Source organism: Lissotriton vulgaris, chromosome 8, assembly GCF_964263255.1.
Source record: "Lissotriton vulgaris chromosome 8, aLisVul1.2, whole genome shotgun sequence".
NCBI lineage: Eukaryota > Metazoa > Chordata > Amphibia > Caudata > Salamandridae > Lissotriton > Lissotriton vulgaris.
Window position 1 is genome coordinate 855,042,196 of NC_141696.1, and position 72,089 is coordinate 855,114,284.

Genomic DNA, 72,089 nt, shown 5'->3' on the forward strand with positions numbered 1-72,089 from the left:
CTGTCCGTTTGGGTGTAATAAGCACACCAGTGTGCGACCAGGTCACTCCTCCTCCCCATAACGTCGTGCCCTAGCATGTTTGTCCATGTATTAAATCTTCCTATCCGCCAAGTCCTGGAACTCCGTAACGAGGATATTTCGTTGGTGCGTCCGGTCCTTAACCCCCTCCCCCACTGTCTGGTCTGTGTCATGAAATGCTTTCTCAGTTTTCTGCACTTGAGTGTGAACATCACATAGTATGCCTGTGTGTTTGGAAATTCACACTTAGCGGATATAGGCCTTGAAGGCTTCCCACAGGGTTACTTGTGTGGATACGGATCAGGTGTTTAAATCAAAATATTCTGTAATAGAGGACTATAGTTCATTGTGGAATACAGGCTCTAGCAGGGCTTCTCTTCGGATCTCCAGCTGAAGGCCATGGGGCAACTTCATGGGATTCTCATTTATAATAGGACTGGGCTATAGCCAGAATGTTTTCAGGGAAGGACGGAGATCCTGCTGAGCCTTTGATGGACAAGCGATGAAAGAAACCAGTAGTCTAGTCCAGTCCAGACAGCGTGGGGGACGAGTAGAATGTGAAACCAGGAGTACATCGGTAGTGGGTACGCCAGGTGTCTAATAGTAAATATAAATCAGTAAGTTGGCTGAATGCTTCCCAGGTGCGAAGCTTGCGAACTGGCTGTGTATCTATCTGTGGGCAGTGTAACATGTTCAGGTCACCTCCCAATATCCAGTGGTCATTTGTAGGCGAGTATATAGTTCCTAGAAAAATTCAGGGTCATCAACATTGGGGAGGCTATATATTGACTATTTGGATCCTTCGGTCTGCCAATGTACCCTGGATATATTGATATCTGCCGTTGGGGTCAGAGTATTGAGCCGTGAGGGTAAATGGCACACTCTTGTGGATCAGTATGCAGGGGCCCCAGGAAGTACGAACTATAGTAGGAGAAGTACCTATGATTTCCCACTGCTTGTCAAAAGGTGGATCAGTGCATGGAGACAGATGGGTCGCCTTCAGCAGAGTGATTTTAATATTGTGCTTAGCTAGGTAGGAGAGCACTTCCGTGGGTTGTTAATGCCATGGATATTCCAGTATATAAGCGTAAGTTCTACTGTCTTCGACTTGTCATGTGGAGTGCTACCTAAGGGTATATTTTGATTCGATATCAGTTGCATCATAGCGACGTGTGGTTGGAGACATGTGTAATGGCGCAAGACAATTTATAGCATAACTGCACAGGATTAACATAAATGCGTCCGCATCTCATAAGTTCGTTCTCCTTTACAGGCAGGCCTAAGATGGTTGTGTTCCTGTAAGGGCTCCAGATGCAGCCTCAGTGAATGTCCCTGGGAGGGTGGTGGCCAGCTGCGAGAGGATGGGGAATGGGACCAGGGGGAGCTGGTGTGCACATTGGCGGGACCCAGCGGTCCTGGCCTCAGGCTCGGCCATGGTCACTGTCACCATGGGGCCTCTGAGGCTCCCTCTCCTTCTCTGTGTTTTCAACCCTGGGAGTCGTCTCACTGTATCCCGCTGACTCTCAGAGGTCCATGTAGGGTTTTCCTGGATTCTGTGACTAGTTGTGCATAGTTAGCAATTGCATTTGCTGCTGAAGACGGACTGCCTGTGCCAGAGCCTCACAAGAACGCGGCCATCTTAGTGGTGGTCGTGGCCACGCCCATCTGAGGATATAAATTAAATATTATGTTTCATAATTTTCAAAATGCACCTCACCAATCTGAATGATATAGAAGATCAAACAGTAAGGCCTCATTAAGAGCTCCTCAGTAGGACTGCTAGGTTGTCTACTTAGTGAGTCAAACATCTCATCCTACAGCATGGTTGAAGCGGTCTCTATTGAAAACTCTGAATTCAATACCACCTTGCCTCTCCTGCAAGGTGCAATTGTCATCACTTATGTGGTCACCAAAATTATACCCTGCAACAGGAGGTACATTCTCTCTACCCACATTAAAAATATCCTGGCTATGGAGATATGTACATTTTGAGGATTTTCTGTATCAGGCAATGATAGTTCACATTTTTTTTTTTTTGCAGAGTTTTATATAGCGCGAACTAGACCCGAACCGAATCATATATCAGAGCGCTTTACATATTTTCCAGTTACGTTACATGAGGACACACTTTCATTTTAGGCACGGGGAGATTAAGTGATTTGCCCAGAATCACAGGAGGTTTTGGCGTCGTTACCGAGACTCGAACCCAGATGCCCAGGTCCGAGGTCGAGCACCCTAGCCGTTAGGCCAACTCCTCTCACATGGGAGATTTGAATCATAAACTGTGGTGCGCTCAATAGATGAATTCCATCTATAAACACTTGTTGTTTAAAATAAATTCTGCAATCACTTTATGCTTTATTCCATCATGTTTTATGCCAAAACATATCTTTCCTTTATCTCTGTAAAAACTTCTTCTGGGCTAATATAAAGACCCAAATAGTAACAATATATAGTATCTCCAAAATGGAATTATAAAATATGATGTATGGTATCACTGCTCCAATTAAGATCAAAGGTTATTCAGTTTAATGTTATATAGTGACATATTATAATAATTATAATAATGAGTGATTGGTACACCCTCAGTTTCTGTATATTTGCACATAGAGAATGGTGTTTCTAGTGCTTTTTTGTCAGACAAAGCTTTTTCAAAATGTATGTATAAGTGGCACCACTGGGCATGGTGACATCCCACCGTCTAAGATTGGGGGTCAGCTCAATGCAATTTCCAGCAATTGTATTGCTGCTCATTTGTCTTCCCCATCTTAGAGTTAGTGATGACTCCTCTGCCTGGAACAATGCCTTTGACAGCACAATAATTTACCTGAATGAAGGAAGGGCATCTGTTTCTTGTTGGCTGGTGTATTACTGTCCACTGCTAAACCTGGCCCTAAGTTTCAACTTTACAGAACGGTTTCCATGGCTAAGTCACTGTACCTGGATATCTGGTAGCTGTATGACAACAGGGATGACCTCAAACCTCTTTTTAGGTATCTTGTTGCAAATTGTGGCAGTCCATAGTTCGAAATCCTATAGGATGAACAGAGGTAAAATATGGATTTCTTTATCAACTTAAAATCTACACTACTACTATTCTTTTACACAAAACATAGCTATAAATATGCTGAAACAGGCTCAATTACTTATATGTAAATGTAGATTTTAGAAAGTGCTCAGCATTTCTTGACATGAGATTTTGAAACAGTGCTTCATTAGTAGAGCAAGCAGCATTTCATTTGTCAAAATCAATTAATGAAAGCTATTAAAACACCAAACATGTGCCTAAAAACTGGTTGTGTCTGTAGCTTGGCTTTTGGCAACTGTGTACATTTGAAAATAGAGACATTTCCACTGAATGAACAGAAAAGGGTTAACATTTAAATTAGCAGCACTGCAAAATCATGTCCTAAAATCTATACTACTAGAGGCTTGATGTGGGATTGTAATATTGGCAATATGGGTACATTTGCTACTCAAACTCTATGTGGCAGATCTGGGAAATACACTTTTCAACTACTTCTCTTTCCACTCAAATTTAGGAGGACATTTAACACTGATTCTTCAATATGTAGACATTGTCCTGCTAGGCAAGACCAGTTTAGAATTGTAATTAATGTATCTGAGCTTCATTCTTCTTGGGATCTCAATAAGATAAGAATACATTCAGATAAAACTAATATATTAATCTTTGGCATAAAAGTTAAAAAAACAGGGATCTGACATCTGAATGGTCAATCAGTGGTGAGAGCAGTCGTGTACAAGTGTTTGGGAGCCTGGTCTCACGACAGCGGTGGCCATCCTCAGCAGTTAGCAAAAATCTAACTGAAGTGACCTTTCCTAAAGCTGCCATTTTAAAAAGATTTTTAGTTATAACATGTTATGAAATATACAGGCAGAGAGTAGTAAGTATATAAAGGGAATAGGTGTATTCATCACTCCAAGAAATGAAAAAGAAACACATTTTGTAACCACAAAATGACACAGCAAGGACATCATAAAACCCAACCCCAAATCACCCCTCCTGTCCATAAGCTGGGAAATATCACACACTGTGGTTGGAGCAATGCAGGGTGGCTAACCGACTCATAAATACCTATAACAGCAGCATCTTCCACTATACTAATCACTCAATTCCCAACAATTAAATGGAAGCATATTACACAGTGTTGAGGATTGGCAGATAAATGCGTATGGGTTCCAAGACATTTTTTGGTTTTGCCACCATAGGAAGGGTGTCAGCATGGGTCACAACCCATTCCACAAGGTATGATATCCTTTAGCTAGTCTTAAAAATGGCGTGCTTTGCAACTACCCAGTGCCATTGCCACTCGCTGCTTAGCAAGGAATATCATCGTAGAAAATTAGCTGTTCATTTTATATTGGCTATAGAAATGGTTTTTAATAACTACACATTTTAGGTGGGTCTGTTAGAAGATCTGTGTTGACTGACAGCCCATAGGCTGAAATCCTACGAAACTGACATAGGTTTAAAAACCTGTGTTCACATTTCTTGCTCCACATTCTATAATCCACAGGGATATTATTTTGTTGAACTGTAACAAAGGTTTAAATGACAAGCAATATCTAGTCTATTGACCATAGTGGACCTTATCAAACCTATATTAAAATGAGTCTTCAAAATGACCTAACTTTACTAGAGTTTACATTGTACAGGTAAAACAAGTTTGCTGTTCCACTAATTCCATACCAACTTGTCAATTTTGTTTTATGAAAATTTGTAAATGAAAGTAAGATACCTCATAATACATGGTTTAAACAGCTTGGTAAGGAAACTCACATTACTTTAAAAGAAAATCTTCATGACTCCGTGATGGATGGTTGAGTTGATGTGCTACTTTGTAAAACCTTTGTTATGCATTGATTAAACAACATATATACTTTATAAATAACAGAAAGAAATATCTAAACTATACACCTCATCTGATTGATTAAGTAAACACCGTTTACAACGAAGTTTTCACAACGCAGTACCTTTAGCACGCATCCTTTACAATGCAAGTTGTTACCACGACTTGCGCTGGAGGGCGCTAAAGGATTAAAAATAGTACATTTACTATCCCAACACCTTCCCTAGGGTCCACGGGGACTGGTGTTAGAATAGTAAATTATACTATTCGAAATCCGCACCCCCAACGCAAGTCGTGGTAACGACTTGCGTTGTAAGGGATGCGTGGTAAAGGGATGCGTTGTGACGGTACGCGTTGTACCGTCATACATCCAATTGATTGATTGATCTATATTATGGTTATATTTTTGTAAAAGACTGTGAGACTGATGCACAGACACTAAGGTAGTTTTAGAATAGAAATGCAGAAGCACAAGTATGGCTTGCAGGTATGAATTTAAAGATCTCATATACAAGTAGTAAAATGCCAAAATTGTACATTTGGATACAACATTTTCTGAAAGAAAGTGTGATCCTATCAAAACACTTTACCCACATGTGGACTAATGGGTCAGTGAAAGTACAAAATGGAAAATTGTTGATTTTACAAGATAAATCCTGCTCATTAACCATCTTTCACACTGATCTCAACAGATACTGTAATTAGCCATTAGTTATAAACAAAGTCAGGGATTTTCAGAAATCATATAATATCATGTGAATCATGTTATTCATAGAACAAATGGCAGAGCTTTTCAGTACTGACCTGTATCATTGAGGTTGAGAGTCTATGTCCACGGCTAGGTCTGGGTAAACAGTCAAAATGTGATGACAAGTCAAAGGCATTTTTCAGAAATACCCATAACTGCAAATTGAAACAAAGTAAATTGATCATCGTCTCAAGTATATGATTGTCTAAAGAGCTTATGTCTATTTTTTTGGTTGTAGGGAAGGGTGCATCAACTAAATATTTACAATATTTTTCAAACTGAAGACTTAATTATTTTGAAGTTCAAAATGATTCTAGAAAGTTGTCAGAATATCTATAGAATTGGGATGAGATGATATTAGGCAGTGCATCATCAGGAAATCAAGACATATTTTTGCTTGCAAACCCATTGAATCAAAGCCATTGTAAATCAACAATACACTTAAATAAGGTTTTCTTCTGTACCTGGGTGTATGACCACTGCTTGAGTTGGAAAATTATGACCCTTCCACCTTTCATGTTAGGCGTGAATAATGAATGAGCTGTACTGGCTGTCTCAGCCCCCAGTTTGAAATCCTATATAATAGAAATAGATGAAAAACCTGAGTTTACATATTGATGCTACACATTCCAAAATCCACACTACGGGGCAGATTTACAAACCCTTTGCGCCACTTTTGCGTCACTTGCAACATGGGATAAGTGATGCAAAAGTGGCGCAAGGGGCTTGTAAATCTGCCCCTACCTTTTTATCTGTAGACCATATAAAGTGGTTAAAATAAAGGACTGACTACTCCAATGTATTTGATCTCATTTGACCTTATTTTAAATCTGTCTTCAAATGGGTTTTCAAAATTGCATCACCGGCCAGGAAATTTGCTTTTGTTGGATTTCCGAAAGTGATTGATTTAGGATGAACATTTTGTAGGTTACAAAAAATATAAAAACATATCTACTGTGGCACATGTTCCATGAATTGGTACTGTGTTGTCCTCAAAAAAGTCAAAATGTAGAATAAATCTTTTATACAACTTGGTATTGGAACAAACAATAATTCAGAGAATTTGAACATGTAAAAGTTCATGTCATACTTTGAAAAAAGTCTGAAAAATCATTGAGGGAAAACTACTTTTTCAATTTATAGAAAGAAATGTACATCTCATGTATTCTTAATTCTGCAAACAATACTGTTTTTTGTACCGTAGGTTAGGTTTAGAAAAGCATTGCATGGGCAAAAACATGTTGTGTTTGCATGAATTTGAAGGTGCTCAACTAGTTAAAAGACCCAGGTGTTAGTATTTGGTCTCTGAATGATCTGGACATATGTGTGACTTTGACACCTATGGTCTACGGTACTAAAAGATGCACATTGTCAGCTCGGTTCACAAAGGTAAAGTTAGACCAAACGTCTAATTTAGACCAAAAGTCTAATTTACTACATTTCAGTATTCTCAAAGGTAAGTTCCCACTAGTAATTTTACTATTAGTAAACTTGCTCATAGTAAAGTTACTAGTAGTAAGCTTAGTGCTAGTAAAATTACTAGTAGTAACTTATTTTTGTGAATAGTAAAGTTCGATTTTTGGTCTAACATTACCTTTTGTGAATCAGGCCCTTAGACTTTAAGATAAACTCAGACTTAAGGTCTAAACTTAGACTTAAGGTGTAAAGTTATACTTCAAGCATAAAGTTAGACGTCAGTTGTAAAGTTAGACTTTGGTCTAAAATTATACTTCAGGTCTAAGTTTACCTTTGTGAATCAGGCCCTCATTGTGTAGATCCTCCTCATGCACTCGCTTGAAGGTTATCACAAATGAATTGTGCATGGGCCCGCAGATGCATGTAGGTCCAAGTGAGTTGTCTAGTCTTAGTGAAACACTACTCATGTTCAGAGAAGATACATAATATTGGATGAATTACTTACCTTAATGTTTGGCCAGTGTGTTGGTCGGACAGCAAGAGCACTTCCCGTGCTCATGCTAGGGTTCTCAGTCAACATTTTTGGGTAACTTGTGCCAAGCAACTGTTTGAAATCCTAAATAATAAAATAAAAATGAACAAACCTTCACTTGGTTTGGAGCAAATGTAAAACCATACCAAATTTCTTTCCTTCACATTGAATGGTATGGCAAAACAATTTTCAGACTGGAGTACTTTAAATCTCTTTAAATTGATTACACTTAATTTTAAGCCTACTTCACACTTATTTTAAGCTTAATTTGTAGTCTTCCAATACATATTTAATTGCTGTCAGGTACATAGAAATGTATATTTCCCAAATGTATTTGTGAAGAAGCTGTTATTCCAGTTAATTCAATTGTAGTGGTGTGTCACTGAACTAATTGTCAGATGTTCTAGTCATGTTCCACATGCAAGTCTTTAAAAATCTATTAATATGCATGTTTTAAAAAAAATACATGTAATATACTATGTGCAAACAGAATCTACATTTCTTCAGTAATGGAGAGATTTTGACATGAGACACCATTGCATGAGAAAGAATGTATGCCTTGTTTTGCAAACAGTTGTGTAAAAATATATTTATAAGAGAGCAACAAATTGGAAAAATGTAGAATTATATGTTAAAGGGAAATCCTTAGATTTGTGGAGTAAGCTATAAATCCTGCATTTCCATGTCTTGAATTGCTGAAGTATCTGCCATCATAATTATCTCTGCCATAGTTACCTTAAGTTAATTCTGGGGGCAGACTCTCAACAACAGAATTCTTTAATGGAGAATTTTGCACTTCCTTTTCGACGGGTTATAATCTATTGCTACTGAAATCTTTTTGATGCGTGGCTCTATTAGAGAAATGCTAAGATGAATAATAGGAAGCCCGGAAGGACGGTCCAGGAAAACGCCTGTACGACACTGAGAAGACAAGCTAGAAACATAACAGGAATCCCTCCTTTTTAAAGAAAATTACCGCCATACAACTAAGAGCGGGCACCTACAAGATACGGTTTCAGAAGTAAAAACTCGAAATTAAAAGCGGGCGAAGAAAGGAAAGACCGTCCTTCACAGGATTCATTCAAAATGAAATCCAGGAATATTGATACTTGACCCAGAGGGTGTGGTAATGGAAGAAAATTACACAAACCCACTCCTATTAAGAGGAATATCTGCAAAATAAAGAAATCAAGATACTTTTCGTACCGGTCGAGAATCGCCAATTGACTAAAGCGACCGACTTACAGCTCATCTGAGAGTGATTTTAATTCAAACACTGTCCTGAAGAAGGTGACGACTCAAATCACCGAAACGCTGCGTCGACATATTTTGTGTGATAATTTGTTGTATCAGGAATTTTTTAATGCAGAACTACTTTGTGTGATAAATTGTTGTATCAAATGTTTCTAATGTATTTTATGAATAAATGTGAAAACTCTTAATATTCAAAGTTGGCAAGAACAGATAACAATATCTAAAAATAAAAATATTTTTGTAAGTAAAATCACAATTAGTGTATACATCCTCATCATTTACTAATGTACTGGTATTTAAGATTATAGCAATTAAGGCTAGTCACAACTGACTGTGAATTTGTCAATCTTTATGCAACTTTAGATACGACAGTTGGCTCACCCTGTGTCCTTGATTCGAACCCCCCAGAGACTTAAGTCTTTTCTTTTAATACATGAACAGGGAATCCTTACTCTTGCTTTTACAATACCCTTCCCTTTTCAGAAAAATGGTTTCTCCTTCTAATTTGAAGCTGTAGTTCAGAGAGAACCTGGCTTGGCAATTTGGGCTAAACTGTTCCTTTTGTAATAGGGTGAAAACTGATTTAATATGGCTGGGTCTAATCTGAGGTGGCATTTTGGGCAAAAGAATAAAGGCTTGGAATACTACCTGATCATTTGCCATTGGTCAGACTTATTGCAAACATCCCCTTTGATCCCCTTTTATGTGTGTGATGTATTGCCCTAAGTGGCCATGGTCATGCACAGATATGGGTTCCTTGCTCTCTGGCCCACTGGAACCCAGCTACACTGGTTTGAAGAGCCCCAATTAGGGTGAAACCGGTTTTGGGCTGCTTGAATTATGGTCCACAGAAGACCTGGCTGGACACTTTGGACTTGACGGTTCCTACTGGAGCTTGGTCGAGCCTGATTTGCATATGGCTGGGTCTAAACTGAGGTGGCATGGTGGACAAGAAAATGTTAGGGTTTAATGCTAACCAGAGCTATTACAAGTGGTTACACTTACATTAAGCATATTCCTATCAGCTTTTGTGTGTGTAATGTACCGGTATGCCTAGATGTCGCACCATGTTTACTATGCCACTGGACCCAAGCTACACCTGACTGAAGTGCCTCAATCAAGGCAAAACCGGTCTTGGGTTGGGTTTATTCTGGTTCAGAGTATACCCAGATTGGCAGTTCAAGCTGGATTGTTCCTATTGATCTTGACTGATTTGCATATGGCTGGGTCAAATTTGAGGTGGCATGGTGGCCAAAGGAACGATGGGTTGAAATGCCACCCAATCAATTGCCAGTGGTTAGACTTATAGCAAGCAGCCTTCCATCATAATGTATCGCCCTATGTGGCCAAAGGTATACCTAGTCGTGGGTCCCTCACTCGCTGTCCCACTGAAATCAATGACTGAAGAGCCCTAATCGGGGAGAAACCAGTCTTGGGTTGCTTGTTTTGTGGTTCAGCGATGACCTGGATTTACAGTTTGGGCTGGACAGTTCCTTTTTGAGATGGGTGAAGACTGAGTTGCAGATGTATTGGTTTTAACTGAGGTGGCAATGTGGACCAAGGAACGATGGACTGAAATTATAAAAAAGAGCATTTGCAAGTGATAAGACTTATTGAAAGCATATTCCTATCACCTATGGTGTGTTTCATGTTCCGCTCTTAGAGGCTGAGGGTATGCCCGAACATTGGTGCTTTCTCGCTGTGCCACTGGAACCAACGTGCACACCACTGAGGAACCCCAATCAGGGTGAAACAGGGTCTTGGGTTGCTTGTGTTCTGGTTCAGAGAGAACCTGCATTGGCAGTTCTGGCTGGACTATTCCAAGTTAAGCAGAGTCAAAACTGACTTGCATATGACAGTGTCTAATCTGAGGTGGCATGATGGGCAAAAGAATGATGGGTTGAAGTACTTCCCTGAGGTATTGGCAGTGGTTAGACATATTGCAAGCCACCTCACATTGTCTTACATGTGTGTCCGCCTGATTCACCAGCCTTTTTTCTAGCTGAAAGTAGATTTACATTTCATCAGCTTGCATTTGCAGGTTCACCTGGTGTTACCTCAGGAATTGTGTCAATGAATACAAGGAAATGTTAAAGAGCAGGCATGGAAGTGATGACCCTTATCATTCTCTGAAAATACATTGTCTGTAGTATTGATTTAATGGACTAAATTCAGTGCTTTTGGCTGAATCTGGCGAGAAATTACCTAAATAATTTCAAGGTTGAAACCAGTGCTTAATTTGAGCCAGTGGTTCCGGGTGCTCGGTACCTGCACTTAATACCAGCGCCGGCACTTATGACGGTCTGCCACTTGGTGGGGATGTCTGTCAAATTGTGAATTAAGCACAGCAACAGTTGTTTTGCTATTCAATAAACAATAAAAATGAATGATACCTGCCACACAACGCATTGGTATAGGTTTGGGCCACCTAGAATATCTCAATTGTCACACATGAATGAGTGTGGTGGTAAGTACGTGAAGGAGGGAGCTTGATTGTTGATGTTGTTATGATTCATCATTAAGTTTTATTTCGACTGTTCAAGTCATAAAAGCTACACAAAACTTACATAGTAAAACATTGTTGAAAATATAAAAGAAGAAGAATTCAAACAAGACAACCGACAATAGACATGCAAAAACGTATATCTCATAATTTTGATTTGACTGCAAATTACCTGCATGGCTAAAGCATGTTAGACCAATGTGATCAAAATTGCATAGGTTGCTCAGTTCAACTACTCACAACAGTTAGAATAAAAAGCACACCCCATTAGCAACCAGCAAATGCATACCTTATCTGTTCGACAGTAGCCAGTTGAGAGTTGTACATCATAAAATCTTTTGTACATTTAAAAATAAGATTCAATCATTAAAAACAAGTGTGGAATATAAAAACTAGTGAAGGATGGTAAAAGCATCCAGCAGAGAATGTCACGTGGTTGGCCTTAAGGTCCAACCCTAGCAATCAGGTTATGAAATCAATCTACAATAAAGTGCTTGTGCAACGTCTAAAACACGTGGGGGTAACCTAAGTTTAGTCACTGGAACCCAAAAGGCAACTCCAACTACGAGTCAACCTAGCCATTACTAAGATGATCTGATAAGTGCCTTCCTTCTAATGCCCTACATGTGGTTTAGGAACTTAGCCATAGCACAGGCAAAAAGGGGCCTGGCATTCGACTTCAGTATGTGAAGTGCATCGCAGTCGGGCTGCATATAAGCAGAACATGCAAACAGCACATGGGCTACGGACTTCACTGGGGCGTTGCAACCGGGGCAATTGCTTAAACTTGAAGAGTTGGGGAACACTTAGCTGAAACCTCGCCCACAGGAAGGGTAACAAACCCGAAGTGAATGTATAGCGTTCTGTCCTGGGAACCTGGATTATGTGCGGATCGGGTTCCAATGATCTAACCTGTTTATGGAGCAAACATTCCTCTGTAAGTTTCCCCAGAGTAGGCTTGGGAAGCTCATGTTGCTCCACCCATTTCCAGTAGTATTGTTTCTGGACCTCTTTTTGTAGCAGGGTGGGATTTGGCTTGTCCCAAAGACCCTTGAGCCCGACATCTGACACCAAATTCCTGAAATTTTTAATCCCCCCTACCTTATTGCACGTGTCAAGATGGGCAACCTCTGCAAGGGCTTCCGCAAAGGGCAGTAGCTCTGGTGTCCTCATAATGTGTGCCCAGTAAAGCAGCGGGCTGAGCTTCGCTCTGTCACTAATAGTGCATCTGCCCATATCAAGCATTAGTGGTGTGAGCAGGGTAGTTTGGGGAAGCAACACGAGGTTCCTGAGAAATTTATTCTCTGGGCTACTAAGCTCAAGTGTGTTATTAAAGCCCCACAACTCTGCGCCATACAGCGCTGCACTAACCACCTTCAGATAATAGACCTGCGAGGCGGCAGTGACCGGTCTACTATGTGAGCAGCGATGTTCCCTCCCTAGTACTCCTGTGACACGCTTGTGGCCCAGTAACATCTTGGTTACCTGAGGATTCCAGGACATTCTGTCTGAAAGGCGGACACCTAGGTAGTCGAAGTTACCAACTCTTTCCATGGGGAACCCATCTAGCACTACGCTGCCTTTGAAGGACTTATGCAGATTAAAGGCCATGCATATGGTTTCGGTAGAGTTAATGACCAAACCCCTGGTATCACAGAACAATTGAAATCTATTGAGCAGAGGCTGAAGTCCGCCGGAGTCTTGGACACCAGCGGGGTATCGTCTGCAAACAAGGTTGATGCGTCTGCAGGTTCTTGTTACAGAAAACTGACCACCCCGTTCATGTACAGTGAAAAAAGGGTGGGAGCCAAAACTCAACCTTGGTGCACGCTCCTACTAACTGGGATATGCTCTGTAAGTTGTTCCTCTGGCCCCCACCTGACCAGTGCATGGTTCCCCACATGCAATCGAACTAGCAAGCTGAGAATAGGTGGCGGAATCCCCATGTCATTAAGCACAAGCCATAACCTATCCCTGGGAACTAAGTAGAAGGCAGTCTTTAAACCAATAAAAGCTAGATAAAGACTGCTCGACTGATCACAACCACTTTCCAATAGAGGAGCAGGAGACGAAATACGTGGTCGATACTCCCGTTATTTCCCTAAAACCTGCTTGGTATTGGGATACAATTGCATTTTCTTCCTCCCAAGCCTGTATTTTGTGCAGAAGGGCTCTACAGAAGACCATTTGGAGGGCTTCTAGCTAGCTGATAGGCCTGTAATTTGAAGGTTTGCTTCTGTCCCCTTTTTTTTTATAAATAGGGACCACCTCGGCCCCCTTCCATGGCCCTGCAACTGGAGCACCATTGGCCAGATCATTGGACAGGTCTAAGATGTAATTAGCCCAGCTAGGAATATCTGATAAGAAAAAGTCCCCCGGTATGCCATCAGGCCCTGCTGCCTTAGATCGTATTATTCTCCTTAGAGAGGACTTGATCTCGTTCAGGGTAAAGAACTCGTTTGTCGAGTGCTGGATAAGGGGCCCAGCTTCCTCCATAGTGGGCTTCTCCCCAGAAGCCGAAAAAAGATTCAAGAAATGATCGAGCCAGGCCTGGCCCGTAATATAAGATGATTGGGCCCCTTCTTGGTTACCCCAGGCAACTATCGACCAGAAAGATTTGGAATGTTTACCCGTGCATGCTTCCTTTAATTGCTGCCACTGGGATTCATCCCAGGCCCATCTCACCTCATGCAAGGTTGACTTATAGCTCTTCCTAGAGGCTTTGATTAAATCACCATCTTTTACTTTGGATGGCTTAAGCTAGATTTGAGCTTGCAGGTTTACAATCCTTTGTGTACCACAATACTGTTCCCCCTTTTGAAGTGCTTGGCCTACTGTCTGTTCTTGAATCAATGAAGTGGGAGCTGAGGTGAGCAAAGATACTTGCATGGATCGTAACTATCTCATCCTTGCTACCTGGACATGTGGCCAGAGATTGAAGCTCAATAGTGCCAGCTTCCAAGTCGGTATGTATGTTCCTGATCTGATCTTCCTGTAAGACTATCTTCCGCCATCTTAGTGCACACCTGTAGTAGGACTGATGAACCTCCTTGGTGTTACTCAATTGGGCGCCTCTCATAGAGGTAGGGAGATCATCCGGCAGGGGCTTCATAATGAGACAGAGAGAATTATGATCACTGTCTGTTGTAACACCCACATTCAAATCGATCATATTCCTCCAAAGCCCCATGTCGAGGAGGATGTAGTTGATCGGGGATGGACCGCTGGCCCTATTGAACATGTTTACATCCAACCCATCTGAGGGGGTCTTCCATTCACTGCTCTTAGCCGAAATTCTGCGATTAGGGTATTCTTTTGGAGTGCCAGCTTTGTCCATTTCCTAACTGGAGGAAGGTCTAATTGGGGGACAGCCCATCTACAGCCATCTTCATTCAACAACATGAAGTCCTCTATGTCTAGGGGCTCAAAGGAGGTGTTGAAATTGCATGCTAATATTAGTCTTGAATGGGATGGGCACCTATGTAACTCCTCTTCCAGAAGTGTGAGCGTGGGTGAAGGTCTGCCCCCTTTGGTTCCCCTCACATAGATGTTAAATAGGTCGATGGAAATGCCCTCATTAGGACCTTTAATGCGGACCCCCAAGATATCAGGACTGGGGCTTGGGAGGAGGGTGATCTGATATCCCAACGCGTTCCCCACCCATATTATCAACCCCCCTGATGGGCGCCCTCTTCCTCTAATAGTCACTGGAGAGCAATAGCATGCATACCCAGATTTGACCAAGGGTACCAGGCTCCAGGTCTCTTGGAAAATACAAATGTCAAATCCCTCAATTAAGGTGTTCCAGTGAGGGAGTGACATTTTGCATCTTAACCCTGCCACATTTCAGGAGACTATTCTAAGCTGCTGGTCAAGTTCTGATCTGAGAAGCGAATCAGATCCTGGGCTAGCGGGACAGGTGCTGGTGGGAGACTGCATGATTACATGGCGGTCGATGTTTCTACCAGGGTCGGGCTCTCTGGAAGTGAAACAAGATCCTCCCACCCCTCCCTCCTGTGTAGTTTCTTCCTCCAGCCCTATGGTACTTCTCTGAATGGTTGGTGGACTAGCCCTCATGAGCATGTTTGTTTTGTGCGAGGGAAAAGGCACAGCATTATAACACTCCTCCCCCTGGAGTCAATCATTCATATCTAAATGCGAACTCAGATAGACTCACCATGGTCAGCAAAGGAGCCAACAGCTCTTTGCATTTGTGGTCTCTAGCTCTTACATTGGATTTGAGAATCATCAGGGAAGCAAGTGCGATATTCCAAAGCAAGTAGACCCTCAGACAGACCTGCACCCTTAAGAATTAGTTCAATACAGTCATAGCGTTGATCAGGGAATGTAAGTCTTCTTGCCCTGATAACATCGTCACAGATCACAGAACGACATCACCTGACGTGACAAATCCAATTAATCGCTTTGTTGGTTAGTGCATCTTCTCCCTCATACCCCACACTCCCGTTAAGTTTGGGGACATTGACTATATGAATTTTCTGAACTAATGCTGAGTTAATAGGGGGTGGTAAGTACGGCTTTGACCTGTAGTGGTTTGAATGTACTGAGTCTTGGTGAGAGATTATACTTCTTACCCCTAAGTGTTTGGAAGGGCTGTTTCTGGACATTACAGTGGGAAAATAGTTAGTAGGAGTGGCATTTTGGTAGGCTGGTCCTTGGGTTTGAGAAATAACAGCACAGTGTGGAAAGGGTTGCCTGTGGGGAACGCAAACCCCTTCCGATTTGCCAGACAAAAGTAAAGAGGGTCCTGTACTAGTTGGATGGTTGAGTGTTCCTTGGAAGGGCTCAATGGGCAGTTGAGGTTGCGTGTCATTCTGTAGCAGTTGTTTGACCAAAGTAGTAAGCCCATCAATCATAGATATTAAAGGGATGTACCACGTTACAACGCATACCATTACAACTACCTACCATTACAACGCAACCATTACAACGCATACCATTACAACGCATAGCGCTTAGAGGTGCTGGATAGTGGTAAGTATAATTTACTATTCCAACTCCAGTCCCCGTGGACACTAGGGAAGGTGTTGGATAGTAAATTAAACTTATTCCCTATCCTAGAGCGCCCCCCAGCGCAATGCGTTGTAATGGTATGCGTTGTAAAAGTTGCGTTGTAATAGTAGGTAGTTGCAAAAGTTGCGTTGTAACAGGTGTATACCATATTAAAGTCCCTACCATGGTTCTAAGGTCGCTGATGAGCTGATAAGAGCATTGGTTCTTACACCCATGGTAAGAGACAGGTGCAGATACTGGTTCGCCTAGGCCTTCTGCGGACTGATGGTCCAACGAGTCATTAATCAGATCAGAAAGGGGGGCGAACCTGTTGGTGCACTCAGGTGCAGGCTCGGGCTGGCTTATATGGCGTATAATGGAACTTAAGGGTATGGAAGTGGACCCTCACAGTATGAGACAGTTCCCCCTGTTTGCTCAACAAAGTCGCTTTGGTTGGTAATCTTCTGAACATATCCGGGATGCAAGGTGAGCCACTGGGGCTGGTGAAACTGGTGGAAGGTTGTCTAATGGCAGGACAGGGATCGGGCCTGGTGAGGCAACTAAGGCACCTTCGCATTCACTTATCAGGCAATCAATGCGATCCATGATGCAATTGTTGCCTCTGTGCTTCAGTGGTTTGGGGATTTTTTTGCTTTCTTGCCCGTTCGGGCTGCCACGTGCCCTAAGTAGCTTCCCTTTTCCCCATCTCTCACTGGTGCGGGCAAGTAACAATCACTACTCCGAATCTGGTCACTATTTTACTGGATAAATATCATGAGGGAGTAATTAGGAATGCTTAGGCAGCTGGAGTTTAGGTGTCACCAAGAAGCTAGGGCCCGTCCAATATAACAAATACAAAACCAGTAGTCCTTCAGAAAACTCACAATAGGGAGACAGCAGGATTAACAAAATGGACACAACTTGTAATTTGTTCAATTCAGTTAATCAATTGTCCAGGGAGGGACGAAAATCCAATTCAGTGTCCTACCCAAAAAAGTCTGTGCCAAATCACAGAGTGAGGGGCTGATAAAAGCTAGCCATAGACCAGCGGGGAAACAAATGTGAGAGTTACAGTATATTGCAAAATAGGACATGACTCTTCACGCTGCTGTCCTGAACCGAATGCAAGGGGGTGGCCCTGCCCTGTCTCTTCCTGGCAATGATGGGAAAGGATGGGCCCGCCCTTGGCCCGCACGCGTCTCGCGTTGGGGGAATGAAGATGTTCTTAAAAGCGCTAGAGTGCTGTCCTTGGCTCCTCTGTCTGGGGCAGTGCACACTGGGACAGGGAGTCCACCTCTGACAAGCCCCGGCAGCTAGGTGGTGTAAGGCAAGAGTCCCGTGGTGTAAACAGAAGAAAAACTGTACTGTGTGTATGGAAGTTTGTAATAAAAATGTATCTGAAATATATATTTCAGACGTTCTTACTTGAGCACCCATCAATGTTTAATACACTTTAGGTTAGTTTGGAAAAACATTGCAGAAGCAAAAACATGTCTTGCTTGCATGAATTTTAGGGTGCACAACTAAGTGAATGGTACAGTTGTTTGCATTTAATCTCCAAAGAAGCTTGACATATATGTGACTTCGACGCCTTTGGTTTATGGGACTAAAATATGCACATTTATTGTGTAGAACATCATTGCGTGTTCACTTGCTTATTGTCACTAATGAAATGTGCAAAGGCCCACAGTGGCACTTAGAACAAGGTAAGTTGTGCAGTCTAAGTGAGCCACTACCCTGTGTTCAGAGAATGTGGGTAATATTGGATAGATTCCATACCTTAAGGTTTGACCATTCTTTCGGTCGGACAGCAAGAGTACTTGGGCTTGTGCTAGAGGTCTCGGTCAACAATATTCTATAACCTGGTCCATCCCATTGTTTGAAATCCTAAAGAATAAAAACAGTCAAAACCTTTACTCAAATGTGTTCTTCAGCAAATGTGAAACCATACCAAACGTCCTCTGTTACACACTGGCCGATCTAGCAAAATATTTCTCCGAATGGAGTACTTCAAATCTGATTGAGTGGATAACAATTAATTTTAAGCATAATTTGAACTTATTTTTAAGCTTAATTTTAAGTCTTCAGAAGCATATTGAATTGTTGCCAGGGACATTTCTTTTATATATTTGTGAATTATTCATTATTCCAGTAAATTTGATCACAGTGGTGTGTCACAGAACTAATTGTCAGATGTTCCAGTCATGTTCTACAAACAAGTCTTAAACAATGTATTGATATTCATGAATTGTTTTTTATAAATGTAAGATACAATGTGCAAACTGAATCCACATTTCACATTTTGACATGAGACACCATTGTACTAGAGAGAGTTTACGTTCTATTATACAAACAGTTGGTAAAACATATTTTAGGAGGACAACACAGTGGGAAAAGTAGAAGTGCGTGGTAAAGGGCAATAATTAGATTTGCAGTGCTGCATATACTGCATTTCTAAGTATTCACTTGTTGAAGGAAATAAAATGATAATTATCTCTGCCATATTTACCTAATTCACCTTAGGTTAATTCTGGTGGTAGTCTCTCAACAAGAGGAAAATCCTCCAGTGGAGGATTCACTACGTTCCTCTCATCATAAGGTATTTGCAGCGATCTTTTTAAAAGCGGTAGTAACTAAATTACCTCTACATGTGGCGTACCTTGAGAAGATCCTAAAGCATGTTACAATTACCACTGTTGGTCACAGGTGCAAGAAGGAGCAGGACTCATGATAAAAATATTCAAAGAATAAAAACCATGCCCCCTTCCAGTAATCCCAAAAACACTCAGCATCAACAAGGATGCCATGGAAGCATGACAGGCATCCCGAGTTATGACTTTACTTACACAATGCTACACCCAATTGAAGACCTCAATCAGGGTGAAACAGGTCTTGGGTTGCTTGTATTCTGGTTCAGAGAGGACCTGGCTTTGCAGTTCAGGCTGCACTATTTCTATTTGAGCAGGGTCAAAACTGATGTGCATATGGCTGTGTCTAATCAGAGTTGGCAGGGAAGGGCAAAAGAAGTGGGTTGGAGTGCTACCTTGAGGTATTGCCAGTGGTTAGACTTATTTCACACATTCTCCTATCATCTTATGTGTAGGTCAACTTGATTCACCAGCATTTTTTCGAGCTGAAAGTAGATTTGACTATCATCAGCTTAGATCCGTAGGTTCACCTGGTGCTATTTCTAGAGCAGTATCAATGAATACAAGTAAACACTGAAGAGCAAGCACGGACGGTATGACCGTATTATTCTAAAAAAAATCCATTTGTGGTGTTAATTTCATGGACCCAATTCAGACCTTTTGGCTGCATCTGGAGAGGAATGACCAAAATAATTTCAAGGTTGAAACCAGTGCTTAATCTGAGCTGGTGGTTTCTGGTGCTCGACGCCTGCACTTACGATCAACACCGGCACTTACGACAGTCCACCTCATGTCGATGGTATCTGTCTACTTTTGAAATGAGCTCAACAACAGTTGTTTCACAATTCAATATACAATCAAAATGAACATTATTTGCTACTGCTTTGAATTGCCTGGGATATTCTGAATTGTCAGAAAAGAAGTATGATGGTTTGTACTTGAAATGGTACTGTCACTGGCAGCACAGGTATGATTGATGTAATCTACATTGGCCTCCTAAGAAGGTCCCGTGCAATTTCTTTCTTTACAAATTTAGCACTGGAAACACTAACTCCTCAAGGCAACTCAATAATATCTCATTGTCCACAGTGCCCTAGGCTATTGCAATGTTCTGGAGTATGAGGCCTGTATTTTCTTGTTTTCAAACAAGCAAAGGAACATATCTTCAGTGTTATTAACCAGTAGCTGGCTTACACCCAGATTAGTGATTGGAAGAACTAACTTTACCTCAGCAAACTGAAACTATCTTCATCTCCCTTGGAGGGGAGGGTGAAAGGAAGAATGACGAGGCCAAAATAAAGAAGTACAGAGATGCCATGGAAATTTTCCTTTTGACCCCCAAAGCTGCTCCTTTATCTATGAACTTTATTGACACTGTTCTCATGATTTGTGAGCAGATGAAAAACTATACTGTTTGTATGGACATTTTTAATAAAAGTTAGTATCAAATACAAAACTGTGTAAGGGGGAGTTCACTTCTTATTTTTAAAAAAAGTTTGAAAAACCATTAAGCGAAAAACACATTTTTAAATTGATAGAAAGAAAAGTACCTCTCATCTATTCTTACGTAAGCACCCATCAATATGTTATACACTTTAGGTAAGTTTCAGAAACACACTAGAAGAAAAACATGTTGCTTGTGTGAATTGTTTACAATGCCTAACTAGGTGAAAGGCGCAGTTGTTTGCATTTGGTCTCCAAATAGGCTTGACATATGTGTGACTTTAACACCAGTGGTCTATGGGACTAAAATATGCACATTAACTGTTTAGGACATCATTGTGCATTCACTTACAGGTTGGTACAAATGAATTGAGCAATGGCCCAAAGGGGCACCTAGGACCAAGTGAATTGTGAAGTCTCAGTGATCCACTACCCTTGTGTTTGGAGAATGTGGATAATATTGACTAGATTGCATACCTTAATGTTTGGCCACTGTTTCCGACGGACAGCAAGTGCACTTGTGCTCATGCTAGGGGTGTTGGTCACCAATTTTTTGTAACTTGCTCCATCCCACTGTTTGAAATCCTAAAGAATGAAAAAAGTCAAAACCTTTACTCAAATTCGTTCAGCAGCAAACATCCATATCAAACAACCTTTCCTTCACAATGAACCACTGAGCAAAATAATTTTCACAATGAACAATTGAGCAAAATAATTTTCCGAGCAGAGTACTTCAAATTTGTGTGAGCTGATTACACTTGCAGTGTACCATAACAAATGCGTCTACCACCCCCCCTTCCCCTGCCCGTCCACCCCCTGAACCTGGTGACCATAAGAGTGAGATAGAGAAGTAATGGTGAAGGGCTGGGATGTGTCCAAATTAGTGTCAATTTCAATGAGCACCGGTGTACAGTAGGACCTAACCTTTGGGCATTCCCATAAAATGTGTAGGAGTGTACCTCAGGATCCACAGTGGTACCATCAATCACGAGATTTAGACTGGTTGTATTTATGAATCTGGTGGAGTGTGTAGTACCAGTATGTGACGATCTTTGTGGCAGTCACCATACTGGCCATGCTATGTGTGGTGTGTCGCGCCGTGTAGTAAATGTAGCCCCATTGTAATGTTGTAAACTCCTTGCCTATTTCTGATTCCCATCCTGTTTGGCTCTTGGATTTGGAGACCTCTGTAGGTGAATTGATCAGGTAGTATAGGTCTGAGACCAGGCGCTTGTTGGATGACCTCGACACAAGCCAGCTCTCGAAGGGGGTAAGTTGCTGCTCTGCACCAGGGCAAATAGTGGGGTGCAATGCCCAGTGTCAGATCTGAGTGTAGTGCCCATGCTCCATTTCAGCGGGGACAAATTCTGAACAGAGGGTCGCGAAGGGGAGTGGACCTTTCAAGTCGAACAGGTGGCCCACCAACCTGCATCCTGCATGTACCCATACTTGGAATGAGGGATTGTGGGTGCCTGGTTGAAAATCTGGGATCTTGACTATGGGGGTAAGTGGCGAGGGAAAGGTCATGAGACCCATCTGTGTTGCTAAGCTGTCCCAGACTGCCAGCAAAGCTGTGCTTCTTTATGGAGGTATGGGATGCGCCACGGTGCCTGGCCAGCCAGAGCTCGGTCCATAAACAAACATTTCTTTTCAGATTCTGCATGTGACCATTCCACTAAAACCCTTGATTAGGTGACCTGGTAATAGTGAACAAGGTTGTTGTCTCCCAGGCCACCCTCATCTGGGGAGCGGTAGCTGAGGGCTCTACAGATACGAGGATGCTTATCTGCCCACACATCCATTAATTTCTTTTTAGCGAGAGAGCCTGGGGAGGATTGTCATTTTAATTGCTAGTATTAGTCCTAGCCAAGAGAGGGAGTATGACCACAACTGACATAGTTCGGATTTGATCTGGTGAGTTAGCTTTTGCTAGTTAAGCCTAATAGTGTCAGTGATGGCAGCGGTTATCTGGAGGCCTAGATATGGGATTGATACCGGGGCCCACTGTTTGGGCAGGGCCTTTTGCAAATTGTCTAACGGCTGTGGCCAGAGGGTAGGTTGAGGGCTTGCGATTTTTGGATATTTACCGTAAAGCCTGATGTCTGACCAAATGACTCCAGTGCTGCTAAGAAAGCTGGCAGTGAAGCGGAGGGCTCCTCCAAAGAGGCTTTGACGTCATCTGGGCAAAGGCCGATGGAGTGCAATTCTCCTCCGCATTGGACACCTTTTTATCTGTGAGTTGGAATATACTTTTTGGGCCATGGGTTCTATGTACAGGCTGAACAGCAGGGGCGACAAGGGGCACTCCTGCCTGGTCCCTCTAGTGATATGGTTAGGGGCGGAGGAACAGCAGCTGTTGATGCAAACTACGGCTGTTGGTTGAGTGTAGCTACTAAGACTCCACTTTTGAAAGTGATCCCCTATGACAAAAAGGGTCAAGGCTGCCTCCAAATAGGGCCATTGTACCCTGTCGAAAGCTTTCTCTGTTTCAACTGCCAAGAGCATTCTTTCTTGGGCATATCTTTGGGCTTTATCAATTATGTACAGGATCATTCTTGTATTGTCACTACACTGCGTTGGGGATCAAATCCAGCCAGATCGGACCTATGATGCCTGGGAGAAGGGGGATTAAGCCTAGCAGCAAGAATGCCTTTAAGGAGCTCAAGAGGGAGATGGGATGATAATAAGAACAGTGAGTCCTGTCCTTCCCGAATTTGGAATTTACTACTATTGCTGCACGGAGCATTGAAGGGGGAAGTGACCCTTTGTCTCCAATTGCGTTAAAAAGCCTCGTAAGAATAGGGGCTAAACTGTGGCAGAATGTCTTATAAAAGGAGGATGGTAATCCATCTGGCCCCAGGAACTTGGATAGCTTCAGGTGGGACATGCTAGAGATGACTTAGTCTATTCGGATTGGGTGTTTTAGTTCCGCCGCTTGCATGGAAGTCAGGGTGGCAGTAGTAGACGCCTTGAGATATTCAGGGATTGCGTACGGTGGAAGGTCTGGTGCTGTGTAAAGAGTCTGGTAATATTCCAGAAATGGTTCAACTATGTGTGCATCATCAGTCCATTTGGGTCCCACCCTGTCCAGGACCTTTGGGACCCCTGTCACTTGGTGTTGGCATCAAAGACAGCTTGCCAGGAGGCGACAAGGCCGGTTGTCCCCTATGTAATACCTATGCCGGAGCCTAAGGGCTGCGTGTTCTGCACTGTCCACATGCAGTCCAGCTAGTTGAGCTCGGGCAGTCTCGAGCTGTCTAGAGGTCCTAGGGGCCCCTGTTCTCTTATGTATATGTTCTAGTTCTGCCACCTGGCAGGACATGCTCCCCCTCTTCCCATGTCGGATTCTATGGTCCGCCAAATCTATAGCTATAAATTCTTCTTCAACCATAGCTTTTAAGGCATCCCACAGAGTGGCAATTGAGATTTCAAGGGTATCGTTGATTACCAGATCGTCCTGGATTGTTGTGGTGATCTGGGTTATGACCTCAGGGTGGTAGAGCAAGAAATCTTTAAGTTTACAGGTTCTGAGGGGTGGGTTAGACCTCGGCACAGCAAGGGTCACTGTTACAGCGGTGTGGTCAGAAAGCAAACAGGGTTCAATCTCTGTTGATTGGACCATGGAGGCCACTTCCAGAGTGTCCAAAAAGTAGTCAAGTCAAGCATACAAGCATAAGTTTTGTGAGCATGAGAGTAGAAGGTGGAATTTTGAGAGTCAGGGTGTTAAGTTAATTTAAATCATTTCTATAGCGCGCAGCTACCTCAGCCAAGAGGTGTCACGGCACTAGTAGCAGTGTCACTGATGAGATACAGGATTAAGGCACTGGAAAGAGAAAGGTCTTAGCGGTCTTACGGAAAGACATCAAGCTGTCCAGACAACAAATCTGCGTAGGAAAGGAATTCCACAATTTACCCGCCAAACAGCGAAAAGATCGTCCACCAGATCGGAGACGCTTCACTCAGAGGACCATAGCTAGGTGTTGCCCAGCTGATCGTAGTTGACGCATAGGAACGTAGGGTACCAGTAATTTGGAAAGGATCTCAGGGGAGGAGTAGTTTAAGATTTTAAAAGTCAGGCACAGAGTTTTAAATTTGATTCTTTTCGTCAAAGGCAGCCAATGAAGGCGGCAAATCGCCCCAGTTCAAGTTCTAGGGAGCCTCAGCAGGACACGAGCTGCTGCGTTCTAAACACGCTGCAGACGATTCGTTCCTACCTTATTTGCCCCTAACAGGAGCGAATTAGCATAGTCCAATCTGGACAGGATGGCCGCCTGTACTATCGTCTGGCGGATAGAAGGATCAAGGAACCCCAACAAGGGTCTAAACCCTCGGAGTAGGCCAAAGCAAGTACCTGCTAATTTCTTGGCATGCTCCTGATAGCTAAGAGTGGCATCTAGCCAAACCCCAAGATTGTGTGTGGCTCAAGAGGTCTATCAAGCCCATGCTGCCCAGCCAGGACTCTCCCGCTACCGAGAGTGTCCCTGCCTGTCTGTGGCATTGTGCTGATCTGTCCAGGTTGGCATTGAATATCAGATTCAAGTCCTCCCCCCGCAGCACCATCCTTCAATGTGTACCCATGATTTTAGACACTGCTTTGCGAAGAAAGGGTTCCTGTCCTTTACTGGGGGAGTATATGGTGCCCACTGTGAGATTGCTAGATCCTACGTGTAGAGAGGATGCTAGATGTCTGCCCTTAATCTCTGCCTGTTAAAGCCCCACCTTACGAGGGAATGTCTTAGAGACCAGGATCGCAACACCAGCCGTTTTAGTCGGGGGAGACAAGAAAAACTAATAGGGGAATGCCGTTGAGCGGAGTCTATGCTGATCTTTGGGTAGAAGGTGCATTTATGTGTGCCCCAGAGTTTTCTAGATAGGAGAGGATAGAGCTCTGCCTCAGCATATTGGTTTAGGTCCTTAACATTGAGTGTGAGAATCACTAAGTGGTCAGTCATGTAATCTTTAAATAGCTCCGTCTGTGCCAAGGGCATGGGCCATTTAGTCAATGTGGTACAATAGATGTGGGATGTGCAAGCTTGTCTAGTAACCAGGTCCAACAAGTCCCCATAACAAAAGGACCTAATGGCCAAATTAAACAAATAACTCATATTGTTCAAGAGAATAGCATTGTCCAGGATGGGTGTCTCCATGGAATTCCAAAGGTAGGGAGGAATCTTTGTGCACTCCCCCACCTCTGAACCCCCAAGGAGGAAAATAATGGAAGTTCATAGAGAACGAGTGTAAGTGGTAGGAGCGTTGCAGATCATGTAGCCGTCGCCCCCTCTGAATCTCTTGCTAGGGTAACCAGGACTGTCCCCCTCTCTCTAGAGATGGTGTCAGGGTCTGGTCAGAGTCCAGGTGGGGGAGATCATGGGCCCCCAGGACCGTGAGGCCCCCTTCTCTCACTGTCTTCCCTCCTGGTGCCGGGACCCTCCGGGGAAGAGTCCTTCAGGTTGAGTATACAGCAAACCTCGTACAGAGAGGGAAGGTGGTGGAACTTGCCCTCTAAGCAAAAAAACATTCGAAAGGGATGTCCCGAGGAGTAGGACACCCCCAGCTCTCTAAGGTGGGAGGTTACCGGCCGGAAGGCATTACGCTTCTGAAGGGTAGACGCTGCCAAATCCTGATACAGGAGGGTAGACTGGCCTAGATACTGGATTGGATGTTTGTCCCTGGCAGTCCTTAGGAGTTCCTTCTTGAGTGTAAAATCATGGACGCAAGTCAGGATGTCTGGGGCAGGTCCATCCGGGCCTCTCTGCGGTCCGACCCTGTGTGCGTGGTCTATCTTGATTTCTACCTCGGGCCAGCATCCAGGATTGCTCTAAATAGTTCAGATACGAAGGCGACAATGTCCTTTCCCTCTGCCCTGGAAGCGATGCCCCGGAGACAAATGCTTCTGGTTGAGTGGCATCTGCTGGTTCCTCGCAGCTCTAAGAGGGGGCCAGGTCTCCTGTGTGTGCCCCCGATGGGCAGAGAAGCATGCCCTTCACCTTCCTGCCTCTCTTAGTTTTCCCCGAAGCCATGGCGGGGAGGCAGTCGGTCCAACACCACTCGCTGGTGATAGGCAAAGGACAAGCCAGGGGCTGGAGCAGACGGAGGTGTGCCTGTGGCTTTGAATTGTAGGCTGGGGGGGGTCTGTAGGCTGGGGGGGTCCGGAGGTGCCCAGTAAGGATGCGGACCCCCGGATCGGTCACCCCATGGAGGGAGGTCAACAGGGAAGGGTGATCTGCCCCCTGCCATGGTCAGTGTCTGGATGCTCAGGCCTTTCCTATTCCCCTATATTCAGGCGCGAGAGGGCAGGCCTGGTTTAGGCAACAAGGGCCAGGGGACTCAAGGGGCTGAAGCGAGGCATCTGTCTCGATGTAAGGCTTGATCCGGTTATGAATTACTGAAGCTTTTGGGGCATATTCCAGTGCACTCATGGGCACAGGAGAGGGGCCCCTGCCGTCCACCCTGGGGCCCACTTATCAGGTCAGTATATCACTGGGGGGCCCCATCCACTAGTTCTGCAGCTGCTCCCCCCTCTCCTTACTTCTTGTCTGGGTTGGTCCCTCTGGGCTTGCTCTCAGGAATGACAAGCTCTGCACTCCCTGCTGCAGGCCCGATGCTCTGCCGGCCCAGTGGGCCTTCAGGTGTGCTCCTCTGGGCGTGAATGGACGAGGTCCCGCTCTCTGCTCTGCAGGTGATGCAGCACAAGCACAAATCCCACCTCAGGATTCTCCTCAGGGGTTGTTGCAGCCCGCAGGGGCCTTGGACAGTTCTATGGTGCAGAGCGGGAGACCAAGTCCCCAGGGAAATCTTCCATGGGGCGGGCCCGCACCGGTGTATCGGCGGTAGAGTTTACGGTCCCAGCGCTCCCAGTCGGTCCTTCAACTCTCCAGCCTAGTTGCAGCCGTCCGGAGACCCACACGTGGTCTTGCGTGTCTCTGCGTCCTTTTACCTGTCCAGGAGTCGGGGCAGCTGCTGAATTGGGCCGCCAGGTACCAGAGGTCAACTCGCTCACCACTGGGGAGCGGCGTCCACCTGCTCCAGGCTATTGTCAGTGAGGCTTTCCAGTGAGGATCGGAGAGGGACGAAAACGCATTTCAGCCATCCGCCATCTTGGCCATGCCCCATTTAACCTTAATTTAAACTCATTTTAACTCTTAATTTGTAAGTCTTGAAATGCATATTGAATTACTGTAAGGGACACAAAAATGTATATTTCTTGAATATATTTGCGGGAAATGGATTATTCCAGTTGAATTTGATTGCAGTGGTGTGTCACTGAACTAATTGTCAGATGTTGCAGTCATGTTCCACATACAAGTCTTTAAAAATCTACTAATATTCATTACTTTTTATTAATAAATGTAATACACAATATGGAAATAGAATCCACATTTTTCAATAATGGAGAGATCTTGACATGAGTTACCATTGTGCAACAGAGTTTATGTTCTATTTTTCAAAAAGTTTGTAAATAGATTTTCATAGGAGACAAATTAGGAAGAAGGAGAGTAAAGTAAAGGGAAATTCCTAGATTTGTTGAGCTGTATATCCTGCTTTTCCAAGTTTTGAGTTGTAGAAGGATTTTTAATTATAATGAAGGATCCTGGTTTGATATTATTATTTTTTTTAACATTATCGTCTGTATTTATCCATATTTATTTTTTGCCCATTTTATCCGCATTTATCCAAATTTATTTTGTGTTTTGCGTATAAATGAAGTTGAAAAACTACATTTCCATATTTGTATAACTGACAGACGCACACTTATACTGTGATGTTGGTCGTGTTTTAGCTATTTTAAGCTGTCAAATATTACATAACAATGCATCCAATACTAGCATATACTATAAATGAATGTTGACATATGGTGTTATTTAAAGACATTTCATCCTGTTTTTTATTTATCATGCTGTGCACCTGGTCAGCTGCTGTCCCTTAATTCAGGAAAGACAGCACAGAGAGTCACTTGAAAAGAGCACAATTTACTGCATTTATCCACTTTAAAAAATAAATGCAGACAGAACCCACATTGTTTTCTTCTGTATTTATCTGTAAAAATATGTAAAAACGGAAAACAGGGAGCCCTAATTATAATTATCCCTGCAATATTTACCTAATTTACCCTAAGTTAATTCTGGTGGTAGACTCTCAACAATTTTCCAGCTAAGGATTCATGTGAGAAGTTGGCTTGGTATATGATGTCTACTAATTAAAGTGGGCACCTTGCACCAGTCCAGACGACCCTTATGGTGATTTAAGAGTTCTCAAACAACCTTAGAAAGTTATCCATGTGGTAGCTGTGGAGAGCAGCCTTCAGACTTGAAAGAGTGAAAAGCAGCTTGTTTTACCAGAATACAATTATATAGTGTAGATTAAACGAAAGAGAACCACACAAAGTATTTATAAAAACATGTATTTATTATATAATACTCTCTAGTACGTTCCAGTATCTCCTACACGGAGATATACACAAAGCACACAATACTATTGCAAAGAAATCAATGTAAATAGCACTAATAAAAAGTGGGCCCCAGAGGGGGACCAAACCATATACTAAGAAAGTGGAATAAGAACCACGACTCGAGTCAGGACAATGTTGAGAAGACATAGAATTGCTGGGAGCCCAAGGAACTACCCAAGGAGTACATGTGCTGTGTGGGAACACAACCGCGTGCTCAGTACAAGTCTATGTGCAAGTCGCGGTTGGAGTTTTAATGATAAGGGACCCTTCCCAGTGGGCTTGTAAGAAATCCCATGGAAGACAGAAGGTGGGAGATCCACCCACCCATGCATACTGAAGAACCCAAGTTACCTATCCCAGGGAAGCCGGGTGCATAGTGACGAAGTTACCTTTGGAAACCACCATCGAACTCAGTGGAGGACTTCGAGAAAGTGCCACTGCTGAAAGGGAGAAGAATGTCCGGTGGAATCCAAATGTGGATTCTAGATGAAGAGTACCTGTAAGCAGAGTGGACATAGTCTGGGTCACTTAGAAGTGACCAGGGGCTCAGGATACGTATGCCCACTGATGTCGGGTGCTTCAGGATAGGTAGAGGGTGCTCTTGACACCGCGGCTGCGGGGACCAGGCGACATTGAGGACAACCAGGAGCTGGATGCAAGCGGTCCCACGAAGCATGGCGGGTGCTGAGGGATAGGTGTCCAGCAGGAGCACCAACAAGCCTTGGCAACAACAACCTACACAGGAAGTCAAGAAAGCGTACGGTTCGGACCAGCATGGAGACATAGAATTCGCAGTTTCACAAAACAGCAAGCCACAGAACACTTGGTGCAAGATGGATGAAGATCTTTGTAGAGAAAGTCGCCAGAGGTGGGGCTACTCAGAGCCCAATTCACTTGTCAAGGAATTGCCAACAAGCTCATGCACTTGCAAATACATGCGATGCACAGGGGTTCAGGTATTGCAGCCCCAACAAGGGCTACTAGCCTCAACCTTGGTGAGAGGGCAGATCGAGCCTCGAGGGACATAGAAACCCACCTCCTGTGGTGCTGGAACCTTCAGAGTCCATAGGAGCTCAGAATTGGCAGACTGGCCAGTAGTGTTGAGGTGCCTGCGAATGCAGAGGAATGACTCCTTTAATCCAAGGGTATTATCTTCAGTTGTCTTTGATTCTCCACAGGTTCGGCACGGATCCTGTATGTTGCACAGGCACAGATGATGCAGCAGTCTGAGAGGGAGACAGATTCAGGCCCAAACGAAGTCTAGAAAAGTCCAGAGTGCCCAGACGGTTGAAACGCTGTGGTTTCAGGTCTGAATCTTGTCCACAATGAATCAATGGTCATACAGCCAGGAAAGCCCTTAAGTACCCTAAGACAAGGGTTGGGAAGATTCAGGGGAGGGTCTGGACAGGGGGGAGGTTACACCCATGTCCTTTGTCCATTTTCGTGCCAGAGCGGGAGCCAACAGCTTGAACTAGACTATACACAGGTACAGCAAATGTGCACCTTGTGCAGACTTTCAGTAACTGGGAAGCTCACCCACCCAGCCCTAATACACTAAATCCTGTCTAGGAGTTTGTCACACCTCCCTGTGATAGGATGCCTATTGTTCTGCCTTCCCCTTCTAGAGCTTGGCACAGCAGCAGGAGGGCAGGAATGTGTCTCAGGTCGGCAGCATCCATTTTGTGCTGTGCGGGACTAGAAGGTAGTAGCAGGAACACTGAGAGCTTCACAGATTGCTCTACCGGTGGGTGGAATCATGCCTCCCACACCGATTACCAGTGTGAGAGTATGATTCCAACATGTTTGACACCAAACACAATACGGTTTGTGGCAGCCATTTTAGAGATGGCTATCATGCAGTCGCATAATTCCCCTCTAAATTCGTCAATGACTGCTTCACTGACAACCCGGAGAATAGACTCCGTAGGCTGCAGTGGTGTCCTGCTTATGCAGGGGCACCCTCTTACTTAGAACCAAGCACCCTGCCTTCAGGATTGTAAAGTCCTGCTATAGGGGTGACTTATATGTTTTAAGTGCAGTGACCCTTAGATATAGTAAACCTGTATCTTTAATAAGTGGAGCACACTTACTGGCAGCCACCCCTCTCATGAAGGTATCTACAGTGAGAAGGATGTCAGATTGTGAGACTATCGCATTCCCTGGTAAATGGTGGTATGGCAGGTTTCTTGCAAATGGAAAAGTGGAATCCCACAAGTGGAACTTACCTAAAGTTAGGTGCCTCAGTCTTCCCGGTGTATCGGCGAGGGTTAGCCCTGTGAGCACTGATTGTCAATATGAAGCTGGGAGACGGGCCCATACTCAGTAAGTAGTTTGCGTGCCAAGCTTCGACACGGAGCTTACTGCGTCCAAGGATGCTTGGGATTTGCACTCCGGGGGGGGGGGGAGGGGGAATGGAATTAAACCACTCACTGCCTGTGGTGTGAAGGAGAGGTGGCGGGCTCACAGTGGACAAAGCACAGAGTAAAATCAATGGCTGTGTCCCAAAAGGTATAAACTGAAAAAATAACAACTTCCAACAGTAAAATGTTGTAAAGAACAGGAGAAAGGCATTGTATCCTTACACCTGACTAATCAGGCAGTGTGACTCAATGCTATCAGGTATATCCTAGGACAAAGTCAGGTGATCATAGGTAGCCTTATAGCCCGAGCGAGCATCCCTCGTTGGCAGTTCCATGGTCTACAATTAAAATATATAGGATGAAGCTGGGTAAAGACAGAGGCACTCGCTCATGTCGTAGTGTTGTGGTCTTCACGAGTCAGATACTAGGAAAGGGCACGCATATTGGCATCCAGGGGAGCATAGCCCAGATCTACTGTGTCTAAGGTCCATATGGAAAATACCTTCAACTCACTTTTTGGCATCATGCTGGGAGGCAAACTGGTATGTCAACTTCCCAGGCTTGACCAGGGTATATATTGTCACTTAACCTTTGCTTGTCGCTTTCAAGCCTATAGACCCAGCGTTGTTCACAATGAAAGAGAACTGACTCTAAAGTACCTATACTGGTTGCATAGTTGGGCTTGTCAAACACCAGCCAGGTGATATCGTTCTTAGAGTGGACATGCTGCAAAAAATGTCTAGTCAGTTTTGTATTGTTTCTCTTACACCGCAAAGAGCTGCGGTGCTCAATGATCCTTGTGCGGACCTTGCGAGTAGTCATTCCAATGTAATTTAATCTGCATGGGCATCTCAATAAGTATATTACCCCCTCTGTGTTGCAATTTGTATGTCTGGGAAGTTACTATAGTGTCCGTAAGCCTAAATCAATCTGTGTAGTTGTTATAGTGTATGGGTATGCTGAGCATGACCCACATGGAAAGTGTCTCCTTACCAGTGGTAGGGACCACAGTGTGTTCTGTACTAACTGTGGTTGTTCGGTATGTGGTCTGGTATGGACTACCATATCTTTGATGTTTCTACTGTGTTTGAGTACAAAGAGTGGTCTATTCATGTATTTAGTACAGGCCAGTTTCTTGTCACAATCCTCTTCACTGTGTTGGTCAAGTGACTGTCGGTCCCTACACAGACTAACCTGTCATCACGTTGTTTGATGTGCCTACCTAGGAGGGCCTCTCTATTATTATTTCTGGCACGCTTAGCTCCTCGGTTGATTCAATTTTCTGGGTATGCTCTCTGGGATAGGTTAGTACTAAGTGTAGTCGTATGTTCTTTGAATTTTCATATTTCGGTGCAGTTTCTCCTTAGTCTCAGAAATTGCCCTACTGGCAGATTATCCCTTAATGCACAAGAGTGAAAGCTATTTTAGCTCAGAAGGGAGTTCCTATCCATGGGCTTGTTGTAGAGTTCTGAATGAGTACCACCGTCTGTGAGGTATAGCAAGAGATCCAGGAATGGTAGGGAGTCTTTGCTGTGTTCGCAGATAAATCTGAGATTGGTGTTCCTGGTGTTCACCTACCCTTAGAAAGCATGTAGTGTCTCTGTGTCACCTTCCCAGATCACCAAGATGTCATCTATATATCTCTTCCAAATTTTCAGGTTCTCTGTGTATGGATTGGATGGAGGGTAGATGCAAGACGTTTCAAAATTGTGCATGTATAGATTTGCTATGCTCGGGGCACAAATACTCCCCATTGAAGTACCATTAGTCTGCCAATACAGATATTCTTTGTACTGAAAAAAATCATCTTTCATTGCTATTGTTGCACACTCCAATATGAATAAGGTAGGTGTCATGTCTTCTCGTGTTCTAGAGCTAAGAAGATATGCAGTGGTCCTCAGTGTGTCACCTTGCGGGATGTTCGTGTATAGAGTCTCTACATCGTAGGAGACAAGTAAATGTTTAGTTGGATCGAAAGTAATGCCTGTCAATGTGTTCAGAACATGCTTTGTATCCTGGAGGTAGGATGGCATTTCTGACACACAAGGTCGCAGGAACCAATCCACGAATTGTGATAGGGGCTCGAAAAGGGAGCCAATTAACCCTGGGCGAAGTACTACGCTGCGCTCCTGTAATTTGCGAAGTTTGCGCTACTTTGTACTAAGCGAATTGCAAGTAGCACAGTGCTAACATGCGTAGCGGTCATTTTTTGCTTGTTTGCGGTCTTCAATGTCAAGTTGACGACCTCGAGCAAGCAAAATGACATCCCGGCTAGACTTTTTCCTTGTTCGCCATCAGCAACATCAAGTTGGCAATCACGAGCGTGGAAAATAAACCTCTCTGCAAGATTCTCAACGCAGGGAGGTCAGGTTTCTCATTGCGAGTGGTCGCGTATGCTCGAGACCGCTTGTGATGAGAAACTACCAGTCCACGTTGAGAAAGCTGCAGCTCGAGTGGAAATCTACTCGAGCGGCAGAAAACGACCGCTTGCACTGTGCAATAGTGCAGACAAGCATCCTGCACTCTGCAGTCAGTGCGAACAGCATTTTACACAGTACACTATGCAGTTTGCATACCTTCGCGTAGCTCGCGTAGTGCGAAGTGCACTTCGCGTAGCTACGCGTAGCACTACTACGCGAACTACGCCCAGGGTTAGAGCCGATCGCCGAAACTATTGGTGGTCTAGTTGATTTCTGAATCTTCTGGAGTATGTTGAAATATGGAACCTTGGGATGAGTGGGTTGTAAGAACTCAGATTCACTCTAGTGATCCAGCCTGCTTCATATCCTCTCTCTATCAGAGTCTTGATGGTTTTCTGTAGTCTCTGAGTTGGGTCATTTTGTAAATGTTGATACTACCCGTGATCACTCAGTTGCCGGAGACGTTTCTGATGGTAATCTGTGCTGTTCATGATCCCTATGGCTATAGTCTTGAGAGGGGTCAAGGTCTCATGGCTAAGATTGACTATTATGATGTATGACTCATCGAGGGCGGTGGATCCTTGGACATTGCTCCTCTTCACTTGTTGTTCAATCGCAGGGTTCCACTGTATATGTGGTCTCTCCAAGTATATTTGGTCTGGCTGTGTTGCCCTGGTTCTTTGTCTTCTTCTACCGCTTTTGCCTCGGCCCTGTGGATACTCTGCCAGGAAGAAAGACTGCTGTGCTGCTGAAGGACTGCCACTCTGCTGTACTGCCGCTTTGAAAGAACTAATGCCCTGCTGCCTTCTTGCCTGGCTGAGTTGGACTGGATCTGCGTCTCTTGAGCTCAGAAGCCAGAGTGACTCCATTGGCTAGATGGCTGTCCTCCTCATCTAAATCCTCATGGACATAACAGGCTTCCAACAACGTTCACTCTGCACCTGGACTCATCTATGAGTCTATCCTACCAAGTGGTGCCACCCCAAACCTGGACCCTCAGAAGTGCACCTAAAGTGCATCCATGAGCAGCCTAGTAGCAAATCCAAAACAATACAGGAATTCGCACACCAGCCTCGACGCTTCTTGGAATTTACACATCGCATCGGCTGCATGGCGCATCTTTGACTTGGATCCGCACAATGCTCTGTAACCTGGATTTCAGGTACTCTGTCAGTAAACCTAACTGGATCCCTGTAGCCATCCAACGTGTCATCGCAGATGGCCTGAACTTGTGACGTTTTCCTGGTCTGGCGTGACGAGATAGGCACAATTGGCTCTTTGCGCTGGTTGTTGCTATTTTGACCTAAAACTTAAAAAATTGAATAGACTCCAGTTCTACTAATTGGATGCTTGTCATTTTGGTCTTGATTATTTATTAAACTGAGCTCTATTTTTCTAACCTGGTGTGGGAACTTTTTGTGTTTTTTTCATTGCCTTACTGTTTGAAGTGTTGCACAAATACTTTACACACTGCCATCATGTTAGGCCTGACTGCTCTGTGCCCATCTAGTAGAGGATTAAACACAGACTAATTGGGTGGTTGCCTATGCCTTTCCCTGACAAGGACTGTGGCTGCTGCTTGACCAGGGCTCACTCCCAATCAACCAGTAACCCATTTTCTAATACTACATGACACCCAAACAGTGCCAGAAAGCCAACACTTAGCCCGTTGCCCCAGAGATAGCACGGCCCACCACTCAGAACAGCTGCAACCAGGATCTTTTCCGCGGTGCTCCTAAATCAAGGCAGCCAAGCCTGTGACTGTATGGGAGCAGTTAGAACCTGACTTGACCTGCCACCATACCAGAGACCAGCATCCGGCCCAGACACGTGGGAATTGGATTAAACAAAGATCTTCTCCCCCATGCAAAATAATTTAATCCGGAGATCATCTTTCAGGGTAGACAGTCCAGCCTGATGCATACAGCCCTCCCAAAGCTAGACATAATGGTCAAACCTAAGCTGACCTAGTTCCACCCTTCAAAGACAGTTTGGAGCACTAAACTACACAGTAATGCAAGGGGGGTCCCCTAAGCTATCGCAAAGCCATACTTGTAAAACATTCTGACCGATTTGAAAGGATACTACCACTGATACAGGAAACCAAGACCTCACCTCACATACTTAAAGGGGAACATATATATACACAAGTCTATTGAGATCCAGGGCACTACTGGCCACTTAGACTCACCAAAGGAGGATGGCCCGCATCCGCTGGCACAAATACGTAGGTAGGGCCAGATCAACCCTCTCACACCACTGACCCCCATATGGCCCCTACCACACCAACAGACAGTCACAAAGCGCCACAATGTGACACCATGGAAATAAGCTGACTCACTTCTATGTGGAGGGAACGCTGCATACTTTCCAGGAGCAATGGGACCATGGTACACGTATCCCACAGCAGAACATAGAAGATCATTAATGCATTGTTCACTGCCCCACTAGTGCAACATCACAAAATGGACGCTGGGGTTGGGGAGCGCTGGGCAAAAGACATGCCTACCGATCTCACTGACTAGCAATGTGAGTGCGCATCAGAATAGGTTAAGGAGGTGTCATGAAACCCAAGGTTCCGCTACACACAATTTAATTACCTGCACCAAGCGTATCTTTACACCACAACATATCAAACACATGTTTACAAAGGCCTCGGTGCTCTGCACAAGGGGCAACTCGCCATTTGTGAGATATTTCCATATGGTGTGGGACTGTCCGGTAGTACAATGTGCTCAGACTAATATAGGGGAAACCTTCTTGACCCTAGTAGAGCGCATAGTATTGCTTACACCAGAAACATACATGCTAGGCATTAGAACTAAAGTGAAAGGGGATTAATTCTTCCATAAATTCCTCAACCTGTCCTTTGTGTTGTTTAAAAGATAAATTGTGATTTCTTGGATGCCCTGTGCAGCTCCTGGTACAAAGAGCTGGCTCAAGGCTTTACTTAGCTGAGCAAAGGCAGAGACAGAAATCATGATAAAGTCTTGAATTTATGGAGGCGAGGGACAGGGGATAACATTATGGGATATTTATATTTGAATCTTGAAGCAAAGACCGACATGTGTCCTCCTTGACCCTGCGTGCCCCTAAAATCACAATAGGATACTTGCACTTGGACATTGCCCACACTCTCTGACACACTTCCTATGTTACACTATCCAGCTGAAGATCATCACCCCCTTGAGTGCACCCCATGGGCATGCCCCATTCAGCAGGTTATGTACATACATAACAGTGGTCATCCCAGACATCCTGTGGTATAGGGCCCCATCACTTGCAGTCATACACCTAGCATATCCCAGCAGGAATAAGGTGAATATTTATGCTGTAGTGTACCCTGCGCATGACCTGTTTTAGCAAATAAGATAGCGACAACTTTGGATAAGACCTTCATGTTTATATTTAAGCGAGTACAAGACTTGAGCAATCTGTGTGCTCAGCAAGTGGACTTACCCACCTGGTAATGGGTTCAAGTGTGCGCAGTGGTGATTATCATGTTACAGACGTGCCACTGCAATACTGCTGAGACTACACAGTATATGTTGTTTCGGCGGACAACACCCCACGTGTTATTTCTTGTTTTTGTGCTTAAAACTCAATAAAGAAATGGCAAAAAGAGGAGTAGCTTAGAACCAGTTCTGCCACTCAACTTCCCTCGAGAGGCCAATGCACATTCTCGGCTGGAGTTATTGACCCTACCCTCCAAATGACAATTGCCTAGCTTCTTGGCAGGTGTGTTGTCAAAAACAGGCCTCTCAGCAGGGATTAGACATCCGGAAGAAACCATGTAGCTTTGGCACATCAAAGGGCAGCTTTAATTCTGACAAGTCAGAATGCTCCCCTTTCATGACCCTCCTAGACCTTTTGGTACCAAGCCTAGCGGGAGGGAGAAGCGGGTTTGGTCCTGACAAAGGGGAGGAGATTCATCTAACCAGGCAAGTGATGGTAGAGAGAGCCAAATACCTTCCTGGTAGAAGCAGGGCTCAGTTGTGTTAAATTTTGGGCTTCAGAAAGTACTACAGTAATTCCAGTGGGAAGGACTACAAAAGGAGTTTGGCATAGGGTAAGAGAGTAGATGTGATTTGGTAGGGAGCATTCTCTAAGCACTGTCTAGTGCACATGGGTAAGACTAGCACCTCACCATTACCTCCTCTGAATATGCCTTGCCTTGGCAACATTCACAACTGGAGAAGGCCTTCCTTGAAGAAAGCAGCCTCCTGACTTTTTCCTGGTGCCTAGAGACTGAAACTGCTCTACAAGGAACAGGCTGTTGCCCTCCTATTAGAATGTTTCAGTGACACAAAATCAGAAGGATCATCAACTTCAAAAAGGCCCAGCTGACCACTGAATACTAGAAGCTGCACAAACCCAGGGTGGCGAGACACCTGGTACCTAGAGGCCAGCTCTGGGGACCTGCGGATTCCAGGAGTGACCTGAATGAACTTTACCAAAGGGCCTGAATGTAAGTTTGACGAATAGTGCTCCATTTGTTAGGGTGTAGGAGGACATTAGTTCCCCCATGCTGAAGGACTACCATCCTTCTAATTTACACATTTTGATAAACATAACTTGTACCTAATTACTAGTAGTGTGTGTACCTTAGTTTTTGGCTTCGGTTTAGGTAACTCAGTGAATGCACTCCCAACTCTCACAATCGGGGAATCAGTCAGCATGGTTTTGCCTCTCGAATCAGCCCTCTGTTTGACATCCTGTAAAACAGAAAAAAGGTCAATACAAGTCCCCCCAGTTAGCATTCCCATAGTTCTAGCAGTAGTTCACATGTAAGGGTGGGCCTTTCATATGGGACAGCATTAGACCAAATATGTGAGTGTGTAAGGTCAATGTAGTGTCAATCTGGTCCTTACATAGTGAAGGCAGATTGAAACCATACCCCACACATGTAGGGTATGATTTCTATCAGAAGTGTGGGACCGTGGGATGGTTAGACATCTGTTATTCGCCTTTAGGTCTGGAGTTTTTTTGTGACAGAGAATTGACGAAATTGTGATTTTTGTTTCATATATTTTGGAGATTGGAAAGGATTTTGGGTATTACAGTTTGATGGGATTCAATCAAGCCTTATCCTATTGGATGACTCTGGAGCTCTAGTTTTCCGACATGTCCAGGGTTGGCAGGAGTTCCTGGTTGTCAGCCAGCTCCGGTCCATCATAGAATGGCATGGTGACTAGTGCCTGGATCTTTGCTCAAATCAATGAGAAAATCCACAGAATACAGATATGGGTCAAGCCTTGGAAGGGACGTGTTATTGTGTGAGACAAATTGTGGGGAATAACCTTGTTTTTGAGAAACAAATTGCCGAAAATCTGACAAACATCATATACAGCTGTAAACCTCATCAGCCGATCAGGATGAAGGAAATCTGGCACCCACTGATAAAACTGTGAATAGAAATATGCATACATATTAAAAAGTTGCTTTTATGTTATATTTTCATACAGCTCCAGGGTCAAACTTATTATGAAAAACCAGGTGCTCTTAACCACCATTTCATTTTCATTTGATTTCAAAATATCACAAGTGAATGGCACCCAAGTTATTGCCTGTGGGCACACCAAAATCATGGAAAATCTGATATTCATGGTACTCCACACTCAAGAGACCCAGGGTCTATAGTTGTAGGACAGTCCTTCACACAGATAGGCTCCTGCATGAGGGATATTCTCCTGCAAGCCCACACCTGTGAAAAAACACGATTTAGATACACATAGGCTGTAACTAATACCAAGTACTTTCTGTACCTTAGTTTTGGACTTCTGTTTTGGTAAGGTAGTGTATGCAATCCCAACCCTCACATTAGGGGAATCAGTCACAAGGTTTTCAATGCTGGTGTCTCCGCACTGTTTAAAACTCTATAAAACAGAAAAAAGGTCAGTAGCAGCTTGTACAAAGTTTCAAAACAACCATCTATTTTTCATTACACTCCAGCATATGGTTACGATTAAAGCAGATTTCGTTAATCAGAATTTAGTTGATCTGATTACAGCAAAATTCAATCCCTACCTACAAATGTGAATCAACACAGGCTACACACTATGAGCCTGTTTAACAAGGCAATTACTTAACAGATGTGGCCCTTTTTTGATGCACTGGCAGCACTATGGGCCTGCTCATATTTACAAGGCCATGTAAAGTCACCCTGAATGACTTTTCATGGCCTTGTAAATATGGGCCCCATTCACGCATTACTCTGAATGGTGTTGCTTACGGTGTTCCCACCCAACATCCATCGAACCTCACACATTTCCAGATTTACAATGTTTTGTTAAGATAGGAATGCATCAGAATCCTATGCCTCCCCAGGGGGAGGCCTGGACAATAGGTTTCCTATCACAGGGATGTATAACCACCTCCCCAGACAGACTTTAGTGTATTCGGGCTGGGCTGGTGCACTCAGTGAATGTTTTTCAGACAGTGCTGGGGGCACACTTGGTGTCCCTGTGCATACCCCAGTTCTAACGGGTTGCAGGGGCACTCAGCCCCTGCTCTGGCACAAAACGGGACAAAGGGGAAGGGGTGTTACCACCCCCACCCTGGGTCCTCCCATAGGTGGGACCCTAGAGTAAGTACAACCCCTAAACTTAGTATAAGTATAGGAACCCAGTCATTAGGTGTTTAGATTATCCTGGAGGAAACTCTGCAACATATATCCTGTAACTTCGACATTCTATTTCGACTAGAAGACGGAAGGATCTCCCTTGGGGTCAAGGAGTGACTCCCCTGTTCAATCAGGCACCAAAGAAGCACCTTGCCGGTCTGCATTTCCAAGGCTCCCGCTGGATCCTGAAGGATTTACGACACAGGACACGGACTTACAGACATCTCTGAGGCCACATGAGATCACAGCAAAGCTGAGACCTGTAGTCATCACGAGAGACGTGGGACCGGAACTCCTGGACACCGTGCACATTTGCTAGTGCACCTACTTCCCGAGCTTTCCCGAAGTTGTGCATTAGGCTACTCGTAGTCCAACCCTGAGCACCATCTGCACCAAAGATTGTGGGCTGACACTCCATGAGTGTTCAGTGGACCCGCTTCTAGCATTTATACTTGAGGCCCCTTCGCCATCCATGGTCCGTCAACTGGTGGGTCCCCACGAAGGTAACTCTTTTGTTTCTTGGGCATCTCTGGTTGATCCAGACGTGCCCTGACTCCCTTCCAAAGGCATCTTCTTATTGCCTGCCTGGTCACTGGCAAGTGACCCAGACTCTGTCCCCTCTGCTTTCAGGTTCTTCAGATCTCCGATCCACCCTTGGATCCATCTGGACTCTTTCCAATGGCCGCCTGCAGCACTTTTCCGCAGCTCGCCATAGAAAACTAAGACTAACCCGACATGTAAAAACACCTATGCACCCGGCTTCCCTGGGTGAGATAACATGAGTACTTCGGTGCTCCCGTGGTTCTTGACTCTCGAGCTATCTAGTTCTCAAGGGGTTTGCTCCAAGTTCACTTCTAAGTGTCCCTAATCTTTAAAATTCTAATTGCAACTTTCCCTATAGAAGTCAATGGTGATTCAGGACTGTGTTTAGACAATGCACGCGTCCCCCGTGGTTCTGCTGCGTCACTACTTTGGGTGGCTCCTGGTTGCCCCAGCGGTTCTACAGGCCCTAGGCATTGTCTCTATGACTGTAGTGGTACTTAAACCACTTTCTTAGTACATGGTTGGTGACGCTACTAGGGCTAAATGTATACTGTGCTAATTTACTGTGTGCTAAATAAGTTTACTGTCTGTACTTTTGCCTCTAGCCTTATAAAGAGACTAGATGGATGTGTTTAGATTAAATACATATATTTTATATATATAACCTGCTGTGGTTCTCCTTTCATTTGGTCATTCACGAGATTATAGACTGGTAAAACAAGCTCTTTTACATTCCTTCAAGACTTAGCCTGAAGGCTGATCTCCACAGCTACCACTAGGATAGCTTTCTATATAGGTTGTCTTTAAACCTATCATCATAAGGGTTATTTGGAGGGGCGTGGCTAAGCACGCAATGGCGGCGTGTCCGGGTAGAGCTCCGAGCTGAGCTCCCCTACCACAGGCCATTTATCCGAGATAATTGCTAAAAATCTGGCCCTACCTATCACCGGAGCTGTGTGGGGCCGACCTCCGCGCCCCTGTCAAGGTTGGAGCCGAGCGGAGATCCCTGGCCAGTCCTGCGGCGGCGTGGAGTTAGCGCCCCCCTGGCGGGCTCTCCCAGACGGCGTGGGTTTCGGCGCAATCCTGGGGCGGTGCTGTGACCGCGAGGCCCGACCACTGCTGTTTGTGGTGCGAGGCCTGCATGCTGCGGAGCTGGATCTGTCCCGAGAATCATCAGCGGAGCTGCATCGGGACAATACCTGGACCCCTGCCTCTTGTGGGGTGTCGCGGGGGCTACTGACCGCTCCGGAGACGGAGAGATCGGACAAGCCCCCTCGGTGGGCCCGCCTGGTTGGCGCGGAGGTCGGTGCGGGGCCAGGGTTGGCCACACCCGCAAGGCCTGACCGGGTGGGACCTGTGGGGCGGGGCCTGGCAGCTGCAGAAAGTCTTCACGGACCCTACCCCCTGCGGATGCTGGTGCTGCGTGGGGGGCCCTGCTGGATCGGCCGTCCCTGAGGAGGGCTACGACCCCTGCCACCTGCCTGATCTGTAGCGGGAGCTGCTGTGCACTTGGCTGACTCCTTTGGCTGGGGTGGGGGCCTGCCAAGCCTGTGGGCAGCACCCAAGGGTCCCCCCTGCTGGAGACCATACCCAGGGGGCGTTCGTGCTGGACAGTGAGACGAGCGCCGGCAGAATAATCATGAGGTGACCGGCTTCCCAGGCTCTGAGCTGGAGATACCCTCCTTTGGTGCGTGGACTCCTTTATATACATTGGCTGGCTGCCCCTCTGGCCTCGGGGTGGACATCTACGCAGGCCCGAGGTGGAAAATGAGCGGCATCATCTGCCCTGTTGGGGCCCCAGACCTGATTGCCTCGTCGCTGGAGAACCCCCCTTCCGGAGGGAGCTGAGGGAGCTGTGTGAGGTGCCGGGGAGGCACGCTGTCGTCTTGGTTGGCCTTGGGGTGCTCACTGAGGTAATTGGGGCCACCCGGATGACTGGCTGGATGTGCAGGGCTGCTGGCGGCAGCCAGGGGACTGTGGCTCTCACATCGGACCCGCAGAGCGGGGAGGGGTTTGCTGCCTGGGCACGCCGGAGGGTACTGTCTACACGAGGGGAAGACACCTTATTCCTCCTCTTTACTTCTACCGAGCTGTGAACACTCTCCTTGGTGTGCGGTGTGCCCACCCACTTGACTTAGTGGAGCTGTTGCCCCGCGCCCCCCTCAAGGACCTGGGGGGGCGCCCCGTGTGCGCCCAAGCACCACACCACATCACGCTGCCCATGTCTGGGGGACCCAAGACGAGGGCCGGTGCTAGCGGTACACAGGTGAAGGGGAAGATGGCAAAATCTACAGATCACGACCAGACCACCTCCAAACTAGACACAATGCTGGTGGCGATGGAGCGACTAGAGGAATCATTGCAACTGACCTGCACATCTTTGAAAACGAAAATTGATAGCATTGCCATTGACCTCACACACCTGAGGGCTGACCACAAGAAGCTATCGGAACGCACGGCTGCCCTAGAGGCCACTGTGGCTGATGTCACGCCCAAGGTCGCGCAGACGGATAAGCATGTCCAAGACCTCCTCAACCGAGTGGAATAACTGGAGGACCACGCGGAGGATGCGGAAGGGAGAGCGAGGAGGAACAACGTCCGCATCATAGGCCTGCCGGAGCGATGGGAAGGTAGGGAACCAGAGGTGCACATGGAGCGCTGGCTCACAGACCTACTTCCCGAGGGCACCCTCTCTCAGCATTTCATAGTGGAGCGGGCCCACCGGGGCCCGACGCAGCCCCCTCCTACAGGCTCCAACCCAAGACCCATGCTTATTCGTGTCTTGAACTACCAGGACCTCAACGCCATACTGCGAGAGACTAGGAAACTGTCTGACGTCAGGGTTGACAACGCCAAGATCATGTTATTCCCTGATTACACTGTTCAAGTACAACGTCAGCGGCACTCTTTCCTTGCAGTGAAACAGCGACTCCGCAGCCTAGCCCTGAAATACTCTCTTCTCTTTCCGGCTCGCCTACATGTGGTAGGCCAGGACAAGACCCATTTCTTCAATACTCCTGAGGTGGTTGAGACTTGGCTGAACTCGGGCATAGGCACGGAGCCCAGCGCGACGCCATCTGCGTCGACCATGCGGCGCGACCGGGGGCCCCGGTGCCGGCGCAGGCGGAGGCCCTCGCTGACGGGACGAATACGCGTGGAATCAGAGGTGGGCCCCCCGGCCGAGTTCATGCACAGTGAACAACAGGAAGCCCTTCGGATGGTGGCGGAAATCAGCGGTTCATTGGAAGTGGACCCCACATTGGAGGCCAACCCCCGCGGGATCCTAAGCAATGATGAACGTATTTATGGACTGCCGGATTCACAGGTGTCGACGGACCTACCAGATGTCACCCCGCAAACTGCCGACTTCATTCACTGAGGACAGTCTGGAAAGTTTGGCTCTTTTTGTTTGACCCTGAGAATTTTTACTACCTCTTGGAGGTTTTCTTTGACTCCATGGACCACAACTGTAGCATCGGCGAGGCTGCCTTGCCGTAGGGGGGCATTTGGATTTGGATCTGGCTGACAAGACGCTGTGAGTGTAGCTCTGCCAATTCAGACTTGGAGTGAAAATAACCATTGCCCACTGGCTGTGGGGCGGCGCTGCGGGGGTGGTCTGACCCCCCGGAGGTGAGTGACATATTGGAAGCTGCCCGGGGGCGCCTACGGGCGGCAGGGTGCTAAACCCGGAGGAACCGGGACCCCGCGCTGCAGGCGCATCCGCTACAACTGGCCCGAATGCCAGGTGATACCTGTGGGGGGGATGCGCCTTCAACCTGATCACATAATGTGCCGGCAGAGACAGAGCCAAGTGCTCAGCGACCCCCCCTGAACTCACGGTCTCTTTAGGTCACTAGAGCGTTTGGACAACAACGACTGCAACACCAGCACCCTGCTCGACAACCTCGCCAACCTTGGACTCAAGCAGCTGGTGTCCACCCCCACCCACCTCGCCGGACACACACTCGACGCCATCTTCTCATCCAGCAAAGACATCGCCTTCAGCCACGCCACAGAACTCCACTGGACGGATCACAGATGCATCCACTTCACCTTCAGAAGAACGACGATCCACCACCACCAGCAACAGGTTGCCCGAAGAAGCTGGAACAAGATCACAGCCGACCAGCTCGCCGCCTACCTGAGCCAGCACCCTCCGGCCAGCTCAGCAAACCCCAGCCAGGCCGCCGACAACCTCACGAAGTGGATCAGTAACTGCGCGGACGAACTCGCCCCACTGAGGATCCCGCCCAGCAGACCCGGCAGTAAGAGAGCCCCATGGTTCACCGACGAACTCAAGAGCTCTAAGAAGAACTGCCGAGCCCTCGAGAAAGCCTGGAGAAGGGAACCCACGCCGGACAACAGGACCACCCTCAAGCTCGCCACCCGGAAACACCACCAACTGATCCGCATCGCCAAGAAAACGGCTTTCAAGAACCGACTGGACAACAACGCACACAACTGCAAGGAACTCTTCAACATCGTGAAAGAGCTCTCCAACCCCAACGCCGGAAACAACGACATCACCCCTTCGCAAGACCTCTGCAACTCCCTCGCCTCCTACTTCCACAACAAGATCGCGGACATACACTACAGCTTCAGCACTCAACCGACGCACGCCACAACCGCAGCAACGCCACCCACCACCACCCTCCGCGCCTGGACCCCGGTCAACACCGAAGACACCGTCCACACGATGAACTCCGTCCACTCCGGATCTCCGACCGACCCCTGCCCTCACCACGTCTTCAACAAAGCCGACGCTGTCATCGCACCCCACCTGCGGGACATCATCAACACCTCATTCGACACCGCCACCTTCCCCGAGAGCTGGAAGCATGCCGAACTCAGCGCTCTACTGAAGAAACCTACAGCAGACCCCACCGAACTCAAGAATTACCGCCCCATCTCTCTACTCCCGTTTCCAGCCAAAGTCATTGAGAAGACCGTCAACAAACAGCTGGCCGCCTTCCTCGAGACGAATGGATCCCTCGACCCATCGCAGTCCGGATTCCGCGCCAACCACAGCACCGAGACCGCCCTCATCGCCGCCACTGACGACATCCGAGCCCTGATGGACAACGGGGAAACAGCGGCCCTCATCCTCCTAGACCTCTCCGCGGCTTTCGACACGGTCTGCCACCGCACCCTAGTACAGCGCCTCAGCAACGTTGGAATCCAGGAGAAGGCACTGGAATGGATCGTCTCCTTTCTCGACGGAAGAACACAAAGAGTCCGCCTACCACCGAACAAGTCAGAGGCCACCAAAGTCATCTGCGGCGTCCCTCAAGGATCCTCGCTGAGCCCGACTCTCTTCAACGTCTACATGAGCCCCCTCGCGGCCATCGCACGCCAACACAACCTCAACATCATCTCCTACGCCGACGACACCCAGCTGATCCTCTCCCTGACCAACGACCCCGCCGCCGCCAGAGCCAACCTACACGAAGGGATGAGAGAGGTAGCCGAGTGGATGACGACGAGCCGCCTGAAGCTGAACTCAGATAAGACGGAGGTCCTCATCCTGGGCTCCTCGCCCTCCACCTGGGACGACTCCTGGTGGCCCCCCGCCCTGGGCACCGCACCCAAACCGACGGACCACGCACGCAACCTGGGTTTCATCCTGGACTCCTCCCTCTCCATGACCAGGCAAGTCAACGCCGTCTCCTCGTCGTGTTTCAACATCCTGCGCCTGCTTCGGAAGATCTTCTGGTGGATCCCCACAGAGACCAGGAAGACCGTCACCCAGGCCCTCGTCACCAGCCGACTGGACTACGGCAACGCCCTCTACGCCGGAACCACCGCCAAGCTCCAGAAGAGACTCCAGCGCATCCAGAACGCCTCAACCAGACTCATCCTCGACATCCCACCACGACACAGCCACATCTCCGGACACCTAAGAGACCTGCACTGGCTCCCAGTCAACAAGAGAATCACCTTCCGCCTCCTTACCCACGCACACAAAGCTCTCCACGACCAAGGCCCGAGCTACCTCAACAACCGAATCAACTTCTACGCTCCCAAACGCCACCTCCGATCCGCCAGCCACGCGCTCGCCGCCGTCCCACGCATCCGCAGAGCCACTACAGGAGGAAGGTCCTTCTCCTACCTGGCCGCCAAGACCTGGAACTCCCTCCCGGCCGACCTGCGCCTGACCCAAGACCACCTCTCCTTCAGGAAGAAGCTCAAGACCTGGCTGTTTGAGCAGTTGCGGCACCCCCCCCCCCAAGCGCCTCGAGACCCTACGGGTAGGTAGTGCGCTCTATAAATGTCTTGATTGATTGATTGATTGATTGACGATAACATGTTCTGCTGTCGACCTTTTGGTATTCTGTTGTTGTTTGCCTCAGGGCTGGTTGATTCCCCTTTTTTTTCTTCCCCTATATTTCCCTTGCATATGATGGGTGTGTGCGAAGGTGCTCTGATGATATCAGTGGGTGTTTAACCTGCCGAACGGTGTTGTCAGCTGGTGGTGGTGGGCTGGGTGGGGGGTGATGGAGAACCGGATGTATTATGGCTGTGAGTAAATTCTGTACATGGAACGTGCGCGGCATGCACACACCGTCACGCCGTTACCAGATCTATTCATATTTCAAACAACACCATATACACATAGCACTGCTGCAGGAGACCCATCTGACTGGCCCAGAGACGCTAACGCTACACCGAAGATGGAGGGGACAACTGTACGTTACTGGATTTTCAGATTATGCGCGAGGGGCGCTGATCTGGGTGTGCCGTGGGGTCCCCTTTGCACTCTCCCACTTTTGGGTAGACACGGAGGGCAGATATGTAGTAATTCACAGTAAGCTGGATGGACAGCTCATTGTTCTTGCTTCACTTTATGCCCCAAATACTGAGCAGAGCTCCTTTCTCACACGGCTGTCATCAGTACTGGCATCATGGCATGGTGTTCCTTTCTTGCTCGGGGGCGACTATAACTGTGTATTGGACACCTCCTTGGACTGGTCATTCCCCCCTTTAGCCAGCGCACCGGTACATGGGGCAATGAGGGCACTCACGGACTGGGCGATGCAATGGGGCTTGCATGATGCTTGGCGAGGTCGCAATCCTCACGACAGGGTATATTTATACTACTCAGGTGCCCACTCATTGCATGTCAGGTTAGACAGATACATGCTGACAAACGACCTGCTCCCCCATGTCACGGACACTTGTTACCTAGGCCGAACTCACTCTCACCATAACCCCCACACCCTAGACCTGACCTGGGAACGCCCGCATCCACCGGTGCCTACTTGGAGGCTCCAGCCAGACATGTTGCTGGATGTCCCGTTCAGAGAGGCGCTCTCGACCCGCCTCTTACAATATTTTGAAGAAAATAACCACACTGCCTCCACCCCGCAATTGGAATGGGATGCATTTAAAGTCGTCACGAGAGGCCACTGTCTGGGCATGCAGGCGGGAATGCGGAAGCAGATAGAGGGAGAGCTGACGCGGGTCGGATCTGACCTGTTGACTGGGGAACAGGAGGCTGTGGAGGGAGACGATGGGACCCTGATAGCAGCCAGGGAGCAACACACACAGTTGCTTAACAGGCTGAAAAATTTAAATTATGCTGCCCACTCAGAACGCACTCATCACTTTGGGGACAAGCCTGGTAGATTCTGTGGGAATTTTTGGTTGGGTGAGCGTTATTGGAGCAGGAGGGGGAATCAAACCCTGACTTGCAGTGCACTTCCGACCGACACCGCCATTTTGGTAGACGGTGCGGTCTAGTTGTTTTTATCTTGCCCTCACGCCCTCACGCTGCCCCACTTAACGGGGACGTTGTGCGAGCGCGCTAGACCCAGAAAGCAAGAGACTCGCGACTTACTCACCACACTCTGCTGAAACTTGCTTCTTTGCCTGAATCTTTTATAAATTGAGAAACTGCTTTTAAAATTGAAGACATATATCTTTGTGTTTGATTCTGTGGGAATTTTTGGTTGGGTGGGCGTTATTGGAGCAGGAGGGGGAATCGAACCCTGACTTGCAGTGCACTTTCGGCCGACACCTCCATTTTGGTAGACGGTGCGGTCTAGTTGTTTTTATCTTGCCCTCACGCCCTCACGCTACCCTACTTAACAGGGACGTTGCGCGAGTGCGCTAGACCCTGACACCTTTCCCCTTAGGTTCCTGAGAGCTGTCTTTTCCGCCCTGTGGGCGGTGCTAGGGGTAGGTCTTCGGGCTCAAACGCAACACGTCATGCGGGAGCGCAGCGGACCCGCTGGCGGCGTGCCGAAGGCGCGCCAAAGGCTGCCGTATCGCTACAAGGTCTGCACAAAGGCCGTCACATCGCTACAAGGTCTGCACACAACCAGTCTGTTCCCTACCAGCGACACATTAGATCTACTGTCGAAATTCGATATACTCACAAAAAGAACCTCCTTTCCTGAACTGTTAAACTGTACAGTATCTACTTGTACGCTTGAAGTACTATCAGGAAAAAAGACTGATCTATACAACTGCTAGAAAAGAGTATAAAAAAAATTCTTGTGGCTAAAGCCACTCACTTTTCTACTCGTATCATTAACTCAAATAATAACTCCAAAGAGATTTTTAATATTGTCAATGAACTCTCTAATCCAGAGAGGATACTATTGAAGACAGTCCCATCTCAGGAACCAGCGGCCACATGCATCAACCTATTTAAGAAGTGCAAACGGTACGAATCGGTAAATTCGGCCGTTTGCGATTCCTAAATAGGTTTTTGGGATGCATCAAACATTTTTGGAAAAATCGCTATTTTTAGCGAATTCCAAAAATGCGATTGCTTTTAAGGAATCGCAAATTTGCGATTCCCTAAAAGCAATGCATGATTACTTTTAAAATTGCAAATTCGCAATTAGGGGGTGCAAATTACCACGAGGGTGAACCTCGTGGTAATTTGTGAAAATGTATTAAAATGCTCAAAATTGCATTTTAAAACACTGTCATGTTACGGACACACATGTCCTTAGGACATGTGTGTGTGAAACATGCACTTCAAAATACATTTCAGGGGTGCATTAACATTTTGCGAATCGCTAATTGAAATTCGCAAAATGTCAATGCCTTCCCAATATGAATTGCGAAATCGCAAATTAGAATTCGCATAATATTTGCGATTCAGTAAAAATTGCGATTTTTACCGAATCGCAAATATTATGCTATTTACATCATGCATCCCATTTTGCGATTCCTTATTTGCGATTCCCTAAAATTCGCAAATAAGGAATCGCAAAACCGGACTTTGATGCATTTGGCCGTATGTGACTCCCTTAATGACTATTTCATTGACAAAATTACCACTATTAAAAATAATATTCCTAAGCTTTCTTGCGTATTTAGTTCTGCTGATCAGTTCAAAAATAATCATTCATTAGGTCAATTTTCCATATTGACTTGGAAACTTTTCAAAAGCTCTTACTGAAGGTCAAATCAGGAGCTCCATCTAACTGTTGTCCCCCGCACATACTTAAAGACTGTCTTGTTGCCTTCCCTGGCCCCGTATTGGCTCTAATGAATGAGTCTCTTACCTCGGGGGAAGTTCCCTCGGCCTTTAAAAAGGCTATAGTTGTACCTTTATTAAAGAAACTCGGAGCAGACTCCACATTGCTATCTAACTGCCGTCCAATTTCTCTGCTTCCATTCCTCGCAAAGTTGCTGGAGACTTATGTTGCCAACTGTCTCTCTGACTTTTTGGAGGAATCTAAATATCTCGATTCCTATCAGTCAGGTTTTCGGCCGGCTCATTCGACTGAAACAGTCATTGTGGAGGTACTAGATACTCTCCGAGACCATGCTGATAGCGGTTCCCCCCGGGTATTGGTACTCTTAGATCTTTCTGCCGCTTTTGACACGGTTGACCATGCTATTTTGGTCGACCGTGTCGAACTTGCAGGTGTCTGAGGGGCCGCCGCTTGCTGGTTCTTTTCCTTTCTGAAGGATAGGTCTCAGGCGGTCCGTCAAGGGCCCTATCTAGCCTCCACTCAGAAAATCTCATGCGGGGTCCCGCAGGGTTCGGCACTGTCACCCCACCTATTTAACATCTATATTTCCCCTCTGATTCGTTCCTTGAAGGAGATAAATGTGACAGTCCTCAACTATGCAGATGATCTGCAATTGGTCTTTGAGATAGATGGCTCTAACCGCTCAGTGGCGGATTTTCAGTGAATGGACAGCAATCATTTGAAACTGAACCCGGGCAAGACAGAGCTTGTCCTGACCGGGGATAGCTGTAAATTTTGGGGTCCACATTATTGGCCCGTGGAGCTGGGTCCACCTCCTTCCCCTTCCAGCTCAGCTAAAACACTGGGAGTCTCCCTTGATAAGGAACTCTCTTTGAAATCCCAAGTGGGCAATGTGATCTCGAAGTGCTTTCTCCAGATGCGTAAGATCAGGAAAATTCACTGGTTCTTCACCCAGGATGCTCTGATCCGGATCATAGCTGCCACTGTTACATCCCATCTGGATTATGCAAATTCTGTGTATCTGGGTATGCCACTCTATGTGTTTAAGCGTCTGCAGTTAGTACAAAACCAGGCAGCTCGGCTGGTCACTCGACAACCTAGATGGCAACCAATTAGTCCTGTGCTTGAGAAACTACATTGGCTTCTGATCTCTCAGCGAAGTGCTTTCAAAACAGGCTGCCTTGTTTTCAAGGCTCTGCATGCTAAGAGTCCTGCATTCATCAACAATCTATTACCCAGATATGTTCCTAATCGGACCCTTTGCTCAGCCCATCTCTCCCTGTTATCTGTACCTAAGTTCAAATGTGTGCGTCAGGGAGGCTGCCGCTTTGCTTTCCTGGCGCCAAAACTCTAGAACTCGTTCTCTTTGACAATCCGGTCTTGTACTGACACTATGCAGTTTAGGAAGCTCCTTAAGACCTGGCTGTTCCGGCAAGCATATAACTTGGTATAGTGGACAGCTTGCTGTCTGATCAGTCTGTCCTCAGTATTCTCTGTTTTCTGGTCAGCGCCATGAAGCCACCCGGTGTAAGTGCGCTTGATAAATAACCCCTAACATTAACATTAACATTCCTATCGTGGTTAATCAGGCGTTGCTGTATACACACAAAGGGCTATTCACAAAGCCTTTACGACACACTATGAGGGCCTTTACTGCTCTCGTCTGCGGGTCTCCTCCACCGACATCTTGGCATATCTATTTGCCTTACCCCTGCCAGAGATCAATGATGTGCAGCGTGATGACCTGAGTGCGCCGCTCACATCAGAGGAACTCCGAACAGCCTTTTTTCTCTCTCTAATGGGAAATCCCCGGGACCTGACGGGCTACCCGCGGAGTTTTATAAAGCCTACTCCATTATCCTAATCCCCGAACTACTGCGCATGTTTGAAGCAGTAATTGCTGATTCTGCTCTTCCGCCCACACTGAACGAGGCAAACCTAATATCTCTTCTAACGCCGGGCAGAGACGAGACCAATATGGGTTCATACAGACCTCTGGCCCTCCTCAACACAGATTATAAGATCCTGGCATCCACATTGGCCCAGTGGTTAGCACCCCTGGTGCCTGCTCTTGTCCATGCCGACCAAAACGGTTTTGTACCAACTCGCAGCACATCGTACAACATCAGACGTCTGTTTCGAATACAGAGCCTAGCCACGCCCTGATGGCCTCATTCGGGGTGCTTGATACTCGATCTTGAGAAGGCATTTGACTCTGTGGAATGGACCTAGCTAGTGTCGAAGTTGCGGAAATATAACTTGGGCGACGACTTTCTCCAGAAGGTGGAACTCCTGTACCAGAGACCCACGGTACGAGTTCGCACGGGCCGGCTGCTTTCTGACCTGATACGGGTATGCAGAGGTACCAGACAGGGTTGCCCCCTCTCCCCCCTAATTTTCGCCCTCGTGATGGAACCCTTAGCGGTGAGACTCCGAGCCTCTGGTGTAGAATGGGGCATCCCCTTGGCCTACGGGGTTCATGCAGTGTCACTGTACGCTGACGACCTGCTACTTTACATCAGAGACCTGACCTGCTTCCCACCTGTACTCACCGACATATTTCGTGCATTCGGAGAGATGTCGGGTCTTAAGGTAAACTGGGCAAAGTCAGGTGTGTATTCCTTTGACGCTGCGACGCCGGAAAGTGCCATCACGGTACTGGGCGAACGACTTGCCTGGTACCCAACCACTTTTCGCTATCTGGGGATATACATGTATCGAGACCCCACAGATGTCTTGGAAGGCAATTTAATAAGGGAAATCTCATCGCTCACGACACAAGTCGCCTTCTGGAACTCTCTCCCACTGAACGTCCCGAGTCGAATCACTCTGACAAAAATGATAGTGTTGCCAAAGTTACTGTATTTCTATGCCAACCTGCCAATTTATGTCCCTTCTCGTATATTTCACGAGTTGGAGACTCTGGTTAGAAGGCTGATATGTGCAAAGTCTGAAACTCACGAGCCTTACCTAGCCATATGCTCTGGTTCTACCGTTGCTGGGGACGCCCTGGGAATACGGTGCGCTCACGGAAGCGGCACTAAGCAGCTGGGCACGGGCTGAATTAGACACGCTGGGGGACCTGTTTACAGAAAGTGCCCTAATTCCATTCGAGGCTCTGGCCGCAGACACGGGGCTACCTGCGGGATATTTCCTGACGCACGCAACACTCATACACATACTGACACAGGCCTGGGGTAACCTTATGGAAGAATTGCCGACCCACCTGCTAATCCAATATTTGCATGTGATGGGAAACGGATCACACGTGGTGCACTGGCTCGCACAGGCCTTACACACACACACACAATTTTCCCCACAGTGGTTACGGGATAAATGGGCTGAGGACAGGGGACTGCACTGGACCGACAAAGAATTGGCGATGATAATTGCCGGGGCCCTGAACATTCTGTGTAATTCTTGCTTCAAAACCATCCAATACTACATAATACACTGGGCATACTTATCCCCAGACAAGATAAACCGCTATTTACTAAGTGCTGGAAGAACGGCGAGCCTCCTCGGGCGATACACTGGCGTAACTCCTTTGATAATTGGGCGAGAGCGGAGAGCGTAGCGTTGCACAGGGAAAAAACAGTGGGGTTTTGCAAGTACCCTATAGCCCGGGCCTGGGATGATATTCTGGCTGCTTTCCACCGGGCGTGTCTGCAAGGAGGTATTATTTAGACATGCTCCCCTTAGATCGCTGCCGAGACGATACTGCCTGGGCCGGAGACAGCTAGGCGCGACAAACTCGCGCTTACGCCCCATGAGTGGGCAGACTCTGCCGACTCACACCCAATGGACACGCCTGCGAAATGCTGATGGATGTGACCTCCGCGGCACTGGGGGGGGAAGCCATGGCTTCCCCCCCTCAGGCCCATGCCCCACTGCGTTCCCCCCCCTCCCCCTTCCCCCCCTCTCCCTCTGCTCACGCCCCGGGGTCAAGCACTGCATTGGAGGCCCCCCTTCTCCCACTGTAACGACTCCAAGCCGTTCTGGACGATTTACTTGGCTGACAGAGCAATGTGCACATCCACCCTTGCCTGTGCTACTTCCCATCTGATTTAATTTCATTTAATTTTCGGTTCCTATTTTAACGAGATCTAGTTCAAAGTTTATTATCATGTGTAAAAGGTGTTTAATATCGATTGCCCAGCGGATCCCCCTAGGCCTCACCCAGTGCCGCTAAGGTGGATTAGAAAATGCTGACCCTACAATTCCCTTGATACACGCACTTCCCTTTGGGTATGGAGCAGGAGGCACACCTTAGATATGGGGACATTGACATATGATATACATGACCTGACACACGGACGCGCTCAGACTGTCCTGTCCTTCTCTTCCAATATACACCTTACACCCGGAATGGCACCAATACACCAGGCCATACCTGATTCAGATTGCTGGAAGTAATCCTGATTGGTCACAAGTGGGCCAGATTATTTCTGAACTGTTAGTTTAATGTCAAAGGTGTACTAATCCGTGGGGGACGGATACCAAAAACGAGCCTATTCTATAACAGCTGCTGCTTTTCTTTTATTGTCATGTAATCTCATATAAGAAATGCAATAAAAAATATTCAAACAAAAAAAAATCAATAAGGGTTGTTTGGATTGGTGCATATGCCAGGCCAACTTCTCACAGCGCCATAGCAAGCATCATTGCACCACGGTTCAAGGATGCCTGGGTTGGGAGTAGGATTGTTTTGTGCACAAAAATCAATCAATCAATCATAGAATTTTTAAAGCGCACTACTTACCCGTGAGGGTCTCAAAGCGCTGAGGGGATGGGGCTGCTGCTACTGCTCAATGAGCCAGGTCTTGAGGAGCCTCCTGAAAGTGAGCAGATCCTGGGTCTGCCGCAGGTGGGTGGGGAGGGTGTTCCAGGTCTTGGAGGCGAGGAAGAAGAAGGATCTGCCGCCGGATATTGTACGTTGGATTCGTGGGACGGCGGCGAGGGCGAGGCTGGCGGAGCGGAGCTGGCGGGCGGTGGTGTAGAAGTTGAGTCTGTTGTTTAGGTAGGCTGGTCCGGTGTTGTGGAGTGCTTTGTGTGCGTGGGTGAGGAGCTTGAAGGTGATCCTCTTGTTGACGGGGAGCCAGTGCAGGTCTTTTAGGTGGGGGGTGATGCGGCTGCATTGAGAAATGTTGATGATCAGGAGGGCCAAGGTGTTCTGGATGCGTTGCAGTCGCTGTAGGTGTGTGGTCGGGATTCTTGCGTAGAGTGCGTTGCCGTAGTCCAGCCTGCTGCTGACGAGGGCTTGGGTCACCGTTCTTCTGGTTTTGTTTGGGATCCACTTGTAGTTCCTGCGAAGCATGCGGAGGGTGTTGTAGCAGGAGGAGGAGACGGCGTTGACCTGCTTAGACATGGAGGGAGGAGTCAAGGATGAATCCCAGGTTGCGTGCGTGGTGTGGTCAGCCACCAGGAGTCATCCCGGGCCGAAGGGGTGGGGCTGAGGATGAGGACTTCTGTCTTGTCCGAGTTTAGCTTTAGGCGGCTGCTCCTCATCCACTCGGCCACGGCCTTCATCCTCTTGTGGAGGTTGGCTTTGGCAGTGTGCGTGTCCTTGGTGAGGGAGAGGATGAGCTAGGTGTCGTCGGCGTAGGAGATGATGTTCAGGTCGTGTGGGCGAGCTACTTGTGCGAGGGGGGCCATGTAGATGTTGAACAGGGTAGGGCTGAGGGATGAGCCCTGGGGTACGCCGTAATGAGATCGGTTGCTTCGGATCGGTAGGGTGGGAGGCGGACTCTCTGGGTTCTGCCGGAGAGGAAGGATGTGGTCCAGTCCAGGGTCTTCTCCTGGATTCCGGCTTCTTGGAGGCGTGATCTTAGTGTGCAGTGGCAGACCGTGTCGAAGGCAGCAGACAGGTCCAGAAGGATGAGGGCTGAGGTTTCGCCGTTGTCTAGCTGGCGCCGGATGTCGTCTGTGGGCGATGAGGGCTGACTGCGACGGGTTCAGGATGTTGTTGTCCTCAAGGTGGCAGGTCAGCTGTATGTTGGCGATTTTCTCAATGACCTTCGACGGAAAGGGGAGTAGGGAGATGGACCGGACGTTCTTGAGGTCCTTGGGGTCAGCCTTGGGCTTTTTGAGGAGGGCGTTAATTTCGGCGTGCTTCCAGCTTACCGGGAATGTCGCTGTGTCAAAGGAGATGTTGATGACCTTCCGTAGATGAGGTGCGATGGTGGCGTATGCTTTATTGAACACGTGGTGTGGGCAGGGGTCTGATGGTGAACCCGAGCGGATAGAGTTCATGACCTTGCGTGTCTCGTCGTCGTTGACGTGGGCCCAGGAGGTCAGTTGGTTGGTGCAGGTTGCATTCGGGGTTGGGTCTATCGTAGCCGGGGTGGACTTGGTGTTGAAACTGGCATGGATGTCGACGATCTTGCGATGGAAGAAGGTGGCCAGTGAGTCACACAGTCCTTGCGAGGGCAGGATGTTGTTGGTGTTGGCGCTGGGGTTGGAGAGTTCCTTCACTATGCTGAAGAGCTCTTTGCAGTTGTGTGCGTTGTTATCCAGGTGGGTTTTGAAAGCGTATCTCTTGGTTGTCCTGTTGAGTTGGTGATGTCTGCGGGTGGCGTCCTTGTGGGCAGCGCGGCTGTCTGGCATGCGGTCGTGGAGCCATTTCTTCTCCAGCTTCTGGCATTTGTGTTTGGAGGTCTGGAGCTCTTTGGTGAACCAGGCGGCTTTCTTGCTGGGGTGGTTGGTGGAGGGTTTCTTTAGCGGGGCGAGAGTATTGGCGCAGTCTTTGATCCACTGTCTGAGGTTACGGGCGGCGGCGTCTGGGTCAGTGGGGTCGGTGGGTGGGTTCAGGGCGAGGGTGGAGGTCAGCTGGTCCTCTGTAACTTTACGCCAGCAGTGGCGAGGCAGCTGTTACGTGCGGTGGTGCGTGGTTGGTTTCTTGAATGTGAAGTAGATGCAGCGGTGTTCGGTCCAGTAGAGTTTGGTGGTGTTGTTGAAGGCAACTTGGGTGCTTATGGAGAAGACGGGGTCGAGCGTGTGGCCGGCGGCGTGGGTGGGTTCGGCGACGAGTTGTTGCAGGCCAAGGTTGTCGATGTTGTTGATCAGGGTGGTGGAGTTGGCATCGTTGTTGTTCTCGAGGTGGACGTTCATGTCCCCGAGGAGGATGTAGTCCATTGAAGCAAGTTCATGGGTGCTGGCGAGGCCGGCGATGGAGTCGCTGAACAGGGCCTGGGGTCCGGGTGGTCTGTAGACAAGTGTGGTGATGTTGGGGTCGGTGTAGATCCGGAAGTGGAGGTGTTCGGCGGTGCTGAGGGAGTCGTCTGCGTAGGTGTGGACCTGGAGGGTGGACTTGTGGAGGATGGCTATTCCTTCTCCGATTCCGTTGGTGCGGTCTCTGCTGGAGATCTTGTTGCCGTCTGGATGGCTATGGCGATGTCCGGTGTCGATGAGTCATTCCACCAGGTCTCGGTGAGGAAGGCCACGTCTGGGGCGGATGTGTCGAGCAAGTCCCAGAGCTCGACGGTGTGTTTGCGTGTGGAGCGGGTGTTGAGGAGTATACATCGGAGGTGGTTGGGTTCAGTCCTTGGAGGTTTGGTGGTTCTGTCGCATGCAAAGTCACAGGTGTGGCAGGAGAAGGGTCCGTGGGTGAGTTTCGGGGTGGCTTGGAAGCAGCGGTGGTCTCGGCTGGTGTTGAGGGCGTGGAGGGTGTTGGCGTCGTATCGGAATCTACGCCTCCGGGCGGGGGCTGCCATTTAAGGCGGAGAGGGAGGGCGGAGCAGATGGGAGGTGGGAACGGTTCAGCAAGGGGGTGTGGCCTCACAAGGAGGTCACAGGAACAACAGGGGATACAGAAGGAAAAAAGGAGTGGTGGGGGTGTAAGGTAGGCGAAAAGCGGGGAAAAACACTGGCAATGACAAAAAAAACAGAGAAATAAAACCGTACAGCACAATCAGGACGTCAGCTAGGAAGCGGAGAAAAGCAGCAGCAGGGTCACTGTGTGCGTGAACTCACTCTGGGAGGCAGCAACGGGCTTCAGCAGTAGGAGCTGAGTGGCGGTTGGGGGGGTGTCTCGACCTGCAAGCAGGTCAGAAGTCACCCCGAGCGTCCAGCAGCAGGCACCTTTGAGGCGGGGCGGGAGGCGGGGCAGCTGGGAGGCAGGAGTGAGGGGGCATGGCCTCACGAGGAGGTCGCGGTAACAACAGGGGATACAGAAGGAAAAAGTAGGTGTAGGGGGTTTAAGGCAGGCAAAAAGCGGGAAAAAGCACTGGTAATGACTCAAAAAACAGAGGAATAAAACCGTACAGCACAATCAGGACGTCAACTAGGAAGCAGAGAAAAGCAGTAGCAGGGTCACTGTGGGCGCGAACCCGCGCTGGGAGGCAGCGACGGGCTTCAGCAGGAGGAGCTGGGTGGCGGTCGGGGGCGTCTCGACCTGCGAGCAGGTCAGAATCCTCTGAGGCATTTTCCTCTTTATATGCATAGTGCAGAATACCACACACTTACAAAGAGGAAAAAATGGGGTGAAAAATAATTAAGAAGTTTCTCACCTGGAAGAAGTAGCATTTTGATACATTCCCAGGTTTACCAGTCTTAGTAAATCTAGGACTGCACCAAAATCCAAAGGTGGATGCATGGGAACACCAACACTCCCTGGTGCAGAGTAGCACAATGCATCAGTTTGCCCTGACTTGCATTATTCTAGATTTATCAAGGTCCCTCAAGGTGACCTTACATAGCTTGATAAATGTCACTTTGCGCCCCATTGCAAGGTCATCTGGTGTTCTAGGGTAACTATTTGAAGATCTTTCGTAGACTGCGTAGGAGGTGGAAGCAGGAGGTGCATACTGCATAGACTTAAACCGTTATGTTGAGCTTGTCATCTAGGATGAACCCTAGACTTTTTGCAGGGTCTGTGTTGTTCTACCTCCTATGGCACCAGGTGGAGCCCCACAAGGAGGTCTAATTGCCGAACACCAGTACTTCCGCCTTGTCAGAGTTGAGCTTCAGGCAGTTGGTTTACATCCAGTTTGTTACCATGGTCAGGCAGTTGGTTATGGTGGTGGTTTTCTTGTCCATCAGAGGAGGATGAGTTGGGTGTCATCAGTGTAGGAGATGAAGGTGATGTCTTATGATCAGATAATGTCGGTGAGCAGTGTCATGTATATTTTGGAAAGGGTGGGGCCGAGGAATGAGCCCTGTGGGACTCAGCATATCATTTTCTTGATCGTTATTTTGGCAGGATGGCAACCTGACCCTTTGATTTCTTCCTGTGAGGAAAGAACAGATACATTTGAGAGCAGAACTTAATTTACCAATCTTGTGGAGTCTTCTGATGAGAATGTTGTGGGAGACAGCGTTGATGTCTGCAGAGAATGGTTCAAATGGCAAAATGAGTGCAGTTTCGGTCTTGTGGTTCTTTCTGTATCCTGATTGAATGTTGTCTAGAAGATGGTGAAGCTCAGGGTTGTTTGTGAGTTTCTTGTTAGTAGCCTTCTCAATCACTTTGGCTGCATAAGAGAGAAGAGAGATGGGTCCAAAGTTGGTCAGTGGATTCTGGTGGACTGAAGGCTTCTTGAGGAGGGATATGATTTCTGCAAGTTTCCATTCATCCAGTAAACCTGCAGACATGATGAAGGTGTTGATGATGTGGGTCAGGGTGGTGCTGATTGGTGATGTTCCCAGGTTGTAGATGTGGTGGGGGAATAGGTCCGTTGGGGCAGCTGAGTGGATCATCGTATGATTGCCGCTGTGTAATTTCTAGGGAGGGTTGTCAGATGGTGAGTAAGTCAGAGATGAGTTCTCTGGGGTCGAGTTGGTGTGAGACGATTTTGTAAATGTTTGCAATTTTGCTGTGGAAGAAGTTGAATACGTTGTTGCAGAATTGTTTGGAGGCACTGATGTTGTTGACAGTGGCTGATGGTGATGTGAAATCCTTGAAAATCGAGAAGATCTCCTTGCAGCTGTTGGAGCTTCCTTTGATGCAGCCCACTACTGTTTTTCCTTGGTGTCTCTGGTTTGGTAGTGATAGAGTCTGAGTGCAACCTTTTTGGTAGTTCTGGCGGGTGTGTCTTGGCTTACTCACCATTTCCTTTCTAGCTGTTTACAGTGCTTTTCGGTGTCTCTGAGGCCTTCTGTGTACCAGCTGGCTTGCTTATTTGATCCACATACATATTGGGTTTGTATGGGTGCGATGGAGTCTGCGCATTTATTGATCAAGTTGTTGAAGTTGTAGATGGCCTTCTTGAGGTTGTCTGCGGGGCTAGGTTGATCTGTGCTGATGGCACTGAGCCAATCTGCTTCTGTGATTTTCCCCCAGCTGCGGCTTGGAATTGTGTTACCTGGTAGGGGTGTTGTTTGAGATGTGTTGATTTGGAAGTTGATGATGGAGTCCCTGTGAGTGGCGTGGTGGAGTTGTACTTGATACTGTCACTTGTGGTGAAGATGGGGTTGTTCCCATACATCCACCCATGAATTCTGGTACATTCTCAGCTTTACAAAGACTTGTAAGCCTGGGAATGTGTCAATATGCTACAACATACAAAGTAAGGTGTAACAAGGGGAAATAGCTTTATTTCTCTTCATTGGTACCTCTTTCGACTTGCGCTGCATTCTGCTGCACATGTAAAAAGAGGAAACTAACTCTAAATGTTGTTTTTGTGCAGGAAGGTGTCTGTTCCTGTACAAAAGCAATCCTTCCTGTAACGCTGGTACCCTTGTACACAGTGACTCAGTACACGAAGAGAGCAGAAATGCTTGATAGTTTTGTAAACATGAAGCATTTCTGTTCTCTCCCTTTTATGCAACACAGTACAGCCACTTTGTTAGCTGACCTGCGTGAAAATTTGGACATTTGTCCCCTGGTAGCTGAACTACAGCAGTCCACATCTGAGTCGGCCTAATGGGGCCAGAGATGTGGACCTGTATTGCTCTCCTTCATGGAGGAACCATCTAACAGTTCCCCAGTGCTGTTGGATGAAAAAAGGCAGTTCTGTGAGATGCAGTTTCAAAACAAAGTCTCCCCAAGAAGGGACTGTGCCCGAAAGACTATTCAGTGTTGAGATGTGTGCCCGGCAATCCCCCCTTTTCCCCACTTACAATCGCAGTGGGGCTAGTGCCCTGAGGCTACTGGCAACAGGAGGGCTGTGGTGCTGCATTGTTAAGGGCTGCCAGGGCAGGCCAGCCCCCCTTCAGCATCACAGTGTGCCTCCTCCAACTCCCCATGCAGGGGCGTAACACAGGCCCCCGCAGCCCCACAGTGCGGGGGGCCACTAGCTCCAAGGGGCCCCCTCGGCACTGCACTCTGGCCGTAGAGCTCCTGATTGAACCCGGAGGGGGCCCTTCTAAGTACCGTGCAGGGAGGCCCCCTCACTTTTCGTTATACCAGTGTCCCCATGCCGTTTATGAGGGAACACACAGTGGTCCATGCCTGCCTGTAGCAAGGTGAGAGTGGCAGCACACCAAAGAGTGGGACATATCTGCTTCCCTGATCCTGAGGAAAGCAAGCCAAAAATCGTCCACTTCTTACACTCAGGAGCAGTGCTGGGCAGGCAGGGATCACATCAAGCCTCACACAGGCACCACACATAGACAGGTACAGGCTTCCAGTTACTGTAAAAGAAAAACTCAGAAAAGCACTATCAGGCACATTTGTGAAAATGAAAACAAACATTTACAATGCAATGGTTTCGCCTTTGGAAAAGTTAGAGCTATTGGCATTGTAAATGACAAATTTTGTATTTATGTGTTGGTTTTGAAAACAGATAAATAAATGGCATTGTCATGTACATTGCCATTAGCTTAATCTCTCGCAAATGTGAGACCTATTGTACCCTACGAACGAGCTCAGCAGACAGCAATTACTACCACACACACACACCCAGAGCCACATACACACACACCCAGAGCCAGCCACACACACCCAGAGCCAGCCACACACACACTATCTAACTTTCTGGACAGACGTCTTGTGAAGTATCAGGTTGGTTAGCAAGTGGTTCCTATATTCGACATGCAAGTTTTATTGACCACTCTTCATTAATACACGAAGCAATGTCTTTTTTTTCTACAAAAGTAGACTGTGCAGATACCTCGTGTGGCTGAATAATGCCAACTGAAAACCTAGGCTCAAATCCCAGCGTCCACTTTTACCCAAATTGTATGATCCTGGGCAGACCACCCTGCAGCGTAGTGCCTCGTGTTTCTTCACTGGCAAATTTGGGACCAACAAGAGGTGATTCTCTTCATGTTATGCACTGTAAAAACGTTATTCATATGTGTTTAAAGATATTATGATGTTTCTCAGTATCTAACGAGGCTAGATTGTAGGCTGGGTTTGGCCAGGGACTATGGTGTGCATGTGATTTTTCTAAAATTGCCCACTGTACTTGCACTGTTGTTGTATTTCTAGCACTATGGAAACGTGTCTCTGCCCCTCTCTCATCTCTCTGCTTCATGCCATAATACTACCCACAGACACCCAATAAAACACAGATTCTACCAATCAAGCACAAAAAGATTTAGCTGTTTACTCAATTCCCTAGAAAGCGCTCCGAAGCCTCGTTCGTCATAGAAAGCGCTATTGAAAATAAAATGCTAACATGGAATGATAATACTATGGGGCGGTAGGTTAAACAAGCACTGAAATACAATTAAGTAGTTATTTCTAAGCTGATGCTTGAACAGCGCACGACAATAGCACACAGAGAAGTCCACATCATGCCTCACCATGAAAACACCTTCTAACAATGCCCACCAATACCTGACACCTAAAAGATCGCTGCTTCTTGACTAACTAGATCATATTATAATTTTTAATATCAACTGTATAGTAAAGCTATGGCTATATAAATGCAATTACAATACAATTATGCTATTTTTATATTTTTAGTAAGTCAGTGAGAGACTGCACAGGATACATAGAGCATGGGCTGGGATGAGGCTCAGGGGAAGAGTGGGCAGAGCAGCGGCTTAACAAAAGGTGAGGGGGCTACCCACTTTCTGGACCCTGTCCGGAGCTTTCAGTGCACCGGCCTGCTACACCTGCAAAATCCCGGAGGGGGCCCCCTGGAGGTTGTGGGACCTTCGCATTGCGGGCTAATGTTACCTGCTGGGGTAGGGCAAGAGACAAAAGGGGTAAACAGGGTAGAGAGCAAACGATAGGGCTAGATAGCATGAGACAGCTGGTAGGGTGCAAAAGCATGTTGTGCAGCGCTGCATTGGTGCTATTTAAAACCGGTACGTAGAAAAACAAAAGAAACCGAGGGACAGAAAGAGGGGAATTAGAGAGACGACAGAAGACACCCAGTGACATCCTACACACAAGAGACTGTTAAGAGCAGAGAGCAGGGAGCTGGACAGGCCTGAGAGCCGAGAGGGGGGGGGGTTGGGGGGGTAGGAGTATCGACACAATGGAGAGAAACCTGGAAAGAATGAGGAAGTGAGGCCGTCCCCAGAGTTCCGTTGTCCCAGGCTCGTCCCCTCCCACACACACCTGCACTTCAAGCGCTGGCCACTTTCGGCTTCGTGGCACACACTGCACCCTGTCACAAGGTCACAGTGTGCGACAGTTACAGCAGCCTCCGTCGTAAGCACAGCGTAGCCTCACGCTGCATGAAACCTTGAATAAAGAAAGGAATCAAGGCGCTGTGCAGGGGGGGGCTGAACTCCTGATGTCACCAAGGTCACAGTGTACGATAGTCACCGCAGCCTCCGTCCTAAGCACAGCGCAGCCTCACACCGCATGAAACATTCAATAAAGAAGGGAATCGAGGCGCTGTGCAGGGGGGGGCTGTAGACCTGGGGTCATCAAGGTCACAGTGTGCGACTGTTACCGCATCCGCCACCCTAAGCACAGCGCAGCCTCACACTGCATGAAACCTTGAATAAAGAAAGGAATCGAGGCACTGTGCAGGAGGCTGAAGACCTGAAGTCACCAAGATCACAGTGTGCGATAGTCACCGCAGCCGCCGTTCCTAAGCACAGCGCAGCCTCACACCGCATGAAACATTCAATAAAGAAGGGAATCGAGGCGCTGTGCAGGGGGGGCTGTAGACCTGGGGTCATCAAGGTCACAGTGTGCGACTGTTACCGCATCCGCCACCCTAAGCACAGCGCAGCCTCACACTGCATGAAACCTTGAATAAAGAAAGCAATCGAGGCACTGTGCAGGAGGCTGAAGACCTGAAGGGCCCGATTCACAGAATGAACTTACTACTTTTGGCATTCACAGAATGCACTTACTACTTTTGGTATTCACAGAATGAACTTACTCATTTCGGTATTCACAGAAGTTAGGACTCCTAACTTTAGGACTCCTAAATGCCTTCTGTGAATACCGAAAGTCTTAAAATTAGGATTTTTCTCAATTTAGTAGTAGTAAAGTTAGGACTCCTAACTTTGGGATGCCTAAATGCCTTCTGTGAATACCAAAAGTCTTAAAATTAGGATTTTTCTCTATTTAGTAGTAGTAAAGTTAGGACTACTAACTTTACTACTACTAAATTGAGAAAAATCGTAATTTTAAGACTTTCGGTATTCACAGAAGGCATTTAGGCGTCCTAAAGTTAGTAGTCCTAACTTTACTGCTAATAAATAGAGAAAAATCCTAATTTTAAGACTTTCGGTATTCACAGAAGGCATTTAGGCATCCTAAAGTTAGGAGTCCTAACTTTACTACTACTAAATAGAGAAAAATCCTAATTTTAAGACTTTCGGTATTCACAGAAGACACTTAGGAGTCCTAAAGTTAGTAGTCCTAACTTCTGTGAATACCGAAATGAGTAAGTTCATTCTGTGAATTCCAAAAGTAGTAAGTGCATTCTGTGAATGTCAAAAGTAGTAAGTTCATTCTATGAATCGGGCCCGAAGTCACCAAGATCACAGTGTGCGATAGTCACCGCAGCCGCCGTCCTAAGAAATCGAGGTGCTGTGCAGGGGGACCCGAAGACGTGGACTTACCCTGTGCGCCTCTGAGCTCCGTGCCTGCTTAGCTGACCTGGCTGCTGCAGCTCTGCTGCTCCCTGTGCACCCATGGGCTGTCCCTGCCTAGCGGCAACACACGGCAGGCAGAGTGGGGCCGGGGCCGGAGACACGGACAGCGAACAGCGGGAGGGGGGGGGGACGGCACACGGACAGCGGGAGGGGGGGGGAACGGCACACGGACAGCGGGAGGGGGGCGGGAACGGCACACGGACAACGGGAGGGGGCGCAGGAACGGGCACACGGACCAGGGGAGGGGAGCACTCACCAGGACTTCTTCCGGCGGCGGTCGGCCTGGAGGAATGACCCAAAAAAAAAAAAAAACATCGCCCACCGCCGCAATGACGTTCTACAAGGGGCGGAGAGGGAAAACATCGCCAGAACGCCCACGGATCGCCTCGGACAATGACGGACAGATCTCTCTTCCAATGGCTAGCCTCCATTTATGGAGCTAGCCAATGGAAGTGAGAGGCGGGACAAAGGCACATACTGTCCCAAGATAAGATTTTGCCTGCGGACGCCAGGCGAAACCTAAAAAGGAAAGCCTGGGACAGCTGGAAGATAATGCATGTGTGTGAAAATGTGTGTCAGAGGGCTGTGAAAAATGTGCAAAGGAGAAGAGGCCATGTCCAGGAAGGGCAGGGACAGTACTAATGATCGCTATTTGCTCTTAGGGCTACAAAGGAAAGACAGAGCCCCATATGAGCTCTCCCAAAAATGCTGGTTTATCACCCTAACTCCCACAGGATTCCCTGGTAGAGAAAACATGACACTGAAAGAGTTTTGCACTGTTTGGAGCATTCTTTGTGCTATGATAATTAGCAATAAGGCTTTGTCATGCAGGATTTCTTGTTGTTAGGGCATGCAGTAGTTTTGTAGTCAGTTTAAAGATAGAAGTAATACTTACACACTACATAACGCTGAGCAATGAAAACTTTATTAACTTGCTCTGAGTCTGCAAGTATTGTTAGTTCTATCCTGAAGTATTTCAATATTGATTTGCACTGTGTATGACTCTATGTTTTGACTTTAACTATTGTGTTGATACCCTGACAAAGGCTGTATCCCTGAATTTTATTAAACATGTTGTGCAGATTTATGTTAACTTGCGCTTCCCCAGGGATGTGCCAGTTAATGTGCGCCACAGTGCGCCACAGCTACGCCTAAATGCGGCGCACCATGCTGCAAAAATGGCACAGATGCGTGACGCATCTGTGCCGGAAATGTGGTGCATTGCTGGGGTTGCATCGCAAGAGCGACGCTGCTCCAGCAAGGCTCGGGGGTGCCCCATCTTCACAATGCTGCGTCAAGACCTACGCCTGCTTCAAGCAGGCGCAGGGTTTTGACGCAGCATTGGCCAGAAAGTGACTGAGTGAAATCTCATAGATTTCACTCAGCCACTTTCAGGAGGCGTTCCTGCGCAGGAATGCCCCCCCCCCTGCGCAGGAACACCTCCTTATGGCACAGGGCTTTACAACGTGACGCATCTCCTAGATGCTTCACGTTGTAAATAGGGCGCAAATAAAGTGACGCAATTGTGGCGCAAAGAGGCGCAAGGGCATCATAAATGTGCCCTGTTGTTTTAAGCTCATATTGGGAGTTTTCTTTTATTTTTATTGTTAGGGATCAGGCTTGCTGGAGCAAGCTTTAGACTGGCTTGCCTCACTGCCCTGAGGCTCAAGTGCTAAAAAGGGAATCTTAGCTCCCAGTTGGTGAACCTGTGGGAAAAGACCCTAGCTGTTACAGTTGTGGCCCAGTAATCCCTGTCTGCCCTGGGACCCCCGACCCAGATTCCTTATAGACCTGTTAACCCTAAAAGGCGCCTGTTCAAAAATGTTTGGTGCACTAAAAGTCTGTTCAGCACACTAAGCATATATCTATAATACCCCCTTATGTATTAGGCACAGTGTCAACGTACAAGAACTGAAGCCTTCAGATGTGAACCATGGTCATGGTCTACACCGCTATACATCAATATTCTTTAAAATACAAAACCCTTGAGGTACATTTAATGCACATCACAGTTCTCTGCCATTAATAATGTTTACATTCACATTTGTATTCGCAAATGAGAAAATTATGTGCTTTAAGTGTCATGAACAAATATGGCATGGACATAAAGCTGTAGTTAAGGCCATTTATTTGCAGGTGTGGCATGAAAACCCAACCAAGGAGGTATGGCAGTTAAGCAAGGCTGTAGGGTAACTTGGTGTAGAATCCCAAGATGTGCCTTCCTTGACTAATGTGAACTCCATCAGAACATTTAGGCAAGACTCCCCAAAGAACGGGTCACCCAAAGAGCTTCTGATCAATACCCGGTCTATTTCCCGCTTGTCCACTTCTCAAAGTGACAACAGAGATTGATTATTTGTTTAAAACAGTGATCATGTAAAAGTGTATGATCAACAAACCTAGCAGTGACTCCAGTGAGCTGCCATATTTACCAATAGTCAGCATTAGATGTGGGAAGGCACTGACATCTAGAGAGTACAAATCCACCAACAATATCCACCAAGAAATGTGATCCATAAAAACACACATTTGCATTTGGTTAGTAAAACTAACAACATTCAGTACCACTGTGGTATAACAGAAGGGATTGTAACACTTAGCCTGGCTTATCCAGGTGGCATCAAAGAAGGAACCGAAGGGTGAGGTGGGTAGGTTACAAGTATAAGGTTGGACAAAGGTAGTCTGAAGGTTGTGGTTTGTGTTTGCACTCATTCACGCTACTACTTGTATGTAAGTTCTTTTACAACTGACAGAGTTGGGAATCTGGTAGAACATTGATAAAATTGATGCAGTATAAGTAATCATATTATGACCATAATTATTAATGATGTTAGGGAAATCACAGAATGCCTAAAGTACATTAACAATATTATTCATAAATATTCACGGATATAAGGAATCTCCTTGAGATATAATAAAACACAATGTCATTATGTAAATCATACTATGTACTAAGAATCACTTTGTGTCAACATACCAGTTAGTATAACTTTACCATACTAACCTGGGCCATCTTCATCATGAATCTGCTGTAATAGCCAATACTGGTAACACAATTAACTTGTGATTGACTGCACTTGATGTTTTGCAGAAATCCAAGTAACTGCACAATGAAGAAAAATGTACATTGATCATCTTCAGCAGTGTCCTGCTACATTGAGGAACATGGTTAATTTCTAAAAAGCACATGTTAAGGAAAATGGTTACCAACCAGAAATTCTAATCCCTACAAAAATATGGACAGGGTAATGGAATAATTTGTTTAAAAAACAGGTATAATCATCATTGTTATCATCATCTGCAATACTGGCAGGAGTAAATACATACAGCATCATTTGTATTTCATATGAGAGGACTGTGCAACAAAACATTTAAGCTATAACAGATTAAACCAGAGAGCCCAGATTCACTGATATTTGATGCAGTGAAATGCAGCAAAGTAACTTGCTGCACAGTGACAAATGGGGAGAGCAGAAGAAATGTGCCATAATTATTTACATATAGGCATTATTGCTCTCTCTCCACATTGGCACACTTGTGGCTGCCAAGGGCCAACACAGGCACCCTTGGGTATGGTGCAAGAGTGGCTTTGTTACAGCCAGGATTATTCGTGTGCAGGAAGGGACACCTTCCAGCACAGAAACAATACCTAGAAGCAGTTTGCTCTTTCGAAAGAAGTAATAACGAGGAGAAATAAACATATTTCTCTTTGTTATGACTCACTTGGGAAGGCAGATCATTTTAACGCATTCCCAGGTTTACTAGTCTTAGTAACTCTGGGAATGATTCAAAAACCATGAATTGATGGGGGGGAATACCCACGCTCCACCCATGCAACGCCTTCCGCACGCGGAGTTTAACATAAGGCAGCAACTTGTGCTGCTTTTGTGTTATTCTAGAATCCCTATAATAATAATAATATTAATAATAATAATAATAATAATAATAATAATAATAGATGCATTTATAGAGCGCATGGTTACACTAGGTCAGTGTGTCCCCGCACTGCGGTACAAAACTGCCAGAACCCTTACCCAGCCTGGCCCAGCCTGCCTATCCTGTAGGGAAAAGATACGTTTTCAGATTTTTCCGGAAGATAGTTTCCGAGCCCTCCAACCGTAGGCTCACCGGGAGCTTGTTCCAATGCTCAGCTGCCAAAAAGCGGAAAGAGTGGCCGCCCATCCTAGCTCTCTTAATGGCAGGGACGCACACATGGCCCGTCCCCACCGATCTCAGTTGGCGTGTTGGAGAGTAGAGCCTCAATAAATCAGACAGATAGGGCAGACACGTCCCCTGAATGATACGATGGCAAACGCACAGTGCCTTAAACAGGATTCTCTTACTTATCGGCAGCCAGTACAGGGATGCTAAGGCCATCTTAGAGGAGGCCCTCCTAGGGAGCATAAGAACTATTTGAGCAGCCACATTCTGTATAACTTGAAGCTTGCATACATTTACCGGTGATCCCCAGATATAGAACGTTGCTATAATCAAGGCGCAATGCTACCAGGGCCTGCACTGTGGTCTTTCTGGCTGTGGTGGGCAGCATGTCCAGGGTTTGCTGGAGGCCCCTCAGGACTCCAAACAGGCCCCAGCTACCCGCATGGTGTGATACTCGAAAGATAGCTTTGTATCCAGCCAGACCCCTAAGTTCTTTGCCCACTTGCATGGCATCGGGTGGATCCCAGAGACTGGGGCCACCATGCCGATGACCACTCTGACGGTGCTCTTCCCACCACAAGCACCTCTGTCTTACTGCCATTCAATTTCAGGCAGTTATTCGCCATCCATGAAGCAAGATCTTGCATGCAAGCCACAAAGTTGGTGGCTGCTGTCTCCTGTGCTTTTGTCAGGGAGACCACCAGCTGTGTGTCATCGGCATAGGACACAACCCTGATCCCAACACCATCTGCAATCTCCACTAACGGTGTAACATAGGGATTAAACTGGGTTGGGCTCAGGGTTGATCCTTGCGGTACTCTCTGTTTCAACTTGTTGACCCTGGAGTAGTGAGAGCCCTGCCTCACCTGAAAGCTGCGCTCGGACAAGAAGGATTTCATCCAATTCAATCCCCTCCCTGCCACTCCTCCTTTCCTCAGACTCTGCAGCAGGGTTTGGTGAGCCACAGTGTCGAAGGAGGCACTTAAATCAGGATTAGGGCCGCCGTCTGTCCCTCATCCACATATTTCCTGATGGTTTCCCTCGAGTAACAGGGCTGATTCCGTCGAGTGGTGTGCCTGAAACCCAGACAGTGTGGGACGCAAAAGATTGTGTTTCCCAATATGCCCAATAAGTTGTGTATTTACTACCTTCTCTGCAACCTTTGCCAAGTATGGAAGTAAAGAGATTGGGCGTAGATTATCAAGTCGATCTGGACTAATAAGCGGTTTCTTGGATAGCGGAAGGACTACTGCTTCCTTCCATCTCACTGGCACGGTCCCTGTCCTGTAGGATAATTCCAATAGGTGCTTAATGCATGGCTCAAGGGTTCCAAGGCTCTTTCCAAGTACTTTAGGGGAGGCAGGGTCTTTTGAGGAACCCGACTTGACAGTCCTACAGATTTTCGTTAACAGTTCTGTAGGTGGTACGGTAAATCTGACAATGCATTCCCCCTCTGGAATGTGTCCTACATCCCCCGGGATCTCGTGATCGAAATGCGCCGAGTCCGGAAAGGTGGAGTAAATTGTCTCCACCTTATCCGCAAAGAAATCCGCCGCATGATTACATGATTCCTCCGAACCAGTTGCTGGCACTGCCTGTAGTTGCTAGGGATAAGATTTCTTTCTAGACCCTAAACAGCTCCCTTGTCGAGTTCTCCGCCACCCCATTTCTTTCCTGGTAGTACACTGCCTTCGCCTTTCTAATAAGCCCATGGTAACCCTTCAGGGCGACTTTATATTCCCTTCTGCCCTGATCCGAGAAGTCTTTCCTCCACCGCCTTTCTAGACATTTACAGACTGCTTTAGTGGTTCTCAGGGCGTTGTTATACCAGGGAGCCAATTTTTGTACTCTCCCCGGTCTTTGATGCGTTCAGGGAGCAGTGCTATTCAGTGCCTCCGTAATGTGGCTATCCAGATTTCCGCATGCACTTTCGACATCTGTGCCCCCAGGCAACCCACCCTGAGCTAGAGCGTTGTTAAACTTCTCCTGAGAGAAACCTGGCCACTTCCGGCGTGCTGTCTCCCCCTTGGATATCACCTGTGCCTTTAGCCCCCACAGCCTCAGCCCAAACGGGACCAGGAAATGGTCTGACCATGGTACAGGCAGAGGGGGGTTCACAACTATGTCCTCCCAGTTAGCAAAAATGGGGTCAAGCAGATGCCCCAGTTGGTGTGTTGGTGAATCAGATTTTAACATCAATTGCAGGGTCGCCAATTCTTGACACAGCCGCTACATTCTTTGTGTCATCAAAATGCAAGTGCAAATCGCCAAGCACTAAACGTTTTTCATAACGCAGTGCAGGCTGCACAAGACATTTTAGCAGGCTAGAGGAAAAACGAGTGGAGGGTCCAGGCGGTCTATAAATCAGGAGCCCTTTCACGATATAGTTCGGAGCTACCTAAATTTTGGAGAAACCCGCCTCACTCTCAGCGATTGTGACCGAATCTAGGACACATTGGATGGTGTGTTTGAATATAATCACCACCCCACCTCCTCTACAGGAGCCCCTATCAATCCTAGTGATCCCATACCCACTAGGAAGTGCATTTAGGGTCTCTGGTGCGGAATCCTCCTGCAGCCACGACTCCGAGAGGAACATTACATTAGTCTGCCCCTCTGAGAGCTGATCAAATACCTCCAATCTATGTTTCCTAAGTGATCTGCAGTTCAATAGGCAGCAATTC

General features: G+C 47.0%; 1 long non-coding RNA gene across 1 annotated transcript; it reads right to left on the bottom strand.

The window, feature by feature from the left end:
- Positions 1-6,127: 6,127 nt before the first annotated feature.
- LOC147698108 (uncharacterized) lies at positions 6,128-18,207 on the bottom strand. Its single transcript, XR_015299178.1, has 3 exons — positions 18,135-18,207; positions 7,559-7,669; positions 6,128-6,212 (listed from the first exon to the last, which is right to left on the bottom strand). It is a non-coding gene; the product is annotated as an uncharacterized LOC147698108 (long non-coding RNA).
- Positions 18,208-72,089: the final 53,882 nt, after the last annotated feature.